The sequence below is a fragment of the Paramormyrops kingsleyae genome, chromosome 2 (genome assembly GCF_048594095.1).
Source record: "Paramormyrops kingsleyae isolate MSU_618 chromosome 2, PKINGS_0.4, whole genome shotgun sequence".
In the NCBI taxonomy this organism is placed as follows: domain Eukaryota; kingdom Metazoa; phylum Chordata; class Actinopteri; order Osteoglossiformes; family Mormyridae; genus Paramormyrops; species Paramormyrops kingsleyae.
Window position 1 is genome coordinate 20227113 of NC_132798.1, and position 61250 is coordinate 20288362.

A 61250-nucleotide genomic window follows, 5' to 3' on the forward strand; every position below is an offset into this window, starting at 1 on the left:
GCTGACCTTTCAAAAAACGTATCAACGACGTAGCGCCGACGTACTTGTGCTGACTGGGTTGTTGTGCTAAGTGTTTTTCCTTTATGCTACTAAAGTTTTTACAGTACTAGCATTAGTGCTACCGCTTAAAGTGAGCGCAAAGTCCTGCAACGTCAACACCGTAATTCTGGTGGATATTACAGACACGTGTGCATGAAATGTACGTGGCACCTATTGTCCTGGGGTGAGTTTCCCGAAGCGTTCTTAAGGCTACGTCGTTCTTAAGTTCTGTGTTAAAAGATAGAACTAATGAACGACGTAGCGTTAAGAAGGCTTCGGGAAACTCACCCCTGATTTTTAGTGTTGAAAATCTCGTCACTTGCCAGACAGAGTAGGCCTAATTGGAAACTCAAAATGGCTTGGGGGTAATAAGGAGTTATTTAGTGACACACTAGCAAAAGAAAACGATACATTGAAACTTTAAAACCATGCCTCCAGTATTTCAGTTACTGTTGTATGTGTGCTATATTTACAAGGAACACAAATAATATGGTAAACACAGGACTGACTGTATTCAGTGTAATCGAGTTTATTGGGCTTGTTTGGGGGCTTGATTTTTCCATCTTTCTTTGCGCAGTGGACTTATTTTGGGCTTGTTTTCATAAGTGAGGTTGCATATTTATCTCGTGAGACCACTGTTGCCAACTCCTCAGCAAGGAAAGTCGCTATTGGTTGTCCAAAAGTCGCTAGAAGTCGCTAAATGACGCCATCGCCTAATTTGCATAATGCGCATGTAATTATAATGGACGCTGTAGGAGAGAGGAATAATGTCGTGTGAGAGACAAGGTGGTTAAACACACCCTAAATACGTTTGGAACTACAAATGAACTTTCTTCTGTCGATTCTTGTTTTATATCCGGGCTTGGGACCGGCAGAAGTGACCCCAAAGAGACACTGGCGGAGTTACCTATTCTTGAAAACTGTCATTTAACTGTTTACTTGGCGGAGTTTTTGGCAATAAGCCAGGGCATTAATAATAATAAGTCTGGGATCAGCCAGTGGTGGCTTCGCGCATGCGCGAATCATTTGCAGTCTGGACTCTGGAAGAGTGAAGAGTGAACATGTCCTGCAATGACTGCAGCTGGGTGGGGCTGCTGCGTGAGGACTGTCCGCCTGTGAATGCTTTGGGACGGTAGGGGAGACCACGGTAGCACTCGCTGCTCTCCAAAAGTCTCCAATAACACTAGAAAAAGTCGCTAGATTTGTCGCTAGTTGCTTTTTTGAAAACTAGTCGCCAAAGAGGTCTAAAAACTCGCTAAATATAGCGACAAAGTCGCTAAGTTGGCAACACTGCGTGAGACTTGCCAACACTGCTATTCCAGTTTGTATTTGACTCTCCCTGCCGCCCCCTGGAGGATGGGCTCCCCCTTTGAGTCTGGTCCCTCCCAAGGTTTCTTCCTTCTAGGGAGTTTTTCCTTGCCACTGTCGCCTATGGCTAACTCACTGGGGGCTTTGGGTGGGGATACTGTAAAGCGCTTTGAGACGATGTAATGTTGTGATAATGCGCTATACAAAAATAAATTTGTTGTTGTTGTTGTTACAACATTCGCGGTCCCAAATTGCATGTTTGTATGTAAAAATGTAGCAAATACGTCCTCACGTTTATAAACGCTTGAGTCTTATAATCTTTATAATCATTAAAATAGCATAGGTTATTACATTTCTGCTACTCAGTATTTATAATAGTTAACAGCAATCTTAATTTCATACAATTAAGGTAACCCATGAAGCGTTTCTGACATGCTGTTTATCGTTGTACATGAAAAAACATCGGGCGTGTAGTGTACGTGATGTTTTCTATTTATTTGAATCTTGTACTTATTTTGAACTGCGACCTGCAGGTGTCCGATCCCTTGACAATGAATTTGCGCGTGTTCTTCATTCACGTAGAAACTGTACGTGGACTTCAGACTGTAAAAAGGGAAGTGCTCATGCGGAAGTTCTGGAACAGAAGTAGGAAGCGCTCCGGGACTATTCTTTTACGGATACCGAAAAGCAAAAACCACGGACTTTTCATGGGACAAGCAGATATACGTTTTGTAGTAATTCTTGAATCTCTTTTTACGGAGAAATGGTAAGGTGGTCCTGTCGCATGATCCTCACAGTCGTGATTTCAGCAGCTTTGCTTACCTTCTTCCTCAGTTTCTTTTTGAAAACGTTTTGGAATGCAAGCCCAATGACCAGCCTACAACCTACCTCCAAAGACCTTTACAAGCTAATCTCTCCATCTTCGTACAGATATGTACTCAACCAGCCAGACAAGTGCAGGGAGAGAAGTCCATTCCTAGTGCTGATGGTTCCCGTGGCTCCAGGTGACCGTGCTTCTAGAGACGTAATCAGAAAAACGTGGGGGCAGAAGGACCAAATAACCAACATTGAGATTTTACGGCTCTTCTTTGCGGGCCTTCCCACTGGAAAGGACAGTCATCATGTCCAAATGGACCTGGAAAGTGAAGCACTTCAGCATGCAGATATTGTCCAGTTGGACTTCCTGGACAGTTATCACAACCTGACCATTAAAACCTTGATGATGATGAACTGGTTAGCTTCTAACTGCCGGAGAGCCTCTTATGCCATGAAGGTTGATGCAGACACCTTCCTCAACGTGCACTGCCTGGTCGGAAAGCTCCTGATCCACAATCAAAGCCCAGTCAAGCAAAACTACATCACGGGGTCGGTGATTAACGATGGTCACCCACGGAGGGACAGAGGAAGCAGGTGGTACATATCTGAGGATGTATACCCTGCCACCTGGTTTCCTCCCTATGTCTCTGGGGCCGGTTATGTTTTTTCAGTCGACCTCGCCGAAAAGATTTTGTGGGCGTCTAAATTCGCACCACCAGTTCCACTTGAAGATGTATACGTGGGGTTATGTCTGCGGATCCTGGGCATCAAGCCAACGTACGCCTTTAGCTTCACCTCATTCCACAACCTGTTTGAAATCCGCTACATAGAGTATGAGAGGTGTGCTTATTTCAGACGTGTGCTGGTGATCGGATTCCACCCTGCGGAGCTCCTCCAAGTTTGGCCTGACTTCCAGAAAGCCAAGTTTACATGCTAAAGACTATACCCATGTGCTGTTTTAAAGGTGATAGGTATCTATTATATATTTTTTAAATGTATATTTTGCTTGTTGAATTTCTAACATGTAAAGTTTGACATTGACCTGAATTTCCAGCTAGATTATGCAGTATATGCTGTTTTAAAGTTTTCTATAACTGATTCAGATTTGGTCAAATATTAACATTCTTTATTGGCATATGATGCCTCACACCTCTGGGACCTGGGTTGAAGTCTCCGCCTGGGTTACATGTGTGTGGAATTTGCATGTTCTCCCGGTGTCGTCGTGGGGTTTCCTCCGAGCACTCCGGTTTCCCCCCACAGTCCAAAGACATGCTGAGGCTAATTGGAGTTGCTAAATTGCCCATAGGTGTGCATGTGTGAGTGTGCCCTGTGATGGGCTGGCCCCCCGTCCAGGGTTGTTCCCTGCCTCGTGCCCATTGCTTCCGGGATAGGCTCCGGACCCCCCGTGACCCAGTAGGACAAGCGGGTTGGAAAATGGATGGATGGATTGGCATATGAACAGTCAGGGTCTCTTGCTGTTAAGGGTCTTGCTCAGGGGGCCAGCTGTGAAATCCAGCAACCTTCTGGTCACATTTAACTAAAGCAGTCCTATTAGGATATTCGAGAAAGGCACTTCTGGGGTTTCTTTTTGTTTTGTTTTGTTTTGTTAACAGTGCCTGAAGGCATTGTGCTGCTGTTACCGCACTATGTTCTATTTAATAATAATAATAATAATAATAATATATTTTATTTGTATCGCACTTCACATTTAAAACAATCTCAAAGTGCCACAGAATAAAAACATTGTCATAAAAAGCAAAAATATATCTGGAAGATGGTAAAACTAACAAACTAACATAAAACTAAAAAACTAACATAAAATAATTGAATCAAGAAATAAACCTAGAAAATGATAAAAACTACAAACCTAACATAAAAACTTATATCATTTTCCCATTTCCCATTACTGCACATTTTTGTGGAATAAATTTGATGAAGGAAAAATGTGGGTACAGAAACTAAGGCATACGAGACTGAATTGGACCTGTGTATTGTTTTACAATGCAGTAACAAGCCACTTGCTATGGGTGTAAAAGCCTCCCTTCTCACACAACTATCCTCTGCCCTGTACTTAAGAAACAGAATGACTGGTTAATACACACTGTTTGTTTGTTCATTTGTACTTGCTTGTACACCATTGAGTCAAACATTCTGGTAGACATCCTCTGACGTCACGTGTTGTGTACTCCCTATTGATGTCTAGTGGAAACATAAACAATGCCTGTGGAAGACTGACGCGGGACCAAGGTCATCGTTGTGCATATCTGTGACTCCTACACTGTCCTGACACAAGATAGCGCATTTCTTTTAATTTTTACACACCGCCCGAGTGGGCACGGGGGCGAAATGGCCAGCACGGGGTTGTGTCTTACCATCTTATGTTTGTGAGAGAGCCACTTGTTTGTGTGAAGTAGATTGTGTATTGTTTGCGTTTAAAGTGAATCGCTATGGTATCTGGTAGTTGTAGTCTATCGTGCGATTAAGCTCACGTCCCGTCTGCGTAGAATCCATACATCCAACACCAAATCCCACAGTTCCTAGCGAACAATCCCGTTACGTGAGCGAGTGAAGCTTGCTTGATAAAATTCTGCGGGTGTTTTCAAGTGCAAAACCAAAACCCGAAAGGAACCGGCGACGAAAAAACTCAAGAACAACCACTTCCATATGAAATTAAGGGCGAAACGAAAGGGAAATGTACAGATATAACACCGAGGGGAATAGGGATTTCCCTTGGCAAACTTCTGATGCGAAACAGCAGGTCTTGCTCTGTTGTGGAGCAGGGAGGCTTCAGAAAAGACTGGAGCAGACAATCGTTATGCAGTGGGTAACTTATGTAGGGTGGTTTTGTTTTTGTTCTTTTATTAGTGATTTACACGCTTTATTAATTTAATTTAAACTAAGATTTGTGCTGCTGATTTGAAGAAATTGTAACCCTTTCACTGTCGCAGATAGACGACGCGTACAACAAAAATAATACTGAACTGATTTGGATCGCAAAAATTATATATTATTTAAATATTAGTCATACATACTATTTGTTAGTGTAAGTACATACTCCATCTTTAATAATAAAAATCTTGCCTTGGCTACGCCGTGCATCTTTGTCATGGTAACCTGCATCACTCGGGTTAGCTGTCTAGACTTTTCACTGCCCTTATTGTGCATTTTGAGTGATGGGTCCAAAGCATAGTGCTCCCAGTGCGTATAGTAGTGACTTAAATTTGTACATACAGGGACACAATTTAGATGGCTTGTATTTTATTGAAAAACCTTTGGATTTGATATGTAATTCTGCAATACAGTATTGTTTGTTTAGAAAATGGTAGCAAACAGACTTGGTGTTATCGCTCAGGCTAGCAGACTGTTATGGGTTGAGGTTAGGGTGACCATCAAATCCATGTCAGGGGGACACTGAACTACTTCGGGTTTTACAGACTTCTTTTAAACTGAAAGGCTGCCAGGCGGTGTAATTCTGGGTGCCAGACACGGTGCTTCCGGTGTTATGCCAAAAAAGGCATCCCTGCCGTAGAATGCATGCCTGTCTCTTAAATGACCGATTGGTCGCTGATCTGAAACGAGTTGAGCTACTTTGTCGAGTTAGGCTACCGTAGTGCTAATTGATAACCCTAACCCTTATCCCCCAAAAACCCGTAAAACCCTAACCCCCAAAAAACCCCTAAACCCTAACCCCCAAAACACCCCTAAAACCCTAACCCCCCAAAAAACCCCTAAACCCTAACTCCCAAAACACCCCTAAAACCCTAACCCCCCCAAAAACCCTAAAAGCTCAACTCGTCAGAACACCGGTATGCATTCTACGGCAGGGATGCCTTTTTCGGCATAACACCTGCATCTCTGAACCAGCCACCCTTCTGGGATTTTGCAGAGAATGGGGTGATGAACAAAAAACTCCAAAAACCTCCAGTGAATATCATTTCTGTGAGTCCGAACACCTGAATGAGAGTGATCGGAATGTTAAGACTAACAGGATGTCCAGAAGGCCCAAAATTACAGGGCAGGTCAGCTATGGGGTACGTGCTTCCTCGAATAGGATTCCCATTACCAGGCAAATAAAAAGCTGGAAAATTGATCGTTGTCTCCTTTGTTACGTCTTTCCGAAGTATTACTTATCGTCGCCAGATGGCGCTTTTATCTTAAAGTTAAAACCCGCGACCCACAAAAACTTTCGGGTCGGTCGCATTTTAAGCGAACATCCAGCGCTGAAGTATTTTAACATTCCCATCTGCCAATTTGATTTATGCAGCTTGTCCGTGGTATAGCGGATGACCACCTAATCCATGTCAGGGGGACACTGAGCTAGGACAGGGTTTGTAAGCTATCATTTCAATCAACAGGACCTGGATGTCACTTTAGCACTGAGTTCTTGCTGTGTGCTGATTGGTCAGTCTCCTATAATCATGCATGTGTCACTAATGTTAATGTGAAACAGCTGGATGAGTCTTTCAATCAAGGAAATAAACCAGTAAAAGCACAAGACGAACCGAACAATTTAGCTGAGCACGACAGCTTGTTAGTCTTAAAGTAGTTTGTACTTGTATAACCTGAAGTATCTGACAGTGTCCCTCCTGACATGGATTAGGTGGGGACCCTAAGCCGTGGTCTCTTATAACACTCACTTGTGGCTGAATTGAAAACATTAAATGTGTGGTCATTTCCAATAAACTTGATTAAAAATAAAGTTTGAATTCCAGTGGTCATTCCTGTAAGCTGGTTTTTCTGTAATTTCTCTGTAAAGCAGGGAAGGTGAATTATTACCAGTTTAGTTATTTATATAGAGCTAAAATGCAAAATGCTATCTCAGAAAATTCAACCAGCTATTTAAAAAAAATAAATAAAAATAGCTGCTTATATCAAATGGACCTCTGTATTTGCGGATTTGTGCCTCGTCGTGTATAAATGCGATTGTATAGCTTGTAATAGTAGCTTATAAAGCTGTTCGGACAGCCGGCCGAAGATACAATTCACCAACCTGTTTTCCGTATAGTTATTTTTCAGCCTTACGGAGCTTTTGCTTCAGTCGTCAATAGTAGATAGAAAGAAGAAAGTGGAGGAGAAACGGCGAGACGTGACGTATTTGGGTAAATGTGTTCATTGGGTTTGCATTTTTTCTTAAAGTTCACTGCTTTTGCATTTTGTCTTTAGTATTTAAACGGAATGATGTATTATACATTGGCCATAGTGTAGCCTAGCTATTTACTTTCCGCGCTGTTACCCAGGCTTATTTTTTACCGTGAATCTGAACTGGATTGGAGTGGCTGGGGGGAGGGAGAGAGAGACGGGGAAAGTGTGTGTGCGAGAGAGAGAGAGAGAGAGAGAGAGAGGAGGAGGGTGGGTGGGGGGGGCAGTGGCAGGGAGAGCCGGGCGCAGATATTGTGTTGCAAACGCTGTTGTAACGCTGGACTATTTCAATGCGATAGATTGCGTCTGAGCATAAGCAGAAGTCGCTGTCTGTCTGTGTAATTAAAATAATTGCTGCGGTAAGTGCTTTTTAATATATAAATATATATTTTGTGGGTAGTTTGGAAAACGTACTGGCTTGTTGTTTAATGGCAGAAGTAGTTTTTATTTTTCTTACATACATCTAATTGTGTGAATTGCTCTGAACCAGTACGGTTATAACTGGGAAACTTGACTGAAACTTTTATCCTCATGTTGTTTGTCTGATTTCTTTATATACATTAATCCAAATGTAGGCAGATTTAGGCCTAGACCCGGCTAATTTTCAGATTATTTATTTGCAATTTTGTAAAATGTACAGTTGGTCAGTGTATCAGATTGTGCTCTGCGCTTCCAGCTGATTGTACCGCGTCGCTTGTCAGCCTGACCCCGCACTCACTACTCTGAGATGACGGCACAAAAGTTGATTCCTCCCATTATGTTTTAAAACCGTTCCAAGCTCCAGGTGTAAGAATGACAGCTGCTGTACTGTGAGCAGCATGAGCGCTTTTCGATACGCATAAATGTTTAATCTGTGCTAATATATCGGACGGCTCCGACTTTGGATGGATAAGTGACCAGAGGGCACGATATAAAGCATCATTCCGCCCCCATTAAGATTTTAATCAGTGTTTGTTTGTTATCCCTGTACATTCGCTCACTGTTACACGTATGTGTGTGTCTGTGTCTCTGCGTGTCTGTATGTCTGAATGTGTGTGTCTCTGCACGTGTGTTCGTGTTTCTGGGTGTGTGTGTGTCTCTGCATGTGTGTCTGCGTGTCTGCATATGTGTCTCTGCACGTGTGTGCGTGTCTCTGCGTGCATGTGTGTGTGTCTTTGCACGTGTGTCTCTACGTGTGTCTGCGTGTGTGTGTCTCTACGTGTGTCTGCGTGTGTGTGTCTCTGCATGCATGTCTGTTTCTGTGTCTCTGCATGCATGTCTGTGTCTCCATGTGTGTTTCTGTGTCTCTGCATGCATGTGTTTGTCTGTGAGTGTGTGTCTCTGTGCGTGTGTGTGTGTGGTTCTCTCCCAGCTCCCGGAACCCTTAGCTCGCTGGCTGCCTTGCTTTGGCTCAAGCGCTTGGACGGATTGTGCGTTTCCACCTGCCTGCAGGATGTATATGAATAGCTTATTAAATCAATGGAGTAAGTAAAAGCCCTTCTCTTAGCCACCCCCCCATTTTGGCAGAATTGTTCCCCCGGTAACTGCTGAAACACCCCCCCCCCCCCCCCCCCCCGTGTGTCTCTTTTCCTGATAACTGCCTGGAACTACTGTACTACCCCCATCACTGGATGGTTGTAAAATGTTCCTGTCCTTATTGTTTATGTGCTTCATGTCCCAAAACTAAACGTAAGATGTTCTTTAGTGTGACTTAAATGATAAGTGTATATGATGTAAATATTCCTCTGAGTATCTCTGAACTGCAGGTTCTGCCGAATCTGGCAGTTGATGAAAGGTTTTCCTGACCGTCGTGGTCATGCCCTGACTGCTGCATCTGTCCTTCCTGCAGGCCGATTATTTCCAGATTCTGTTCTTGTTTATCTCAAAGTGCCATCAGGGTAAAGCCATTTGCAGCTGCAGCAGTGATTGAGGTGCCCAGATGTGCGTTTCTGGACCAGTGGTCAGTGCTTAATAGCTTCCTCTGCAGTTACATCTCCTACCTGCTGGTCCTGCTGCAGGGGACACCAAAACAGTGAATCAGTGAATACCTCACCCCGGACGGGACTCTGCCACTGACAGTTACTTTGAAAGTTTTCCACGACCACTGGCTTCGCTAAAATGAGGTTTGGGGGGGGGGTGGAACTGTGAACAATTAGGTGGCTCGGCCAAGTAATGTCCTGGTTGGTGACAGTGGGACAAATCCACAGTCTGTTGGCAGGAAGAGAGCTGGGGCTCATTTGGGCCATGTTTCATCGGCTCACTCGAGACAGGATTGTCATTTCCGCTTTTCAGAGGGCGAGTGTCTTCAGCATGAGCCGGCACCTTCGCTGAGATCCCGAAATGCGATGCCGTCTCCGTCGCGCTCTCTCTCTCGCTCTCTGTCTGTCTCTCTGCCTCTTTCATCCTCTTTTTTTTTTCCTGCTCACTCTTTCTTTCTCTCTTTCCCTCTCTCTGCTGTCTCTCCTCTCCCTATGGCTTCAGCAGATGAGCTCTCGCTTCAGGAAGGCTTGGACACCGGGCCCTCCAAACCACGCGGCGGCTCCAGGGTCATGCTCTACAGGTTGTTGTTATCCTGGTGTTCGTTTGCAGTGCAGTTCCCGTGGAAATCGGCACTTTTTTTGAGGATAGGATTGTTGTTGTGGTTCGTGCAGTGGAGTGTTCCTGTGCACCAGTGCGGAAGGTCTTAATGAATCTCCTGATTACATATGGATGGCATGACAGCACAGCCCCTCCTCAGAACAAAGACCTTCTGGTACCTTAGTTTTCACATATCACCAAGACCTGTCCATTGAACCGCTGGATCGAAAGCCCCCAATTTTTGCCAGAGTGGCTGATTTTCAGCCACCGGATCCTAGGCGATCCTGCTGACAGCTATATGAGAGGTCCTTTCCGTGCTGTGGGTCCTGCCGCTTCCTAAAGGCCCACCTAGTGTCCGCACCCAGACTGGGTCTTCCCTGCCAGCACTGGCATGTCAAATGATGGCTCAAGGCGGGTCCTTCCTCTTGCGCTCATCTTCCGAAGGAGCACTGTGTTCTGTTGACCCTGGAACGCCCCGTTTCCTCGTTCTGTTTTTTTTCTGCTGCGTATTACAGTGAACATGATCTGCTTGTTTATGTAAACTTCACCTCCCTTTTCGGCACCAAAGGCGCTCCGCCGTTCCCTGGCTTCCCATGAAGTGTTAGCCTTTAGCTTAACTGCCTGTCCTCAGTTTTTGCCACTTCCTCTAGTCAGGCGGCCGTCTTGGATTGTATCATGTCCCAGAGGGTGAGCTTTCTGGTCCAATGATGGCATGTCTGAGATTAACTGGTGCATCATTAATGATTGTTATATATCTTAAACCAGTGTTTCTCAATCCGGACCTTACTGGGAGCTGGGAGGGAGCAAAAACATGGACTATCTGGCAGAGAGCTAAAAAGAAGCAAAAACTTGGACTGACTCTGAGTACTCAAGGACTGGGTTAGGAAACACTGCGGCAACTTGCACTCACATCAAAAAAAAAAAAAAAAACATGCTTTATTGGCCATTTTCACAAGTACAGGTACATTGGAATGCTTCATTTCACCAAACATGGCTTGGAGGTCACTGCACAGGGTCAGCTGATGTGCAGTGCCACTGGAGCTGGGGACATGTGACTGTTCTGCAGAGGCTGGAGCTTGGCCCACTGAGCCCCTCACCGCCCCCTCATGGTGTCCCCTTGGGGCTGCTGTCACCTGTTTTACCCCTGGAAAACGGTCGCTAGGGGCGACATCAGTACCCTATGTCTCCTCTCTGTTGGGCTTCCACGTATGTCATTGTTATGTTGGCCAAAGGCATGTGAATGGGCGATTGCTCCTCATTGTTGGCTGCTGGAGGGATGCAGCTTAGTCGTCAGGGTGGGTTCTCTTTGTCAGGGTGGAGCTTACCAGCCAGCCCAGCTGTAACAGGGCTGAAATTGTGAACACAGCAGTGCTCATTCATTGCCACAGCGCTGCGAGCTGTCGAGAAGCTCTCTGACAGGAGGAGGAAGTTAAACTGAATGACAGCGTCATCCTTCTGCTAGTTTGTAGCTAACACTTGGTAATGCTTGGCCTTTTTAAAGTATGTGTAGTGTACAGTAAAGACTCATTTTAGTTTCATATCTATTTGAGCCAGCACTTCCTATCCCATAGTCTAATTTACCATGAAATATTTCTGTCCCTGTGCTTTTCCTCCTGTCTGCAGTACCTTCTGTTTTTGACGTGCAGTTCTGATGCAGTTTCAGGAAGCAGAGGTACTCACGCTGTGTGTGGTCTGCATGTCTGCATGCATTTCCTCCCAAACCCGGTGCTTCAGAGACCGGAGCTGAAGCCGCAGCCCCATCGCAGCCCCATCGCAGCCCCATCGCAGCGGGTGCACTACTCACCCTGTCGCTACCCACTGTAGGTGGCACTGTAGCCTCTGACCTCCAGGGTAGAGGGTACAATTCCTGCCTGGGCTTTTTGACTCTGCACTGGGTTCTCCTCCAGGCCAACCATGACTCTGCACTGGGTTCTCCTCCAGGCCAACCATGACTCTGCACTGGGTATGCAGTTTCGGAGGAGGGATGAACACTCATCATTGCCACATCATTTAATTTATGTTATTACACACAATACCTATTGCAGATATTTAGGGATGTCAGCATCCTGTAATGTTAGAAATATATTGGTTAACGTATCTGTATCAGCTGATGTTTGTTAAAAATAAAGACATCAAAATCAGTCCGATGTATCAATCATGGCTGATATTGCCGGCTGATATATAGACTTTAGTCAATATTCATAAACATAACTACTAAAATAATACTGATGACTGAACTGGATGATCAGTCATTTCTCGTAGTGAAGGACGAGGGACTCCATCGGCTCATTCGCCACTTAGATCCTCGCTACAGTATCCCAAGTCATCGCTGCTCTGTTGACTTCTCATTGCCAGCATTATATGATGTGGCCGCAATGCACCTTTGCAGGATCTAAATTTGTAATGTCACTAACATCAGTATCACCACAGACCTGTGGAGCTCAGGATAGCCGGTTATCAGTATTGGTTATATTAGACAGAACGATAATTGTTATCAGTACTGGCCAAAGTTTCCACATATATGCACCGCTCTGTAATGTACCCTTGCTGGTCTTCCAGCACCATTGTGAAGGCCCTGAGCAGGGTCTGGTCTTCAGCTGTACCAGCTGACTGGTGTATGCTCACTGGAGGCTGTGACCTCAGGTGACGAGGCAGCGGTGAAATCAGTGCAAATGGGACACAACCCGATAGGGTTACACCCCACGATGGGCACTTGGGAAGGTCTCAACTTACCAGATTAATTATTCAGAATGGGCCTTTTCGGGGGTGGGGGTTGCTGTTTGCAATGCATATGTTCCTGAGTCATGCAGAGATTTAGACCTAGACACGTCAAGATTGTGATTTTTCTCCATGCATTGGAGTTCATTCCCCAAAGCTTCTCACTTTGGCGCAACAGCGTTGGGATCCTTAGAAAGAAGAATCAGAACTGATCTGAATGCTTCCAGCATGTCCAAGTCGCAATATGCTGACTAAATAGTTTCAGGAAAGTGCAGGACTGTCACAGAAAAGAGTGGCCCTTCTTACACTTGGGGCGGCATGAGCCCCTCCCTCCCGGCGACGGGCATGCTGAGCTTGGCATCTGGCCCCTACCCTGGCCAGGGTGCTGCTTCAGTGCCTGTCGCCGTTTCGTTTCTTTGCCTGCTCTTCTGTGTTGCCGGTCTTCAGTCCGTCACCGTGTCCGGTCTGTCCTCTTTTCTGCCTGTCTGCTTCACTGCCTCCCTCCACAGGAGTTTAAAGAGTGAGGCGGCCTGTTGATGTATTGTCATGAAAATGGCTCTCGCTAAAGTGCCTCTTTGTTTGCGGTTCTCAAATGTGGCAGCGTAACCTCGAGCGCTCAGTGCCATCTACATAGTGAGTGCTGGATGAGGTGGTCTTGCGTACACTGGCTGTGGCACTTACAGACCACACACACACACACACACACACATATACAAACACTCTCAGACAAAGGCTGCAGTTGTCCTACTGTGCCCACTTAGAGAGTATGGGGAGTGTGTGAGTTTGTGTACGTGTGGGTGTGCAGATTGGAGGGGGAGGCACAGAGCAGGACAGCCTGAAGAGGGCGCTCTGTTGGAGCTGCCGTTGGACTTGGCGGTCAGTGAGGACAGAGAGTGAGTCCATGTTTAGCAGGAATATTCAGTAAGTGTATTAGAGAATCTGCAGTGTAGGCCCAGGGGTGTAAGGCGAAACTGACCTGAACGGGAAATCCAATCTGTTTATGATCCGAATCCCCAATGCAGCTCCAATCTAGGAGGATGAGTCGATATTCACATCGTGTCAGGATCACTGCATATTCCTTTAAAACAGATTAAGATTAACTTCAGTTACCGAGATTCTTAGATGGGTTTTGCAGTGCAAAATAAACAAGGTGACCTCCTTTAGAAATGGTATTTTGATTGTGTTTTTACCTCGAAGGTAAGGCACTTTCGTACATCTAAACTGATTTACATCATATCCAGTCAGAGCTGGATCCAGCCGCATTGTATTTGAATTGAATCATATTCTTTACTAACTAATTTCTCACTTGCAGTAAGTTTATTGTATACTTCCTGTGTGGCGCCACAGACTAGGTGCCTGGAGGTATTTCACCAGTTCGCATGTGGAGCAAACTGGTCGCCCTGGTCGAGGATGGGGGGCAGTTTCCACCCATCCTGTATATGATGGGATTGTCTTATATTTAACAACCCTATACCTTGGAGTGAGAGCCGTGCCCAGTGAGAGGGCCTCTGTGGCCCATCCTATACCTTAGTGTGATATCCGCTCCTGGTGAGAGGGGCCCCGCTACCCACCCTATACCTTAGTGTGAGAACCGCTCCCGGTGAGAGGGGCCCCGCTACCCACCCTATACCTTAGTCTGAGATCCGCTCCCGGTGAGAGGGGCCCCGCTACCCACCCTATACCTTAGTCTGAGAACCGCTCCCGGTGAGAGGGGTCCCGCTACCCACCCTATACCTTAGTGTGAGAACCGCTCCCGGTGAGAGGGGCCCCGCTACCCACCCTATACCTTAGTTTGAGATCCGCTCCCGGTGAGAGGGGCCCCGCTACCCACCCTATACCTTAGTGTGAGATCCGCTCCCGGTGAGAGGGGCCCCGCTACCCACCCTATACCTTAGTGTGACACAAGTCCATCATCCCAGTGCTGAGAAATATCCCCCCAAGGAAGAAGTCTCACTGCGATGTTAAACTGGGGGTGAGGGTCACTGTGCAGCCAGCCTAGAGATGCAGTGACGCAGGGATGCCAGCTCTGGCGCGGGTCACATGACCCAATGGCAAACAGCCTTTATAGGTCAAATGCGTCAGTGACACTTTCTGCGGATGTATCTTTTTTTTCACAAGTCACAGACTTTTTTTTTTCTGAAGATGGCATGTTGTGTCGAAACACCTGCCAGCTTATGACTTTATTTTGGACTTCGGGTCTAAACTAGAAGTTTAGGAGTGTATTTTAATTTTGCTAATAAGGTTACTTAATCATACTGAAAAAAATAAGCAAAAATTACTTTAAAATCAAGTGGTGCTGTTACTTAACCAGTGCATCACAACCCAAAAGCCCGTCGCAGGACCAGTTTCATTGGTTCTCAGAATGTGTGGTTAAAAATAATTATTTAGATTTTTTTTCTAATGTCGTACGTCTTTTTTGTTTTCACAGTACTTTTAGGTATTGGCCTATTGTTACTGCACTGTATTCCAGTTACTATGATGTGCGACTGTGCGATTCTTTAATTTTTTTTGTGAAATAAATTTGGTTTAAAATTTTTATGACGTCCGTAAGTCGTAACTTAATATGGTTGCTGAGGCTACAGCAGCTGTCATTGGCTGGCTTGTATGACGTGAGAATGATCAGGTTTTTTACCGCAGATCAAACGTCTTGCTTACCTGCTACTTATCTGCATGTAGGATAGATGTTTACAGTGTGACCACTTCCTGTTAAGTTATCACGGGGGGGGGGGGGAGCGATGAAGCAGGGCGATTAAGGGGAGAAACGGCAGCAAACAGAGGTGTCAGTAGCGGGGGGCTTTCCTGCTGGGGTTACAGCTGCTGGGGCGCAGAGCTTTGGGCTTCTGACATCCAACAGCAATGCAGTGCCAGGCAGCGTCACCACGGTGGCCTGGGACAGTCACTGTAGTTGGGGCAGAGTTGGTATGTGTGGGGATGTTTGTTACTTGACCCGCCACCCCCATCTAACTGAATGTGTAGCACAGCTGATACCCCCCCCCCAGTAAAGCAGGGCCAGTTCAGTTGCTTCGGCTTGTCAGATTCCTCACTCCTTTACTGCTGGCTGCGGTGTGGCATCCGGGGGGGTGTAGTCTGATGTAACCCCCCCAGGACTCAATTGCGCACTCATTCACTGTAAGGGAAGCTCTTTCAGCTCCGCTCATCAGCCCTGGCTGCTCTGGCTTGTTTTTCTTAGTATCAAAGCTAGGGGGTGTCATGCTTAAGGGAGTGAACTCTTTTCTGTTTTACTGGTGCGGGACAGTGGAAAAATGGGTGCCCACCCCCCACACAGGGAGGTGTCATACAGTAGAGTTTCTCAAACCCCAGATGGTCCACATTTTTCTCCCAACCCACCTGCCGGTGGACTGTCTGGCAGGGAGCTGGGAGGGAGCAAAATCATGGACTGTCTGGGGGTCCCCAAGGACTGGGTTCAGAAATACTGTCGTAGAATATCTGTGCTGTGAGGTTGTGTATGTTCGCGCTGTTATTGTATATTTACTGTTACTCTCTGAGAAATATCCTCATCTGATTTTATTTTGAAAAAATACATTATTTACCCAGTAGCATTTGCGTAGAAGTGAAAGAAAAAAATGTAACAACAGGAGAAGCGACGTGAGATACTCACACTGCCTGTTTACTTAATCACTCATTAAACAGTGAGAAACAGATGAAATCTTCCCGATGACTGATGGCACAGTTCCTCCTTCCACTGGTCACTCAATCTTATCGAAAAAAGCACTGACTGACCAGTTAAGCGACTTTAAAAAAGAGAATCTGATTGGATGAGTAGCCAGTCACTGAGTGTAAGTTCCCAGCCTATAGGGGGTGTTTATGGACAGGGTAGGTGGAGCAATCTTACAGAATGTTTCAAAACGCTGGCAGTAAAGGGTGACCTGGAGAAACTTTCAACAGACCGATGTCATGATTCATGACTCTGGTCTATTGGATAGGATGGAACGGGGGTCATTAGGATAGAATGAGGGTCTTTAGGATGGAATGGGAGTCTTTAGGGTGTATCAGGGGTCTTTTAGGGGCTGAGCCCTTGTGTGTCTTTCTGGAGAATCAGATTTATTGATGCTTATTGATTTGCATTTGCTTGAACTGTAGGAGCTTCTCCCATCTTTACCAACAAAAGAGCCCATTTTACATTCAAATACAGTCAATCTCGACTTTCAGTTTTTTGCTAAAAAGGGCTTTTAAACAAACCATGTTCGCCCGTGAGTGTGTGTTTATTATCTTTTTTTAAACCTGCTACTTCCCAAGCTTAATATTGCGGATAGGAAGCACTCTCCGTTTCCCCTCCGGCTTCATTGGGGCCCATTTCACAAACTCCATCAGGGTATCTGAGGCCTGGGTGACCTGCTGTTTGTTTTAGCCCTTGCTTGAGAAAATATGGCTCTTGTCACTATACCAGAGCCCGGATCAGACGGTCCCGTCCGTCAGAGGTACAGCGGTTTCACAGAATATTTATTTGCAGAGGTGGCAATTTCAGGTCCACAAAGTAAAAATCCAGACCATGATTTACTTTCAACCAACCAGTTGAGCATAAAGAGTCACAGTCACAGAGTACTCAACTGCTTGGTTGAAACAAAATCTTGGTCTGGATTTTAACTTTCTGGACCTGAAATTGCCACCTCTGTTTATTTGTCTGATAGTAAGATGACTTTTCCAGAAATTCATTCTGAATTGTTGTTAACAGAGTGAAATTCTAGGTTTACACAGATACTTTTCACCCATGCAACGCTTCCACAAAGTCCAGTTCAGATTCATGTTTTTTTATATGTTATTGTTAAAAAGTAGCATATTTTAGTAGCGCAACTTGCTCATGCTGTCTGGGGCTAATCGGAGTTCAGAAACACGACAGAGCCCAACGGAGACGGGAAGCAGTTGTACTTCTGTTAAGCAATTAGGCTGCACTGGTCCTCATGATAGACGCCAACAGAAATACCCACGATTCATCTCATTTTAATCTGATCATATTTATCGTTTAGCATTTTCAGGCAGAAGTTCTCTCTGTATGGTCTTCAGGAAGGCAGGCTTTATCTATATGGAGTTTTTGGAGCACGCATTTGAGAAAGTGTATGAAAACTGGGCAACTGTATGCTGCGTGCAGTTTAATAATATAATATAATGCGTGCAGCGTGGAGTTGGGTAGGGCACTGTCGGGTCTGGAGGTCTTCCCATGAGACCCTGCTTCCCCTGGCTGACCCCCCTTTGCCCCCTAGCTAGGATCCCCAGGATGTATGAGGTGGATGTGGCCTCGGAGCCCGGCAGCCCCACGCTCTACGGCGAATCCTCCGACACCTACTGTCCCGTGGAACGTTGGCAGAGACTTCGCACCGCCGTCCGCAAGCTCGAGTTCTGGGAGAACTTCAGCACAGAGCTCATCGGGGGAGGCTTCTTCTCCAAGGTCTACAAGGTATGGCGGTGGTGGGGGGGGGGCTTACAATCTGCCCCTTTCTGCCTACGAGGAACATCAGTCAAAAAATGGCGCGGTGGTTAAGGAGCCGCTTCTGATGTGCTGAGTGGGCAATTGCGGAGCAGTTACTCTGTGTGTGTGTGTGTGGGGGGGGGGGGGGGGGAATGAAGCAGAAGATATTTCTGGATGAGTCCCCCAGGGAATGTGTCTCACTTCTCCTCCAGATGCCGTCTTACACTCCCTTCCCCATAAAGTTTGGAGAATAATTGACACTAGAAAGGCCAAGAAGATTCCCTTTAGTGACATGCTGCTTTTGGGCAGCAGACAAAAATCATACATCTATCATACATCTCCTGGAAATGGGCACCTTTCATCTTCCCACCCTAGACAAATGCTCACCGTTTGCATGAAGTTCCCCCTGAAATCACCTGATAGAGATGTAAAAATGATAGGATCCCAGACAGACGTCTTACGGTCCTAAAAATAAAGGATGGTAGAGGAGAGGAGACAAAAACTCCTGTAATTATATGACAAAAAAAATCTCTCAAGGTGCTCCAGGCCCTCTGGGTGCTGCCAACCGGATAGCACTCAAAAATACGTGTGTGGATGTTGTTAGAAAGTTTGATGTAGCTCGTGGCATCAGATCACCCGAACCCCATTGCTGCCCATCACACTCAACCCCTCCCATGTCGTGTCACTAAAAAGCATTAGGAAAATGTCTCTGTGTCACCTGTCCAGGGTATGAAATAGGCTGACCAGCTTCTCTCTGCTAATGGCTCCATTATAAGGGCCCCGGGTGACAGTCCAGGCGGACGCCTCTGTCATAAGGGCCCCAGGTGACAGTCCAGGCGGACGCCTCTGTCATAAGGGCCCTGGGTGACAGTTCAGGGTGACAGCTCCCCCCGGGTTCATTCTGGTGTTTCTGCATCCTCATATCGCCACGGGAGCTTACTTCTCCATGGCATGGCATCATCGCCCATGTGATGTGTGTGATGGACGGCCCCAGAAGCCACACGGCTTTGCGACAGAACACCAAACAGCACTCAGCAGTGCACCAAACAGCACTCAGCGGGACTGAATGATCCATGAGAATCAGCTGCAAAGCTAACAGTGTGAGTCTGGCCAAGACACAGCTGTCATTAAGGAGTCCCAAGCAGTGACTGTATAAAGTTACCAACAGCCAGATTACTGATGGCGCTCAGGGCTGGACGCAGAGACACTGTGAAATGTGCATCTCCTGTCAGTGTAAGAGGAGACGGAGCATGCAGGGGAAGGCTATGTGCTTTAGGCATGTTTACAGAGCAGGGAAGTTCAGGTTCAGAAAATGATTATGAGTATAAAGAGTCACAAACACAGAGGACTCAGCTGGTCACTTGAACAATATCTTGGTCTGAATTTGTATTTTCTGAACCTGAACTCTCCACCTCTACAAGTTTATATATAAAAATCCACAAGGATCTTTAAGAAAACAGCAGGCAGTGTGGCCATGTGCCTTCAGTTGCAGACAAGAGGTTTCAGGATAGAGTCCAATCAAATTAGGTGAATTTCACAGCTGAACTCTTACAGAACCAGGGCTGGGTATGGCTTCTGTATAACGATTAATTATGATCTGCTGACGGACTTTGTAAAATAATCAAGATAAGAGAAGCTGAAATTAAGCTTCTACCATGACTGCACCCATTGGCTGCTGACACACTGGCAGTGGGATCGGTGTGTCATGACACTGGTTTTCTGGACACAGTGTCCCTCCCCTTCTGGGAAAGATGTCTTCAGCATGGCACAGACACTGAGTCCCCACGTCGACCGGGAAAGGCAAAACCCTCACCGTGCCTCATGACCTGGGTAAAACTTACACCTCCATACACCAAGATATCCACTGAAATGCATAGCAGACCCCCCACATCCAGACTGTCCTGGCAGCTTCAAACACTGTCTAGTCTGCAGCTACTCATTCTCCATCCTCCAAAGGGTTCACTGGATGGATGCTGGTTAGATATCTATTAAGAGAGTCTGTGAGGTTTTGTGACCGATGGTTTAGTTTAATGAGATGCATTCTGTATTCACACTACTTTTGTATAGTGTTTATTATTTAATTATTATTGTAAAGTGCTTATTATTATTATTATTATTATTGCTAATATTGCTATTGTTGTTGTTATTCACAGGAAGAAGAATATGTAGTACTGTTGGGTCTTTATCAGATATGTTAAAGAATTCTTATGGGTTGAATGATTAAAATACTGATATTGCGATTTTGCTCATAGGTAATCCATGGCACCACCAAAAAGGTGATGGTGGTGAAAATCTACAAGAATGACGTGGACCAGGACAGCATTGTACGGGAGATCAGCCTGCTTCAGAAGCTCTCCCATCCAAACATTGTGAGGTGAGGTGTCATTTGATGGTGTGGCATACCTGTCAAGTTTGGGATTTGAAAATAAGGGAAATTTTCCGGCACCCACCGCGAGCCATCCCACCCCCCCAACCAAGCTCCAGTATCCCTTACATTTTAAGACAGGTGTACAAGAAATCTAAAATAACCATTTGTCATTTACATTTTATTTTCATTACACATTTTCTTTTAATTTCTCATGTTCACTCATGTGGCTCTCTGGCATTCACTAATGACTTATTATACAGATTTGTTGCAGACTTTGTATCCATGTTGAAGTCGTCACAGAAGGTGAAAGTGACGTTGTTTTTGGCACACAGCATTGCCATTTTAACCTCCGCATTTATGACCTGGTTAATGTTGTAAATGACCTGCAGACTACTGCAGGTGGCAGTTCTTGCGAGGCTACTGACAGTTCAGTTTGGAGAGGCAGAGGAATTTTTTTTTTAATGATATTATAATATGGAAGATTTACGGGAAAATACTAATACGGGAGGACGGCGGGAAAGAGGGGTAAAATACGGTAGTTTCCCGGCCAAAACGGGAGACTTGACAGCTATATGGTGTGGTTTGTCAGGCATGAACACTGTTACAAAGAATTATCCCACCTCAACACCGGTCAGTGTTATTTTGCTCATACTCATATAACTGAAAGTTTTCACAGAGAATCATCTCATACTAACATTGGTCAGTGTTATTTTGTAAAATGATTGCCAGGCCTTCAGATTAAATACACGTTCATGACACCTAAATGGTGTCATAAAAAATGACTGGACTTGGGAGACTGTTTAGTGCTATCAGTATGTGAATTCGGTGTAAAAGGTTAAATCAGCTTAGGTTAAGTTTGTCGAGGTACTGTTACGTTTGCACTTTAGAGTTAATTAGGCAAGGTCATGAAAAAAGCCCTTATCACACAGTGAACAGCATATGCTGCTTACTGCTAAAGAGTTATTCATAGAAATGTGTCTGGCACTAGACCCTACGCCACACATGACAAAGCCATTTCTACAGTCTTTCCATGGTTATTCCATAGTGATTTATGGTGAATGGGTGAAATGAATGTTCATAAAAAATATTAGACTACTGTCATCCAGATCATATGCTCAGAAGCAGCATTGGATCACACAGGTACTTGTGCTGGCTATTTATTACCAGTATTAGCAAGACAATAGAGTGAAGATGTGGAACTTTGTTCTGGTAGGAAGCAAATTCATCTGTATTGGTTTGGAATTGATTAAATACATTGAGTGTTTAAAAAGCTGTCTGAGTATTGCAACTCCATGGGCTTTTGTCTGCTAGAAAAATTTATTTTCGAAGATCAAACAAAAGCAGTATGATGGGACAATCAAGCGAAAGCGAAAGAATTCAAAGTTCACATTAAAGCGTGTGATTCAAAGATGAAGTGAAGCGCTGCTTCACAGATCTCCTAAGGGTGGCATTATTCTGCCATTTATGAGAACACAAAAGTACCACAATTTAAAGACTGCACAAAAATGGCTTTTTTTTAATCACCTGAATGTGCAATAATTCAGAGGTCACACAAAGCAGTGGTACCCTGGGAGCTTCTGGAAAACCAACCCTAGAGGAAGGGTTGGGACATCATCTTTTCAGGTGGGCCACCTTCTTAGGCAGCAATATTTGCTATGGTGAACAGATCCTTGGGACACCAGGGATTTAGAGGATGGAGTGGGTGGATTTAGACGGCATTGTATTACAGCTGTGTGACGTCAACACACAGGACATCAGAACAGACCTGGGGACCTTGAATCTCCTACCTACCCTTCTTTGTCATTAATAATTAATAGCTGATAGCAGGTGAATGGACAGGCGTGTACTCTGACAATGCCCTCCTCCGTCACACTCTTAATGAATCAGTTTCTGTTTAACGTCTTCCATTATTCCATCATTGTTGGCTTTTAGGTATCTTGGAATCTGTGTTAAAGAAGATAAGCTCTACCCGATTCTGGAGGTGAGTTGTTTTTCTTTTTAAACAGTCCCAGATTAGATTAGTGAAGTGTGTGAGACCATGAAGCCATAAGGCTGATTTTGATGGTTTCTCACAGTTGTTCGGAGCCAATTGGATCAGCAGAATGTGTTGAGGAGAATTCCATTGGTTGGGGAATCTGAGAAAGCACTCTGTCCTCCAGTATGTGAGCGGGGGATGTCTGGAGGAGCTCCTGGCCAGGAAGGACGTGTCCCTGATCTGGAGGGAAAAGGTGGACTTGGCCTGTGACATCACTAGGGGAATGGTCTACCTGCATTACAAGAACATCTACCACCGGGACCTTAACTCTAAGGTAGGGCCAATGACAGTGTGCTCACTAACACTCTGGAAACCATCAAGCTGTCAGGCCATCAAGAGTCGTGAGAGAGCCCAGCCTCTGGCTCTTTGGTATTTTGTTACTGCGGATGAAATATGAGACCATACAATTATGTTTGTCTGTCAGTGGCAAGAAAACACATCTCTGACTTGACATTTTCGGCTAATTTCAGGAATAATAATGGCACTTTGTTGACCCCCGTGGGGAAATTCTCCTGTCGCCTACCCCATCTTGCTCTCCATCACACACGTGTAGGTGAGAGCGAGCTTGGCAGTGAAGGGCAGCCATCTGCAGCAGGGCCCAGGGAGCTGGGGGTTAAGGGCCTCGCTCAAGGGCCCACAGATGGAATTATTCTGCTGAGGCTGGGCTTAAACTGGCAACCTTCTGATCACAGGCACAGAGGCTTAGCCTGCCACACCCCACAACTCCCCCTAAGACTCTATATGATGGGATAAGTGTTGAAATTGATCTCCCAGCCAAAAACAGAGCGTACAGTCAATGGGGCTTTGACTCCGTGATTTGCTTCCTGAAAGAACATTCATGAAGTTAATATTACTGTGTTACTTATTCTATATTTGTGCCCCTCATTTTTTTTCTTTTAAAATTAATGGCTGAAACGTATACACAACACAGAGGACTGTGTTATCCAAAGACATATAGTATAAAGCCCCAGAGTGCCGGCATAAGGAATCGGACAAAGTCTTTTGGAAATGAGACAAGCAAACGAGACAGTGCTTGTGCATGTGCAGTGCAGTGCAGTGTGCAGTGCAGCGCTGCGGCAGCTCCCATGGCGACGGGAGCCTCCCTGGTTACCAGGGTAGGCAGAAGCTCTCGCCGAGCCTCCCGATGCCAGAGCCGATGGGGGTACTAGGAAAAGGTCAGCCTTTTGTCATGCTGATGGGAGCGGCGCTGAATGGGGGGGGGGGTCAGCTCTGGGCCGCCCCAGTGCCCCCCCCCCCCTCCACGCCGAGCTGCTGATCGCCCCGCTTCCCACACATTGCCTCTTCATAGCCCACACAGAGCTTATGACCGCATTTACGTTGTGGCCGGGCTGGTGTGCTGTCACTGCGTCCTGCAGGCTAGCCGGGCTGGTGTGCTGTCACTGCGTCCTGCAGGCTAGCCGGGCTGGTGTGCTGTCACTGCGTCCTGCAGGCTAGCCGGGCTGGTGTGCTGTCACTGCGTCCTGCAGGCTAGCCGGGCTGGTGTGCTGTCACTGCGTCCTGCAGGCTAGCCGGGCTGGTGTGCTGTCACTGCGTCCTGCAGGCTAGCCGGGCTGGTGTGCTGTCACTGCGTCCTGCAGGCTAGCCGGGCTGGTGTGTTGTCACTGCGTCCTGCAGGTTAGCCATCCCGCAGAGGTCCAGGCAGCCATCGTGCCCTCATCCCCGTGCTGAACGTGGGGAGCTTCCCTGTTGCTTTTCTCTGGCACAAGTTCGTCTCAGACCCAGCTTTAGAGCTCCTGATGGGGAGCCCGGAGAGGTGGAGAGCTTCATAACCTTACGGAATTTGTTTTTGTTCTGTGCGGCCGCTCAACCTACAAAGTCAGCTCCGTCTGGTGGCACCGCGGTACCCAGGCAGCAAACATTCCAGGCTGTGCAAGAGCGGCTGTGGGGGTGGAAGAGGCTGAGTGCACGGCTGTACGGCAGCGTGACCCGGGGCGGGCGGAGGCGGGATACAGTCAGCGGGCCACGTGACTCAGAGTTTCACTACATAAAATGGGATTCATTTTCATTAATTTTCCATTATCTGTTCTTAAACGTCACCCATTACATGGAAAAGATTCAAAATTATTTTGACATTAATGACACAATTCATACAAACAAATGTATGACGGTGCAATATTATAGTAAAAGCTACAATACTTTGTGAGTTTGTGCAACAGCATCATCATATTATCTGTTATTAACTGCTTTATAGATTTGCTTGATCGCTCTGGCACATTTCATGAAACATACTTAACATTCTCAAGACCATAAGAGCATTTCTCTAAATAGTTAATGCATATAGCACAACACTATGGATTAAAGCCTGTAACATACCCAAAACAATTAATTCATGTCTCAAAAGCAAATAATTCCATCAATGAATTAGTCAGCACCACCAAAATGAAAAGTACAATCAGCATTGCTTTAACCATGAGAGCCAAAGTGCTTAGATATATTGTGTCCATGTTAATATGCTCCTGAGCTTCACAGTTCAGAATGATAGTCGGTTCCCACTTTCTCATTGTTACTGGCTGATCATTCTATAGCAAACTGATATTCACTTATTGATGTCAGACACCCGTTTCAACACTGCAAGGCTCCACATTACAGTATGTAAAGTTCACTGGCAACAGAAAGCACTGGCATGCACATGTAACTTCTTCAGATCTCAAGACACAGTAGAATAGCAAACCAAAACGTCACACAGCACAGTATAGCACAAAAACAGCAAAATGGCAATACAAGAACAACAAAATGGCAACAAAATCAGGTACTGTGGGAACCAAAAACACAACAGTGCTGTATCACTTAAGTTTATGGAATATAATTTTAAATATTTTGAAAGCTTGGTTAACTTTTGTTGTGGTGGCATGACATCACACACATACACACGCACACACACACACACACACCAGTGGCGACTGCTGTAAGACTTCCTCTAGTATGTCATAAAATAAATGCTCATATATACACTGTCGTATTTATATTGGTTTTAATAAAAGTGCGCTAGACCGCGTTCAGCTTCATGACGAGCTCGTTCAGAATCAGCTATTTATTGTAGATTGTTCGACGCGACTTTCTTCTCATGCATTTCCGTGCAGCATAGTGCATTAAAACCTCCTGAAACACAGCTTCACTGGACCTCTATGGCCCGCACAGAAGAACTTTTTTCACTCCTATTATATATTATATTATTATATATACTGTATACAGTGTATATTTGCGGACATGTACCAGAATACTGAGAAATTTTTGTGAAACCATGACAAATAATATTTTGCTGTGCAGAAGTGACACTGTGGTGTGGGGATTACACTTGTTTTGCAAATGTCCATTTGAGAAATGCTCCAAGGCAATCTAGAAAAAATGTTGCTCTTTGTACCTGGTTAGGTTATACTGCTCTCTGCTGGGCAATTGGTGTAATCACGGGACTGGCTGGAAGTGTCAGATACGGAACGTGATTAAAATGCGACGCCAACGAGGCGAGGCATCTGTGCTCGAGTTTCTAGCCGCATATCGAAAGGCTAATTATCAAATATGTTAGCGTTCGCAAGGTGAAGGCGTGCCAGAGTCAGCCCCTTGCACGGCTGGCTGCAGTTATCGGTCTCAGGCAGGGTTGATGTGTGACACAGACATGTAGGAGGAGATGCTGAAAATCCGAGCGGCTCTGGCACGCAGCACACGTGACCGTCTCCTCTGTGTCTGGCCCACAGAACTGCCTGATCAGGCTCACGGCACGGGGCAGGGAGGCTGTGGTGACAGACTTCGGACTGGCCAGGGAGGTGGTGGAGCTCCCTGCTACGGACATCGAGAGAAAATTGTCCCTGGTGGGCTCCGCCTTCTGGATGGCGCCTGAGATGCTGAGAGGGGAACCGTATGACCGTAAGGTAGCGTGTGACTGAGACCTCACTAAGACCGCCGCTAACCACGCCGTCTAAAGCGTTCCGTGCTGAACCAACTCAGCAATGACACCCTTTCTAAATGTGATCTGCCTCCATGGGAGCTGGCCGGTTAGCACTAATTGCTCTGTAAATTATCCAACTTTATTTTTTGAACCCACAAAAAAGTGTAAAAAGTAGACCCCATAAATGTGTGTTTCTTTGCGAACAAGCGCATTTACATGCATCCGCTTACTTGGCCATTGCAAAGAGCTACACATTAGTTTTCACTGGTCTCATGAATAATGCAAATGTTAGCTAATTAAAATTCCTGTTGTAGGTGGTGATATTCTGGGAGCGAAGACACAGTGTCAAGAAATTTGTACTTAATATGCACGGGTATTCTGCAAGTTTATTTGTAAATGATTACGTGTGCAATTTAAGTAATTAGACTTCATAATACTAATACAAGAAGAGCAGTAACAGAACAGAAGAGCAGGCATGTTTGTTCTGATCATTGTTGTACAATCACTCCACCACCAGGTGGAAGTAGAAAGCAGAGGTGTGACTTTTTGGAGGCAATAAAATCCCACTGCTGAGCAAAAGCACCTTCAGCTTAATTTGATCCCCACTCATGTTGCCCTCAGGTGGACGTCTTCTCCTTCGGAATTGTACTGTGTGAAATTCTGGGCAGAATTCCAGCAGATCCGGAAATTCTTCCCAGGACGCAGGTAGAACTTTACCTTCCACAATGAACCATGAAAAAAGGCTCACTGGCCCAGTTCGGTGCTGGTGCCAGAACACGAGTCCTGACACTACTGGCTGTTGGATGTGGTCCTGCAGTCCGGCTTCTTGCATGTTCTGCTGCTGATCTAAGTGTGTGGTGATGTTCAGATGACTATGGCAGTGTGACTCAGAGGTTGTTGTGAACATATTTCAATCTGTGAATATTGTATTATTCATTTAATCCGCAGTTATACAGATCGATGTGTCCTGCTAACTGACGTAAATATCTCTCACAGACCACCTTCATGTACTTAATGTAAACGAAAGCATTAATGGACATCCAGATAAAAAAATAAAATGTTTAGGAAATTAAATTCTTTCCAAACACATTGCCAGTAGCTTTTCTCCTGTCACACCCCCAGTACATTTACAGAGCTCTTTGGTATTTAAATCCATATAGAAAAGGTTTCCAGTAATTTCTTAAGGTACTCTTGTAGATATAATCTCTTGATAATGCACTTGTAACTATAAGAGAGAAAAATATTGCAACCCAGGAAAAAGAGCATTTTATTTACCCTATGATGCGGAAACTAGAAGTTGCTAAGCGAGGTGTCCTGCGACTCTGTAAATACATCAGGCTGCTCCAACTGGCAGCTAGCGTAGTATCAAAGCGTTTGCAAAAGTAAATTCATGCATTTTATTATAATCATGTTGAAGCAAGGTTAAAATATAACATTGCTGGTACATTCACACATTTGACACATTCTTAATTGTAAATGTTTTATTTGAATAACACACAATAGCAATTAACAAATGCATTTAGGTAGGATTAACCGCGTAGCCTAACGTGTGAGTGGTTAGCCTTAGCGCCATGCTAAGGGTAAAGCCATTGTGTGCCTTTGGTGCTGAGACCCCTGCTGGTTGCTGGCAGGATTACGGGCTGGATGTGAACGCTTTCCGGGACATGGTGGTCGGCTGCCCACAACGCGTGCTGGAGCTGGCAGCCAGCTGCTGTCTGGTGAGTGACCGCTGTCTGCCCTGGGGAGCAATGCTGACTATTACGCCCCACCTCTGACGCTCAACCTGAAAACATGATAATCCCATAGGGGGCTGCTGTTGTACCATTAAGAGGGTGACCTGCGCAACAACAACAATAATAATAATCATATTATTATTAATAATAATACGAATAATAATGTTGGTAGTATTATAACAACAATACTGTTCCCCTGCTATGCATAGAAATTTATGGATAAATGGATAGATAATACATTTATGAATTGATGACATGATGATGATAATAATCAATAATAATTATTATTATTATTATTATACCGTTGCTGCCATTTTCTCACAGGAGCAGTTTAAATAACAAAGTAACATTGTTTTTACTTAAATGTATCAACTTTCCTTTGGATTAAAAGGCAGATATAGATACAAATACTACTACTACTACTACTACTACTAATAATGATAATAATAATATCATCAGTGATGATGGTGGTAACAATGACTCCACCCCCATGGGACAGATGGAGGCGTTCCGAAGGCCGTCCTTCACAGAGCTCCTGGACCAGCTGGAAGAGCTGGCAGAAACCCTGGAGCCCCCCACTTCAGAGCTGACGACGGGCTGAGGGGTGGGTGTGGCTTCAGAGAGCCCCGCCCCCTCCCACCACACGGAGGGACTCTGCAGCTGCCCCGTGGGCTGGGCTGCAGCACATTGCACACACAGGCTGAGGCGTGGCACATGTGGACCTCCGTCAGGAAGAGGGCGCTGTGCTGGCTGAGCTGCCACACGCGGGAGCATGTGTGTGTGCATGCTGGACTGGACCAAAGGGAATCACAGGGCATCATACTGTAATACTAATCAAGGGATTCTTGTAAACTGTGGACAAAGAAGAACAAATTTTCTGCACCTTAAGGGAGAATTAAGTGAATTAGACAAGGAATGTCTGACAGCAGCCCCCCCCCGAAAGGCAGTTTCCCCCCCCTCCAGGCCTGCTGTTCTTGCTCATTAATGTCAGTGGTGCTCATGGCTGTTATCCATTACTGTAGGCTCTACTAATTATAGGTCAGAAGGGCCAGCGACCGTTTTCTTCTCTATATTTTTTGTTTTTTAGAGCATAGTTCTACTCATAGGTAATAGAGTGTAATTATGTGATAAAAAAGAGATTAAGGTGGTATTTATGAATTTCTTATTTGGATTAGATTTTGGTACATTTTATTTTCTATTCTTGCTGAATCCCTTGGAATCGCATCTCATAATCAATTTGCAACATGGAAATTGTCATGCTCGCCAGTTCTGACTTATAACTGAATGATTTTTACCGTCATTAATAAAACTACAGAATATTTGAAATATCAGTTTATCAGTAGCCGTCGTTTCAATGTTCTCCAAGTGCCAGAAAATGCTACATATTTGACTTATGAAAAACGATTACCAGCCGAACTCAGATCAGTAGTCCTTTAAATGTCAGTGGACCTTGTGTTTCTACAGCATACTCGAATGCGGTTTGTGTTTAGTGCTGCCATCTTCTGGCAAAGGAGCGGCACACAAACAGACTGATGCCGATCCTCTGACGGCCTATGCCGATTCTCTGAAGAACGCCTATAATTGCATATTTCGCATTTTTGTTGGGTTTCATTGTTCAAAATACGAGTTCTTAACGGGCTGTTTGTGAACGTTGTGGCGAATTAACGATCTTTCTCAGGATAAATATAACGTGGTCGAAAGAAGTCACATAGTTTCACAATTGAGTTATTTTTTCACGTGAGTATGTATTTGTGAATAAATTGCTTGTGTTAAAAACATCGTTTCCATTATTTAAAATTAAAGTAACTTTTAATGGATTTTTCTGAAGATGTCAGTGTGACTGTCAAATAAAGAGTAGGTACACGTTAGGATCCGTCCCATCAAGGTGTGGTATTTATTCCCAAGATTAGGAACCACGGCAGAGCGTTATGCCTGCGGGGGCGGTCTCGTGTCTCCAGCTGTGTGATTTCGCGGGGTACTTATCGCTCTTCGGTTTCCTTAAGCATCTGAAACACGGATTATCTGAGATTTCTGATACGACTCCAAGCTCTCCGTAATCCCGCAGGGGAATCGCTGTTATTACAAACCGTTCGGTTGTAGGCCTGTATGAGCAGTTTGTGTTAATTTAATCAGGTAAAGCTTTTCCTTCAATATTACAGCTTGTCAGTGTAATCGAATGTCTTGTGTTTATTATTTAATTTCTTACTTTATACTGCTGTTAGACATGAATATTATATGACACAGATACAATAAAATACCACTGATATCTAGGAGAACTGGTTGACTGGTATGTATATTTCAGATGAAAAGTTTTCATAATGCCAGTGTCATTTGCTTGGAGGGTTTTAGTTCCAGGCAGTGTGTGTTTACTCGTTCTCATTCTGTGTATTAGGCGAGCAGGATTTGTAAATAGCCTGCATGCACAAAGGCATTAGATTTATGATTAAAGTGTGCTTATTTTGCAAATAAATTATTTTTCAAACACTCAGTGGTTTGTAATACAGTTTTTGTTTTATGACGCATTTGCATGCATTGCACGTCTCTGTCAATAATGTGCAAAAAATGCGGTCAGGATTGGAGCAGGTGTCTGAAGGAGCTGTTTATTTAGGTCCCACAAACATGCATGCCATCGTATACGCACCATGGTAACTTCATTGCTCCATCTCCCAGTAATCCACCAGTTACACTGCATGGCCAGAAGTTACTGGACAGCCCCAGTAACTGGATGAATTGCCTATTTAAGCCACACCATTTTCCCAACAAGTTCCTTCCCCACATTTCTGTCTTGTTAGATCTGCCCTGGCAAACCGTAAGTAAAGTGACTGTGAAGATCAAAACATCTGGGAGCAAGTTCAGCTGCAAAGTGGCAACCACTCAAGTTCACAGAAAGGGACCTGATGACCCAACCTCAATACCCCACCTGAATGGCTGCAAACCCCACCAGCAATGTGTGCCGACGTCTAATGTGTAGCCTTAGCAGAAGAGTAGACGCTTCATATTAAAATATCTTTAAATCTCGACTGAAGCCCTATTACTTCAGTTTAGCTTATTACCCGCAACCTAACACACCATAACTCTGGCTGTTGGTACTCCTGTGCATGCCATTTTTATCTATTAGGCTTGTCCATTAAAGTGTCTGTGCATGTTCTGACCATCCGTGCTCTCTGCCTTCCCACATGTCTGGGTGGTGCCCAGGGTGGGCACCATCTGAGCTGGAGTCCTGGTTCAGTCCCATGGAGGGGTGACATCACAAATGGGACTTATGAACTGTATCATTGTGGGTGCAGGCGTGCAGCCTTCAGTGCCACCCAGCACAGCCCAACGTGGAGACCTTGGCCACCCCTCAGAGGCCAACATGATGGACTTTGTCTTCATTCTTAATCCCAGCATATACCTCCCTTTTAGCAGGTATGTCCACTCTTTTCTGTTCTCAGTAATGTTAGTGCCCAGGGGGGGGTGGGTAGCCAGGTGACATTGGACCCCCAGAGGGTTTTTTTCTCCTTACTTGGGAGTTTTTGGTTCCTCTTCTCCGTTGTCATCTGGCTTTCTTTATTTACTTTCTTTCCTTCTTTTTTCCCGTTCTGTATTACTTTCTAATGATGTTTAACGTATCATCATGTATCCGGTACATATCCATGTAAAGCACCTTGGGGCGACTGTTGTGAAAGGCGCTATATAAAAATTAACTGAATTGAATATTAATTAATACCCTTGCTATCAGAGTGAGATTCTGGATGAGCTGATGTCCATATATTTTTGCCCATACAGTGAATTTCAACAACAATCCATGCTACTGATAATATAAGCAGCCATCAAATTATTTTACACAGAGCACAGCATCACCTTTAACTCTATGGAGGTAAACATTTATAGTAAACAGCATTTTTCAGTACATCTGGACGGGTGTGTTACTTCCTCTCTATCTTCTTGGCTCCTCTTCTTTTTCCGGTAAGTTGCTTCAAACGGACGGCTTCTTCTGTCCTTAATACAGCCTTTTCCTTGTATCTGACTAAAACCAGTGACATTTGCCAGTAAGGATGGAAATGCATTAAAACCTCCTGACAGGCTGTGTTTGTGCTGCTTGGATCAACCGGAATCGCAGGAAAGCCCGGTAAGTAGGTGGCGATTATGGCCTCAGGGGGCGGCACTGTGCACGCAGACAGCCCACTGCAGAGAAAGGGTCCTCTTCGCTTTCAAAATATTCCTTGTAGCATTTAAAATAATGACAATTTAAAGTGCAAGAACTGTGCTTTCTCTTTTGCTGGCTAAAGTATTTATCATATAATAATTAATAAGCAGAACCACGATTGTTTAAAAATATATGAATTAATACAATTGTACATGGATATATTCAAACATCCTCAAAAATGAGGCAGAGAATAGCCACTGCAAATGAGATCAGAGAGGAAACTGACCACACAAGATACTAAATTTAGTTTCTCGGTTGTCTAATTCTCCGACCTTACATTTTCACTGGCTGCCTGCTCTCAGGGAAGGTAAGGTTGGGTATTTTTACAGTGAGAGTTTTAAAAAGCACTAAAGTCCGTTTAACTGGGGCATTTCATGAGAGGGGGTTTTTGCAATGGAGATGCGGGTATTCTACAACAGTCTGGATTGGAACCAGCAACCTTCCAATCGCAGGCACGGAGGTCGCACACAACCCTAAAAGCAGCCATTCAGTGGGCGAGGTTTGCCGTGACCCGGATTCGAACCGGGGTTGTTGCGGCCACAACGCAAAGTACTAACCACTATACGATCACGGCGAGCCACTCAACACCACGTGAGAAAAATATTCCCCATAATATCAAAGTTGAGGCAATTGTGTTTCATTTAGGCTACCCATTTATTATAAGCTGTGGGTCTTTATTCAGTTTATTTGACAAACAGTCCCCTCTCATGAATTTAAAATGTCTCCAATATTACCCCGTTGGACGCCTTGTGACGCGGTTTACGTGCGATTGACGTATCACATTCAGCACCTACAATATCAATATGAATATAAATCGCTTATCTTTCATCCGCCGGTTACCTGGCAGCCTGGCCGTCGTTGGGAGTCCTTATCCGTGGGCTCGGCTTCATTATTCCGTGTCCATGGTGAGGGCTTTAAAGCTTCAGCGTTATTGAATATTATTTGCGCCTAGGAAGTAAAGCAGCTTTAACGCATGATTGATTGTGCTTTTTAAAAAAAGACTTACGATGTTTGGCACCTTTTTATTATTTACACAGAAATATTCATTAGTATTTGGTTTGGTGGCTGGCTGTATTCGGGCTTCATGCATTCCCACTTGTGAAAGCTTTCAGGAAGCTTGGTTCGGTGCGGCTGCAGACCCTCACGTACATTATGCTGTTATGTCAGAGGCGATAAAATACGGAGACGGAGGGCCACGGACACTTTGCTGGGGCGCCTCACCTGAAAGCCCAAACATCAAAAGACCGCATTAGAAGCACCTAATCTGTTTTTATGGGTTGTTGCTCTTCTCTGCCCTTCATCCGCTCTCAAAGTAATTTTCCTATTTAGATGAGCTTATGGTAATACGTATCCATGTCTTGATAATTCTCTGCATAGTCACGCACTCGGCACTGCTTACTCTCTGTCGAGTCTCGTGAGATGCGGCCCTTAAGATGAGAAGCTTTAATGGACTGGCCGTGATTATTTATTTCATGGCAAAGTAAATGTGGGCATTTTGTCGGCAACAAACGCAGACACATACAGGAGGGACAGCATTATTATTATTATAATTATAATTATAATAATAATAATAATTATTATTATTATTATTATTAAGCCTCCGGGATAGGACCCCTCGCGACCCTGGAGAGGATAAGCGGTTCCAAAAAATGGATGGGTATGTGTTTGTAAAATTAGAATTTGAAAACTTTTGTAACGACCTGTGGTTTAATGTTTAGTGTTGTAAGTTTTGTTGTCATAGTAGAATTGTTTTGATCCGAATCGGGATTCCAGCAGGGGCACTAAAATATGTTCCTTCAGTTCTAAACATGGAACGAATAAAAATGTTTCTTTATGCGCTGTTTTTTTTTCTTTCGATTAATGTAATGGGAAATTGTTAATAAAAACTCCCAAACAAATTCTGCATTGTTAAGAAATTGGGTGCATGTGATTTGTTTTCCACAAGATGGCGATGTTCTATAAAAATGTTGGATGCGCTGGCGTCAAGAAAATCTGAAATTGATATATCAGAATCAGACTCATTGGCTAAGTATGTTAACTAGCACAAGGAATTTGGTTTGAGCCGCTAGTGTCTCTCAATATAGACTGACAATATACAGACAATGAATATGTAATTTACAGACAATACACAATATACAAGTCATATAGAGATTAAATGCAAGACAGATGATATACATAAAGTGTCAACAGCCATAATGATGACTACATATGGGAATGAGACTGTATAACGCCATATTTGTGGGTGTGAGGCTGGGTGTAAAGACAGGAGTAGCTGTGGCCCAGTAGATGATATTCGCCACCTGCTTAAGGTGATGGCATGAGGAAAGAAGCTGCTCCTGTGTCGAGGTGTTTGGCAAATCTTAAAATTGGGACATCATCTTGCTCATTTGACTTCCTCTGCCAATGCTTGGAGGATGGGCTCCCCCTTTGGGTCTGGTTAGGGTTACGACTTCCTCTGCTGCCCCCTGGTGGACGGGCTCCCCCTTTGGGTCTGGTTAGGGTTAGGGTTTCCTCTGCTGCCCCCTGGAGGATGGGCTCCCCCTTTGGGTCTGGTTAGGGTTAGGGCTTCCTCTGCTGTCCCCTGGAGGACAGGCTCCCCCTTTGAGTCTGTTTAGGGTTACGACTTCCTCTGCTGCCCCCTGGTGGACGGGCTCCCCCTTTGAGTCTGTTTAGGGTTAGGGCTTCCTCTGCTGCCCCCTGGAGGACGGGCTCCCCCTTTGGGTCTGGTTAGGGTTAGCTATTCTTCCTTCTAGGAGTCTTTCCTTGCCACTGTCGTTTCTGGCTTGATAAACTGTGTTTCCTCAGTTGCTGCAGACAGTACATCTTCTGAAGATGGAGGTGATGTTGGTCTCTGTCTTCAGGTCTTGGGGAATGATAGTTTCCAGAAGCCAGAAAGCCACCATGGTTTTTGAGGAGTTTTCCTTGCTGGTTGGTGTTTGTTTTGTCTGTATTTTGTTGTGGGAGAATAAAGTTTTAGAAGTTATTGTTTTTACTGAAGGAATAAACTAGCAAAAATTATGCACGAATGGCAAAAACTGGGGATTTCACAAATCTACTGTATTTGTAATTAATTTCAATTTCAACTCAACTGTTTGATTGCATTATGGTGATAATTCACCAGAAATTCAACCATCCTTTTGTTATTTTTTGAATAATATCTATGATCCAATAATAATAATATTAATAATATCTGTACTCGGTGTGTGTGGCCCTTTAAATAAGTGGCAGGCACTGAATATTGATCGAGTCTCACTGCCTGGACTCGGTAGGTGAGTCTGGAGATCATGTCTTCACTGATTGGGCCACTTCTATGCTGATCACACTGCGCTTTTTCAGCGTGTCTCCATGTGAGAAGGTGGCAGGTATAGGAACCACAAGGTTTCCGTGTCTGAATAGGATGCAAACGTAAACGCAGAAACCGGTTTGCCCTATAATTGAGAAAAGGAGACAAATCACAATTGAACATTAATAACGCAAAAGCAATGAAAGTAGCTTCATGGATGCAGAAAAGCCTCAGTGACTAAAGCACTTGTAATTCAGTGCGGTCGGGATGGTTAATGTTCACATCAGTCTGCTGTGATTAGTGGAGTCCCTCTACAAGACCGTTATCTCCATATCGGCCAGGCGGCTCACGGTTCAGTGCAGTCTTAATGCTGTGTGTCAGGTCTGAGTTATACCCTGACTTCCTTTGGGATTGTGCCTTAGCGATGGTGAGGAGTGGGGCTGTTTCCGGCTGCAGAGGAAGGGAGGCGACGTCAAAGTGAAACCTGTGCAGCTCGTGCACTAACCTAGGAAGGGGCCTCGTTGGATTGAGGACCTAAGAAAAGATAAATGCGTGGTGAGAATGAGAGAGAGTGAATGTGAAAAGCAGAGGATATGGCATCTGGGTGTGATCTCACCATTAGAGATTCATTGTACATATACAATGACAATAAAGATATTCTATTCTATTCTATTCTCTGCTCCATTCACACCTCTGGCATAACTGGAGAGGAAGGCTCTGGCTAAGCACATAACAATCCGAATCCATTTAGGGCCCACAGTAGGTGCCAGCTGCTGGGGGGAACAGCCGGATTGTCAAGTAAGAGAGAAGCTCAGGTCTAACAAACCAGTTAATCAGTTTGTAAGACCTACTATGGACTGGACATGAAGGAAACCAGGCAAACTGATGGTGGGAGGGCAGAAAGGGCAATGGTGTGGAGACAGGGCTTGGACAAAAACAAATGGCAACTGTTCCAGAGGAAAAACAAATGAGAACGCAGAACCCAGTAAGCATAAGAAGGCTAAAACAGGACAAGAAGATAAGCTTTATTGATCCTGAGAGAAATTCTTGCATACAGCTGTATGGTCAGTAAAGTGCAGACAAACAAACACAAATAATGCAGATCAGACAAAGTGCAACAACAGTACGTATACTCTAGAGAATAACATGTAATGCAAACAAGTTTTAAAAAGTACACAGTGCACAAACATCCTAAAAAGTATATACAGTAAATAAATAGACATAAAAATTAATTAATGGCGGTGGTGGACTGGCAACCTGCCCAGGGTGTACCCCACCTCTCGCCTGAAGATGCTGGGATTGGCTCCAGCTTCCCCACGACCCAGATGGATTAAGCGGTATAGATAATGGATGGAAATAATTGATGGAAGGTATAAGTCTTTGTCCAATAAGAAAACATAGATAAAACACAAAAACTATTTGTTTGTAATGAACAAAGAAAAATAATCTGCTGTCAGAATGCTTTAACCCTTAACATTAAGATGGACTTCATTGATCCCAGGGGTATTGTCACATCGCAATGGGAGAAGGACGACCCAAATACAGGCTGCAAGCTGAGGTGACCCAAGGAATCGGATGAGAGGATGGGCACTTGGGGCCAGGAGATATGGCAGAACTAGGGATGCTTGACAGGGACGGACAGGGAGACAAAACAGAACCAGAAACAGGACTGGGCACACTACACCAAAGAGATGACGACAGACATCACAGGGGGCACCTAACAGGTGACATCACAGGATAAGACAGGATGTTACTTAAACCAGGGGACAGATAGAAACCGGGCAAGGGACTGCAACAAACGAAAACAAAAGGACAGGGACAGGACTAACATGGAAGGACCACCAGGACAGGGACAGGACTGACATGGAAGGACCACCAGGACAGGGACAGGACTGACATGGAAGGACCACCAGGACAGGGACAGGACTGACATGGCAGGACCACCAGGACAGGGACAGAGACACCAGTGCAGATCACAGGCAGAATGAACTAGAGCAAGGAAACAGGGCAGGAGAAAACCAAGACCAGGTGGGAGAGAATGGAAAAGCTTGAGGTAGGAGAAGTAGTGAGGTTAGACTGGGCGGCCTGCGTGATCCCAGCGTCGGCCGCCCGAGTGGTTAACAAGAGGGCCGGAACAAGAGGTAAGGCTAACAAGCTTAAGGCATGGCTGATTATAAAACACAGGGAGCAGTAGCACTGTAACATGAAAGTTGTTTTGTGAGTTCAGCTCTTGTACATCTGAATAATGAAGCAGATTTTTCCATTGCAGTACTGTAGCTTAGACGAAAAAAAAATTATTCCCATCAGTTGAAATCATAGCACACTAAACAGAGGCGTGAGCTTCTGGGCTGAAACTGGGTGTTCCTTGGTGGTGTTCTGGATCTGCTGGGGGAAAATTGGGTCATGTCCGAAGGACTAGCAGGACGAAACCCAAGACAGACTGGTGCTCAAGGTGACCCAACAATGGGATGCTTGAAATGAAGACGTTTTTTTTTTCAAAGCAGTAAAAATATTAAGTGATTTGGAAATTTGTGCATATGTTAAGAGGGATAGAATCCTGTAAAAGCAGCCTGATTTCTTCCTGGTATCCTTTATTGAGGCTGTAGCCCAAATCTGGGAATGACGGAGCATCACAGTCTTCTGTCAGCAGTTGAACTTGAAGAGTCCCACAGCCATCCAGGTTTACAGATAATTGCAGTTTCTTGGCAGACAGCTTTCGAAGCTTTTAAGTTAATGAGACGGGCTCCACATGTCTTTGAGAGCGACTCGAAAAGACCCCTCCTTAAGGGGGGGGGGGGGGGGGTTGTTGTTAGTGGAAGGGTTTGGTGTTCCTTCATCTTGCTCTTGATGTTAAAATAGGGCAGCATGTTGTTTTTTGCGATCAAATCGGAGCACTGAGGTACAGGAAAACCGTTGTTCTGTCAATACCAAGCGCTGGGCGATAGATCAAGGTTGTTGGACCCCCGGGTGAACAGACTTTTTATTTTTGACGCAGTGGATTCTGTGCTGGTGTGAACATTGAGGTCTCTGGCAAAGGATCTTGGCATACCTGAAACATCAACGCTGAAGCAGAGGATCAGGGAGAAGAGGGTACAGGGAGCGAGAGAGGTGTAAAGCAGAGGAAAAAACTCAAGCAATTATCTATATCTCCATTTACCATGATTCATGTGTTTGACCGTGAGCTTAGCTGCTTAATGGAAGAGTCCTCAAATGCAAGTGCATATGGGTAATGTGCATGATTAGATGTGTACAGAAACCAATGTGCACGACATGTCCTTGACCTGTGAATAGATCAGACACGTTCAGTGCACTTTCAGGCTCACTGGCTCACACGGACCCATCCCTGTCAGAATTATACTGATAATGCACACCCAGTCCCTTAAGAGATGTCTCTGTGCTCCCACAAAGCCCCTTTAGATCTCAGTACAGTCTCAGTATATCTCCTACACACATAAAAATACCGCCCTTCAGTCTCACTCTCTCTGCCTGTCACTCTCATACACACACACACACACACACACACACACACAATTCTCTCTGAGATTTGTAAGTAGAGAGAGTTATGGTGATCACCACGTCAGCTTTCATCAATAACCGACCATGGAGGACAGGAAGCAGATTCATGCTGAAATGTGGTTTTGGGGTCAAGGAGAGGATGAGGGCAGATGGAGGCGAGACGGAGGGAGCCGGTCATTCTCAGTAACACCTCCCAAAGCACTAAAAACGAGCATATGGATGGAAAGGTGTGGCCACAGCTGTAAATGGAAAATGTGGCAGAGAGAACAGTGAACCGAGTATAAAATAATCAGGAATTCATATCCAGAACTAAATTAACCTGACTTCCACATGAAAGGAAATGAAACCTAAAAAATCATAATTGCATGGTGCATTAAATGTGCGCATCCCGTCTCCAAATTAAACGCTGAAATGCGTATTCATTCATGATTACGATGATTATGATACCTGCATATAAAAAACATTTAAAATGGGCAACACGCACAGCACAGTGCAGATATATCCATCCACCCCAGGCAACGTGGAAGCTGGAGCCTGTCCCAGACTACAGATATATATAGTGCAATATTATCATTTAAAATAGATTTTGCGTTAGACCTATCTCTATTATTTTCTGTTTGCATGTTAAGAAATACTGCCACCATATGGTTACTCGCACAACTGTATTAATGAAGTATCATCAGACGTGGAAAGGTGGGCTACTTAACAAATAAAATAATTATATCCTGAAGATTGCTGAAATGTCTGCTTATTTACACCATGGATACAAGGATGGGAGCTTTAGAAAGCAGATGAAGAAGAGGGGTCATATAAAAGCCAGAAGACTTTGAGGAAAAGGAATGGAGGTGTCGGGAGAAAGTTCTGCTTGTGGGGGGTTTAGGACAGGGCTACGAGAGGGGACAGGAAGTGGGACGATGACGCTGAGGTGAAGAGCAATGCTGGTGTGATTAATGTGAGGTTTTAAGGCTGGGGGCAGAGAAGTAGGACAGTCTTTGATGCCGTGGAGAGAGCGGAAGCAGATGCGACACAGGTGGGATCTGGAAGCTTAGGCAGGGGTGTGCATATCTGGATCTCTGTAGGAGGCGTATTTTCAGGAAAGGTCTCAGACTCATTGTTCGTGGACGGCAAACAGAATTGTGGGATTCGGGGACGGGGCATGGAACGGATTTATTAAGGAGGGAGGGTGTCCCTTTTCGGGCGGACGGGGGTGGGCAGTAACAGGGGCAGCAAGACACAGAGGCAGACTCTAAATGAAAAGGATCTGTTTCAGTGAGGACACAGACATCAGTTAATGAGACACCTTAACAAGTCTGGGCCCAGTAAGATTTACCTTGTGATGGGAAGAACAGATCGACCTAAACCGGTAGACAGTAAGATAAGATGTTATTGATCCCAGGGGGAAGTTTGTGCATACAGAAGCAAGGTATGTACAGCAGAGGTACATCTGTATAATGCAAAACAAAGAAGTACAAAGCTAGCACATATAGTGCAAACAAAATATAAAATACACAACACACAAATAGAATATCATGAAAAAGGCTAATAAGTAAATAAACAACAGCAATTATAATGATATTAGCAGATTTGAACAAGCACGATACTCTTCTGCTCTCTGCGGAAGTAGTTCTGCTGCAGCCTCCCGCAGGAAGGCTGCACGCACCATGGAGGGGACGGGGAAAAGCCATCAGGAGCCCCATCCCTGGATGAGTCGAAACCATCGAATTGCTAACAGGGTCAGGCCTGTTGGGGATCAGGGCTGATGTGGTGCTGAGGCATCGCCTGCTGTATGGCAGCACTAGGGTCCCAGTGTGAGGTGACCCATCCGGGTAGGCGTGCAGAAAGTCTTGTCTCTCTGGAAAGATGACCATCTTCCTCTGCTCTTTGGGGAGCTTTGTAAACTCTGCGTTTCAGTGGCAGCACTCTTTGAGGTACGCAGACCGTGGAGTGGCCAGATCTCTGTAGGTGGGTACACCTATTTTTGGTCTGGTCAGTCTGATGGCTGCCATATTCACGGAGTAGCTGTTGCTGTATCGGATTGGATACTTCCGATGGTGTCTGATGTCACTCCTTTCAACGAGCGTATTATGAGACTCAGGCTAATGCTCTCTTTGGGTGTTTTGTCTGTTGTCTAAGTGTATGCTCCGACCAACTTCGCTCGGTGGTTGAATGGTGCCCACGAGGTGACACTCCTCTAGTCATGGGTGACTTGCGATCACTGGCATTGACAGGGCTGGCTATGAGGATTGTATTGGGCCCTATGGGTCTGGAGATTGGACTGGAAGTGGCTCCATGTTCCTTGACTTTGCAAAAGGTCAGGGGCTGCAGGTCGCTGGATCCTGGTTCCAATGCCTTGAGCCACATCGTTGAACTTGGTACTTCAATACTGGTGGTGCGGTGAAGGAGATTGATCACATCCTCATGGGCAGAAGCTTGAGGCTCCTGCAGAACTCCAGGGTCTACAGAAGTGCCTAGTTTGTGATTTCTGACCATAGACTTGTTGTTGCTACTCTGAAGATTCAGCTTAGATTGAGTAGTACCACCTACTAGGAGTATTCAATTTTTTTTTCAATTCAGTTTTATTTATATAGCACATTATCACAACATTACAATGTCTCAATGCGCTTTACATTTCTGCCTCGTAAGGACCCCCCAGTGAGTAAGCCAAAGGCAACGGTGGCAAGGAAAAACTCCCTAAGAGGAAGAAACCTTGGGAGGAACCAGACCCAAAGGGGGAGCCCATCCTCCAGGGGCCGGCAGATGAGTCAAACAAAACAAGACGATATGACTAAGCTAATACAGGGGTTGAAATTGAGTATGAGGCTGGACTGAGGCGAACTCCAATTTCAGGTTGTATCTGATAAGTTTGCACACAGTTTGTGTGAGGAACTTGCAGACTTGGGTGCAACTGCTGACTCTTATGTGATGTGGGAGACCTTCTGTGATAAGACCCTGAAGGCTGCCAAGGGTTCATAGACTTCAGCTCAGCATTCAACACAGTCATTCCTCAGCACTTGATTGGAAAGCTGATCCTGCTGGGCCTGAACATCTCCCTCTGCAACTGGATCCTGGACTTTTTGACTGAGAGACCTCAGTCAGTCCGGATCGGAAACCGCATGTCAAACATCACCACACTCAGCACTGGAGCCCCCCAGGGCTGTGTGCTCAGCCCACTGGTGTTCACTCTGCTGACGCACTACTGTGTAGCAATGCATAGCTTGAACCACATCACCAAGTTTGCCGATGACACTCCTGTGGTGGGTCTCATCAGCAAGAATGTTGAGTCAGCATACAGAGATGAGGTGCAACAGCTAACGGACTGGTGTAAAGTCAACAATCTGTCTCTGAATGTGGACAAAACAAAAGAGATGATTGTCGACTTCAGGAGAGCACGGAGCAATCACTGTCCAATGAATATCAATGGATCCTCTGTGGAGGTCGTCAAGAGCACCAAATTCCTTGGTGTTCACCTGGCGGAAAACCTCTCCTGGTCTTTCAACACCAGCTCCATAACCAGGAAACCCACGAAAGCTGAGGAAAGCCCATCTCCCACTCCCACTCTAAGGGACTATCGAGATCATTCTGAACAGCTGCATCACTGTTTGGTATGGAAACTGCACCGTATCAGATCGCAAGACCCTACAGTGGATAGTGCGAACAGCTGAGAAGATCATTGGAGCCTCTCTTTATGTAGTCCTGTGTTGATGTAGTGTTATATGTAGCACCACTGTATTACTGTATATGGTTGAAATGACAATAAAAAGCCACTTGACTTGACTTGAGGTGACACACCATCTGTGGTCTAGTGACCCATGTCCTGCTTACAGAGGAATCAAAGCATTATGCACATCTGAATCTGTTCCTTGGAGACTTGTAGTCAGGGTGGGTGATGAAACAGTCCTTACGGATGACACTGCAGTTGTGACCCACTGGGCCGACTACTTTGAGCAGCTGTTTAAAGCTGATCCTCCAGCTAGGATGTTGGACATCTCAGGGTCCATGGTTCTTGTAGCTGATCCTCCGATCAGCTGTGAACCGCCCAGTCTCACTGAGATTGCACGGGTGGTGAATCAGCTGGGGGTAGGGAAGGCTGCAGGGATCTGTGGTATCCGGGGTGAACATCTCCAGGCTGGTGGTAACGCTGTCCTCCTGGCATTGCAGGCAATCTTTGCTTCCATTTGGGAGTCAGGCGTCATCCCAACTGACTGGAAAACAGGAGGACTTGTAGTCCTTATCTGGAAAGGAAAGAGTGATCACCTGAACACTGCTTTCAGTGCCAGGTCCTTAGCAGGATCCATGATCACTTGCTTGCCTGTCAGCGACTGGAGCAGTCTGGTTTTACACCTCAGAAGTCTACCATCGACCTTATCCTTGCACTGAGGGTTCTCATCGAGTGCAAGCACAAATATTGGCAGAGGTTCCTTGCAGCCTTTGTCGATTTTCATGAAGCGTTCAACTCACTTGATCGAGTTTTGGGCATCTCCCCAAAGTTGCTGGATGTCATGGCTGGCCTGTACACTGGTATTGTGAGTGCTGTGCAGAGTGGAGAGCGAACCTCTGCGTTCTTCAATGGAGGCTCTGGTCGGGGCTCTCGAGAGAGGAGTCTGAGTGTCTGAGATTGCGGGTGTCCTGGATAAAGACCAAGATCATCACGGGTGTAACCAAAGGATATGCTACACCGCCCAGATTGGGGAGACCAGGTCCTTGCCGAGGAGCGGGAGCTCATATGCAAGTACCTGGTGGCCAGGCCTCCACCCATGGAGCACTCCCTGCTTAGACTGCTGCCCCCATGACCTGGCCCTAGGTAAGGTGGAAAATGCATGGGTGGATGGAACCCACATGAAAACCAAGAACGTGACATGAGCAATAATATAATATAATGCAGCATGAGTGGATCTGGGCTTGAAAGGCGGCCCGTCTGTGGTGATGTCACTATAATGAGGCAGAGCCACTAATACGGCTGCTGTTCCCTGTCAGGCAGGAGGCAGCAATGGCTGGATGAGGGAGATGGCAGGATAAGGCAGACGGCAGGATGGAGGAGACAGTCATATGATGGAGACAACAGGATGAGGGAGATGATAGGATGAGGGAGACGGTGACATGATGCAGAAGGCAGGATGAGGGAGACGATGACGTGATGGAGATGACAGGATGAGGGAGATGACAGGATGAGGGAGATGACAGGATGAGGGAGACAGTCATGTGATGGAGACAACAGGATGAGGGAGATGATAGGATGAGGGAGACGGTGACATGATGCAGAAGGCAGGATGAGGGAGACGATGACGTGATGGAGATGACAGGATGAGGGAGATGACAGGATGAGGGAGATGACAGGATGAGGGAGACAGTAACATGATGGAAACAGGGGGATGAGGGTGATGGTGACGTGATGGATGAGGAAGCCGGCAGGAAGCCGGTGTGAGGGAGACGGTAACATGAGAGAGACAGCAGTGAGAAGGAGACGAGGAAGAAATTGCCCTGCTCCGTCTGGCCCCCCACCCCGCATAATAATGGAGGGGAGGAGAGGCTGAAGGATCCGATGGATCGGTATGAAGTTCATGGGCCACTAATTTAAAAAGCTTTTTCAAATTTACTTGTCACATGCACAGTTATACTCATTATGATGTTTAGTAAAACGCTTGATTGCCTTACTCCAGGAGTGAAACAGGGGACATTAAAGGATAATCATAAATAACCATAACCTGCGTGCAATGTAGCTACTGGAATCAACGCACATCTGCGCAGTTGTCCTGCTGGCCTGTCATCAGCGTGACAGCATGTTACGCTCACTGGTCTGCCCTGCTTGGGATTTGACTTTGTCAGCAGGCAGCTGTTATCCAGGGGCCAGGTCATCCCAGGGGGCCCAGCATGGGCCAGGAATGAAGAGTAGGGGAGCGACAAGGAGCAAGGGGGAGCACTCAGCAGCCTGGAACAATCTGCAGCCTTCCTCTCATGAAAGTTCCAATAAGATGTCCTTACTGAACCATCTTCACTTAGGTTATTCAGGTTATTCAGGGAGGGCGAGAAACATTGATGATATTTCATGGGGGCTGACTGAAGAGTAAATGAGAAGCTTTTTTTTTTTTGTACTGTTGCACAATTTTTGTATATAGCTTTTTTTTACAGCCATATATGTAAAATGTAAAGTGAAAGATGTATAGGAACCAAAAGGAGATTGGCTCCTGTCTGCATTGTGTACACTGACTTGGAAAAAGGAGATTTTCATCATTTTTGTACATGTAGTTTCATCAGATCTTTTTTGGGAATTGCTGTAACGTGTTTGTGTCTAGATGAAGTGAGACAGAAAACATCACATCAGCACTGGTGTCTCTTTCATTTGCCCTGAGTTGGGTAGACCTGCTTGCTCGCTTCAGCTCGCTTCATGGAAAAAGTTACTGATGTAATTGGAGTCAGGTGTTTGGACAACCAGTCCTGATTCGTGTAAACCCTGGTGAGTATGTGTGTGACTGACTCACCTGTGTAAAAAGGTCGTCATTTCACTGTCCCTTTCATAATGGCAAAACTCATAATGTGATTTTCTCAGCAGAGAACTGCAGTTTGGTTGGGAGAGTCATGTTTCAGGCTCCATATCGCAGTTATTCCTGAGCCGTCAGCATTTTTCACCTACAAAAACAAAAAAAAAAATACAGATGGAGAGAATAGCTACAACCTACTGGGAAAGTTTGAATGTTTATTATTTACTAAATTCCTTTTAATATATGACTAAACAGGCTGTGCATCAATCATCCACTTATCCAGTATGATGTTGTGGGAATGATGACAGGTAAGATTTATTTAAAAGTAAAGAAGAGCCCTAACCTGAGTCCCAGCTGGACATCTCCTTAGGTTACCACCATGGTGACTCAGGGCTGCCATTCAGCTGGGAATATAGCTTTTCAATTTGACACTTCTTGAATTCACTTTCTCACACATGGAACAGGGGTGCGGTGGGATGAGAGATGAGAGGGATGGACAGAGGTGACAGCTCCAGGAAGAGGGTGTCCTCCAGCCAACCATCCCACCCTTCGTGTGCGGAATGCCCCCCCTAATACCCCCTAAGGACACTGCCCCTCCTCCCCATGCTGACCAGGTGCATATCGTCATCAGGACACAAATACTCACCTCTCGGACCTCAGTGAAGGACCAGGGAGGTTCTAACAAGGCTCGCAGCTTCTACAGAGTGAGCGCATGCACAGTGCCATGAAAAGCCCAGGCTCACGTGGAATTCTCCGCGTTCTATGGGATTCTGACCAGGGTGAAGATGTGCTGGCTTCACTACAGGGGCAATGTGCTGCTCTGTGTTTGTTATATAACTCCTGCTGTTCAGTGACTGCAAAATAAGACACAAACAGAATTCATAGCACATCATGTGCTGCCTTCCGTGTGCCTGATTGGCTGATTGGCTGGAGAGGTGTTGGTTGATTGGCTGGAGTGCCTGGTGCCCTGATTACAGCAGACAGGACAACCTGGCGGGTAGGGGGGGGGGGGGGGGGGGGGGGGGGCGTACAAACAACCAGAGAGCTGGCACAATTGGGGGTGGGTCCCTGGCCTGAAGTTGCGCCCTCCTTAGGAGAGAGTGTGCTCGGTACGACCTCTCCGTCACTCCTCCCATCTCCAGACCCCCCCCCCCCCAGCCTTCAGCAGAGGGCTATTAGCATGCGCATATCGTGCATAATTAGGGGAGCGCATGGCGAAGGAGGGCGGGGGGACAGGCAGGAATGCCGGCCCCGCACCCAGCGCCTAAATACCATCCTGCCAAAGGCTTTTGCCGACTTGGCATCTATTGTGAATGTGGCTTTATTAATAACTCACAGCTTATTCTGTAGACAGCAAAGGCACAGTGATGCCTGGCAGCACTGCTCTGAACCAGCTTCAGGGTGCTGGTCGGTCAGTCTGTCTGTCTGTCTGTATATCTATCTATCTGTGTCTGTCTGCTATCTATCTATCTATCTATCTATCTATCTGTCTGTCTGTCAGGCCACCTTACTGCATGTGGTTTTTCCTGTGATTGGAGAGAGCGTGTGGCGCGGCCACGTTTGTGTGCGCTGTGCATAAAGAGAAATCCCGCAGGTGACCTGCCGGCGAGGTTGGGACAAGCGTGCCCTGAACTCAGGAACGGGAAATATCCTGACAGAGGTGCCGGCATGGGACTGGCTCGTAAGAAGGCTGCGGAGTAGGACCGCAATAAAATGACGCATCTATAAATGTACTGTACAGAGAGCGGCTCTGAAATGTAGGTGCTGAATGAATCAATTATTTTAATGTATAATCATGACTATAGAAAGTCACCCCCTCCCCTCTCAAAACTGGGCATACAGGCCAAAAATATGCAACAAATAAAATTATATTTATCATCGTTATTTACAAATATTTGCAGTATGCATGGAGGTGTTCCATGAAGCAGGATTTAACTGAAGCATTCACGAGCAGCCGGATAACTGGTTAAATTTAAGGTAGTCTGGGCCAAATGGACTTTTTATTCGTTCACTCACATTTAGCCCAGACTACCTTAAATTTGACAAGTTATCCAGTTAAGCAAGAAATCCTGCTTCATGGAACACGTGAAAACAAAGGAGCATAACATTTGTGAAAGAACATAAAGAAATAACAATAAGTGGTTTATGACAATAGCCCTTAGGTGAACTCTTAGTGAAAGCACCATTCTCCTGAATTACAGCCCGAGCCTGTTTGCATGCGTCTCCATGAACTTTGCCCATTCAGAGGGAGGGATAATTGCCCTTTTTTCTGTACAGAATCATTTGAGCTCAGTCAAACTGTTTGATGAGGGTTGATGGACTGCCCTCTACAAGCCCAGTCAATCTGAGCAAGGTCAAGGCTCCGACTAGGCCGCTCCAGGACGGTCCCCTACTGTCATCCAGCCACTACACAGCCGCTTTGGGTCATTGTCATATTGAAAGCAGAACCATCTTTGCATCTTTAACTACCTGAGCGCAGCAGGTCATCTTGAAGGCCCCCTGGGTGTTTTGCACCATCTTGTCTTCTATCCTGCAGTCCCTGCAGAGGAGGGACCCCCAAAAGGAGACAGTGCCCCCCCCCACAGAACCAGAGCCCTCTGCTTTTCTGGGAAACAGTGCATCCCTAAATTAGGTCACTGCTGACATCATATTTGCAGAAGCCTCCTTTAATGGGACCTGAGGTAGGCGCTGATCAGGACACTCTTTTAGGCACAAAAGAGCTCAGGAAGTTTAGGTGGGGGGGGGGGGGGGGGCAGGGGCGGGGCTTGAGAGGCCGTCCCGGCAGCTGTGATGCTGATGGATGGTGTAGCAGCCATCCTTCTGCTTCAGCACAGTCTCCCTAACCTCGCCGCTCTCCACACTCCCAGGCAGCAGGAGTGGCAGGCAGCTGAGCCATTTGGGTTTGTTCCTGTCCCAAAGCATTCTGGGACATTTGGGATGGGGGATGGGCAGCAAACAATGGTAATGAATGCCTATGATAACTGGGAAGAGAGAAACAGCCAATTCAGGAAGGATCCACTGTGGTGCAGGTATCTCACTCCTGAAATGTTCACAGTTTGTCTTGGTGAATGGAGCACAAGGCCCCATTTTAAAGCCATGTACACTAACGTTTGGTTCATGCAGTGCCCCTGTTGAAATACTATTATTGTTGTTATCCATCTTCTAACTGCTTATTCTGGTCAGGGTTGCTGGAGGGCCTGGAGGCTGGGGGAAGCGGGAATCCAGTCCATCAAAGGGCACGAGGCGGGGGACGCCCTGGACGGGATGCCAGTCCATCACAGGGCACGAGGCAGGGGACGCCCTGGACGGGATGCCAGTCCATCACAGGGCACGAGGCAGGGGACGCCCTGGACGGGATGCCAGTCCATCACAGGGCACGAGGCAGGGGACGCCCTGGACGGGATGCCAGTCCATCACAGGGCACGAGGCAGGGGACGCCCTGGACGGGATGCCAGTCCATCACAGGGCACGAGGCAGGGGACGCCCTGGACGGGATGCCAGTCCATCACAGGGCACGAGGCACCTGCTGTTTTGGGTCCCTCATGGTCCTGTTTGTTTCCAGACTTCAGAGTTTATTTAGTTCAATAAACCCCTTTTGTTTCGCCACAACACCTACCCCTGAGTCTTTCGTCCCTCAACTCGTCACACTCAGAATCAATAAACAGCCTCACCATTAATAAATTGCTACAGACTCATAGCACATATTGAATTGTATTGCATCAATCATGTTTGTAGACTACTGAAGATGATAGATAGATAGATAGATAGATAGATAGATAGATAGATAGATAGATAGATAGATAGATAGATAGATAGATAGATAGATAGATAGATAGATTGATTGATTGATTGATTGATTGATTTGGGATCTGTAAGCAAGGAGTTTTGTCCTCAAAACATATGAAGCCAAATAATCAAAGTGGGTGAATGAAACCACCTGCTAACTTAATAAATAATTCCAGCATTTCCCATGAGTGCGTATCCAGCAACGAGAGCCAGTAACCCTGCAGCTGATCCCAGTCCATGCATCGGAAGGCAGTTACACAGTAAAAACAACTTAAAGAAACAAGCCCAAATTTTCCTTGGATTGTGGGAGCAAAGCGGAGTCACAGAGGTGAGGGCAGGAATCAGAGCCCAAGAGGCAAACAGCCACTGCCCCCCTCCCCCCCAGTGATGACTGTGACAAAGAGCCACCATTTCCTGCCCCCCCCCCCCCCCATAATGCTAATAAATCTTATCGATTTTCTGCTGAAGCTTCTGGGTAATGGATGCACTTCATAGGGTCCTCCTTGGGAAACACGGAAGAATTAATCCTCTGGAGAGAAGCAGCTTCTTGCCACCATTTCCTGCAGGTTCTTGCTCTCAGGTGGGTGGGATTGGGGATGATCGATCTGTGCCTGTCTCAAAGGCCAGCAGCCAAGGAGGACGAACACCAATTCCCCAACATGGAGCACAAGTCAACCTTCACCTCATGCACGTTCTGGCTGTAGAAGGACGCAGCGGGACAGCAGGGGCTGCCGGTTCATATCCCCATCCTGTACATGAGGGGAGACCCAGGCCTGTAGCCTAAGAATTTTTGCGACTCGCCACCTGGGCTGCTGCAGTGAAATGTCGTCCCACATGCAGTTTTTTCACTAGCCGTCGGTATTCAGTGCTTTGTACTCGCCTTCCTTATACATCACGCAGAGAGGAGCTCAATAATATCTTCCTATAATCCCCTTCCTCTATGATTTCCCCTTGCCCCCCGCATAGCTAGGAATAAATGCAGAAGGGGAGTGATTAGTGATTATATGCCAGTAAATAATAAGATCCATTATTCCTGGGCAGTAAATCCTCACTGATTAATCATTCAAATTTTAATTTAGCAATATATGATTTTATTGGTCAGATGCGTCCTAAAGCTCTGCAAAGTCCCACTGCAATGGATGCAGCTAATGTAAAAAGGCAGGTTCAAATTTATATGTGCAAACACAATGCAAATAAAAAAGCCAAGCCAGAGCGCTGCACGGGTATTGGCAGATGAGTGAGACGCTATTAAAAAGCCGCCTCTATGCAGACAGCGACAGCGGGAGTGCTGAGCTGAGATCGCAGACGTGCCGCGTTACTGTAAATTAAAGTCCATTGTTATTTATTTGGCAGACGTTCTCATTCACAGGGTTATTTAGGGGTGAAGGGAAAATAGGCAGGAATGATACAGCCTGGTCAGGCTGCAGTGAAGAATTAAATTACTGAACCAAGCAAGTATGACAGCTGGAAGCAGGTGGAGAGTTAGCTGCATCTCTACAGGGGAGAATGACTGCTTGGGTAAGATGTCTGTGAAAAAGGGGGAAAATTAAGAAAAAGAGGCTGGTTTGGTGGGGAGGGAAAAAACACGAAAACACAAACAACTTGTGGCTGAATGTGTTACTGCTCTGAGTGACAGCAGGACAATCCAATAAACAGAGAGGCTGAGGCTGCATGGGACAGGTGGAACAAATCAATACAAACAATAACAGTCAGGTGACTGTGACCGGCCAGCCTCCCAAATGATTTATAGGTAGACTGGCACCCAACGGGTGACATTACTATTATTATTATTCATGTGATCATTATTATGAACTCAGTTCCTCCTGGTGCAGCGTGGTGCTGTGCACCAATACACCCAGCAGTAATTTAGCTCCCAGCTAGAGACCATCATGCTTTGCTTTTTTTGATTCATATGCAGGCAAGATTTATACTAATTAATTTTACAGCCTCTGTTCATCCTCCTTCTGTTGTTGGCTGCAATAAATTAACTATGATTATAACTTAAAAGGCTGATACTAATTTGTTATGCTAATAGATCTGAAACCTCAGGTTTCTGCATACCTCCATGGTTTAAAGCCCAAGCCCTCTGACTGTGTAAAATTGTAGACCAGCAAGCCCCTTCCAGCAGGGGGCGCTAATGCTAACACCCCGGCTAAGCCTCGCGGCCAACTGGAGGGACTTTCTGTCTTGTCACCAAGAGGAATGACAGGATTCCCCATCCTCCTCATATTGTTGTGACAGAACTCACCAGAACACGACACTGTACAGTACTCCACCGTGCTGGTTAGGACGCTGTCATCGTCTATCACCTGCTGGTATCAGAGGTTCAGTAAGCCAGTTTGTCAGAAACAGATGTGGTTTGCAGTGCAGACCTCTGCAGCATTTCTAAAGGAATGCGATTAAAAAGATTAGCTGTCCTCCCACCCATCCTCTAATCTCCTATCCTGTTCGGGGTCACAGCAGAGCTCCAGCAGGTTAAAAATTGCAATAATCATTTTTTTTATCGTTATTGTTACAAGTAGTGGTCATATGATTATGAATCACTGCAATATTCACATCAGAGCCCGACAAGGCCATCCCCTTGCTCTACGGGATAACTGGTTATGGACAATGGATGGATGAGGATGTATTATTGATTATTGTAGTGCTTATTAAAGCTGTAAGGAAGCAGTAACATGGGTGTTTTTGATCTAATGCTTCCTGAAGGACAATGAGAGTAAATCTGCCGAAAGCTGATTGGCCCCCAGAGTGTCCCCACCCCTGTCACTCACTTAAAAAAAAACGCAGAATTGCCCCCATCACACATGCTTATGTATAAAGCTCTGTAATGTGAGTTTGCTTTATGCACCATATGCATGAGTGTATGTATTTGCTCTGCACATATTGTGCTTAAATTTGCACAGGCCGCCATTTTACCATTTTATCAGACACCTGGCATTAACTCCCCTCCACTGTCTATCTCCTGTTTTATTCTCGGCTTGTAATTGTTGTCTATTGTCACGTCTCTAGAAGCAGCAAGTAGTGCCAACAAAAATTTCCACCAGCCTTGGTCGTGTGGCAATAAAGAGTTTGATTCTTTTTCTGGCTGCTTCTAGCCTGATAAGAATCTAATAAGTGCCTTCCAGTAATTTTTGTAACCCTGGGGGTGGGGGTGGGGGTGGCAGGAAGTGCTGTCAGAGCAGCAAATGGCAGGAGGCCTGGTGTGGAAAACAGTACTGCAGAGTGCCAGTTTGGGGGATGTTAACACACACACAGACAAACAGTGACACACTGACACACACAAACACACACACAATCACACAGACACACAATCAAACAGACACAGACACACACAGACATGCACACAGTTTTACTGTTCAAACTGCCCAGAGACTCCAGTCAGGAGCTGAGAAACATTCCCCGGCACTTTGTCTGAAGGGCTCTAACTTAATCTTTTACACTCGCACACCCACCCTTGGTGACTTGAATGAGCGGCCTGGTGGCCTCATCCTTGCAGGGTTGGGGGTTCGAGTCCCGTCCTCTTTATGTGCGTTTCCACTTCCCTCCAGGGCGAAAATCACACATTTTCCCAATCGAAAATCACACTATTAGGCGAACTGGTGTCTCTGGATCGTGCAAAGTGTGAGTTTGTCTGTGATGGCCTGGCGTCCCGTCCAGGGCATGCTGTGCTTCCTGGGACGGCCTCCAGCTTCTTACACTGAGTTTGCGCTTATGGAGGATGGAGAGACAACCAGAGTGAGGGCAGGTACAGGGCCGAGAAGCCCAGAGGGCCGAATCCTTGGTGCAGCACCAGGAGACTTTCTTCCAGGGAGATACTATCCTCACGATGTAACTGCATGTCGTTTTAAGAAGAATTCCATGTGTAATAAGGAATGGGAATGTATTTCCTGCTGCTCCTTCTGCGGGGCCAGTTTGTCAGGTGCATTTTTTTTTATTTACACCTTTTAACAAGACATGGGTGTTGGGGAGTTGTGGGAGGGGGGTTCTTAATACATTGAATAAATGGCATAGTGATTAAAGAGGGGAGGGTCTTTCACACTGACGTAAGCAGCACCAGTCAATGAGATGATGTTAGGCCAGAATCCCTCAACTCGGGTGGTCTGTGGCTGGGTGGGGGGCCCGATGTGATGTAGTGTGTGCACAACCTGTGCACCCCCCTCCAACAGATCTTCACCCATGTGATCCCTAACCTCCACCCACTTTTTCACTAATCACAAGCAACGTCAGTCAGCGTCCTAACGAGTGGCCCACTGACGGACTCCTTAATTGCGCTCTCGCTGTGCCCAGCATGAAATTAGATACACAGCCAGCCTGACCGTGTGTCAGATGATCCCATTCCGCGGCCTGTCTGGGCTCTGAATCCGGCATAAGACTGCTCTAGTTTTGTGCGTCAAGGAGCCCCCCCGCCCTCGCCTTTCCGGGGGGTGGGGGGGGGGGGTTGGTCGCTGCTCCTGCCTTTTGAGTCTGGTGTTTGAAGAGCTAGAGCGAGGAGAGTGGTGGGACTTGCACACACTGGCCTGGCTTGTGTGAATTATTTTTAATGTCCGTGACGCCTTTCTCAGATATCCTGAGGGGGATGGGGGGGGGCGGGGCGGGGGGGTACTGTTTGCTTCAGGGAGATTGTGGGAGTGGGTAACCGAAGATGAATCTGGAGGGCAAACTCACATCCAGACAAGGAGAGATAAACTTCCCAAATTAAAAGCAAACACGGTTTGCTATTCATCACCCCTAGGTAGACGAAAGCCGCATCTCTGAAGCAGGCCTGCAGCGTTTATAGCGCTATTCATATGAAAATGATGCGACAATCCCACAGTTGTTACTGGGTAAAAAAAACACATGAGAAGTTGCATAAACAAGAGCACATGTCTGGGTTTTGTTTACATTGACTGGGGAGCTGCAACCTCTTATTTTTTGATGTGAACGATTTTTCACTGAGGAAATGCAATAAAAATCAATTCATGGTTAACTGCAAATTCAGGTAAGCAGTAACTTTATAAATTACAAATGTCACTTGTTTTCTAATCTTGATCGCTACTGTCAAAATGTGTCTTTAAATACAATACAGGCCAGAAGCTTTTTCAAACTTTTATTACAAGAAAATATTAGAAGTAATGTTACAATTTACTGTCGATTTTAAGTGTGAGTTAATGAATTCGAGTGGCTAAGTATGAGGTTCATCAAAATAACCACCTCTGGCTTTTATCAGCAGCACAGATTCACAGCATCCTTTCCAAGAATTTTTGGAAATAACTTGTGTCCAATCCCTCCCAGCACCTTCTCAAGCATGCAAACAGTTCTGCCTCATTTGCTAGACGCTCATTTTAAGCTTCTTAGTCCCACTCGTCCCATGGGTGGACTTTCGTCCTGCTCAGAAGTCCTGCTCCCAGTCCTGAATACTCCAGTGTTTGTGTTATTTAGCCTGTAGTAGTGTCTTTTTCTTGGTAACACCTCAAAGTAAAGGTTTTCTGGCAGCAACTCGGCCATGCAGTCCAGCTCCTCGCAGTCTTTGCCTGACTGTATGCCGGAAGAGATGCCAGTTTCCCTCTGTTCACATCAATCGCAGCCCTCAGCCCTCTGCAGTTATCTTCCGATTTCTTTTGCATGTCATAACTAAGTGTTGATCTTCAGCCTTTGATGTCACTTTCCTTGCCCCACATCATTTCTGGTCACTGTTGCTTCCTGTCAGCCTTTCCCTCTGTAAACAGTAGGTCACTCCATGCTTCCTGTCAGCCTTTTCCTCTGTAAACAGTAGGTCACTCCATGCTTCCTGTCAGCCTTTCCCTCTGTAAACAGTACGTCACTCCATGCTTCCTGTCAGCCTTTTCCTCTGTAAACAGTAGGTCACTCCATGCTTCCTGTCAGCCTTTCCCCTTTGTAAACAGTACGTCACTCCATGCTTCCAGTCAGCCTTTCCCTCTGTAAACAGTAGGTCACTCCATGCTTCCTGTCAGCCTTTTCCTCTGTAAACAGTAGGTCACTCCATGCTTCCTGTCAGCCTTTTCCTCTGTAAACAGTAGGTCACTCCATGCTTCCTGTCAGCCTTTCCCTCTGTAAACAGTACGTCACTCCATGCTTCCTGTCAGCCTTTCCCTCTGTAAACAGTAGGTCACTCCATGCTTCCTGTCAGCCTTTTCCTCTGTAAACAGTACGTCACTCCATGCTTCCTGTCAGCCTTTCCCTCTGTAAACAGTACGTCACTCCATGCTTCCTGTCAGCCTTTCCCTCTGTAAACAGTACGTCACTCCATGCTTAGAAACATTTCACTTTCTGGCTATTTGGTGATTTCACTCAAAATTTTGATTTGAGGCCTCTGTTAGCTGTGCCTTTCTAGCCATTAAAAACATAAAAATGACAAATATTTATCAAAAATTCTGATTTATCAATTGTGATACAGACGAGGATCCAATAGAAATTGAAATGAGGAGCAGACAGTGCATTAATTAAACCTCTGACAAACTGATCCGGGGCAAGGCAGACAAGTGGCTGTCATTTAGTTTATTATGACACAATCAAGAGAGACCAAGAGCAAATCAAATTCTAACGTTAGTAAATAGAATTCCAACATAAAGTGAATGTCAATGCACTAAAGACAGACCTGATATGTCTTCTTCAAAACCAATAGATTCAGCCTTTCTGGTGTTTCTACAAGCTATAAAATACTGAAAACCAGTCAGTTACATTTGATTTAAGTATTTCTAATATTTTCTTGTAATAAAAGTATGACAAAGCAGTGTATTATCATTATTATTTTTAATCTGAGGGTGGGCCCAAACTTTTGGCCTGTAGTGTACATGCAAACTGTTGGTAACTAGTTTTTTTTCTTCTTTTTTTTAGCATTTTTTACTATCCGCATGAGATTTTTAGCAAGTACAAGACTACAAAGCAATCGTCTTATTTAACTTATGTTTCTCAAAATATATGTTGTACAATGGCTTAATATAGTGCGGAATGTATTGCTGAACATGAGATATTTTACGTAAAATATTAACTTTTGCACTAATAACACTTGTATAATTCACATAAATGATGCAACTTAAAAATGGAAGATGCAAAATTGTGAAGCAAAACCACAAAATAAAAGCAGAGGAGGGATACATTTCCCAAAAGAATGGTTGCCCATTACATTAGCGACTTACACATTTGGAACCATGCAACTGAACGTTATTGCTTAAATAGCCCCCAACCTGTCATGCCAGCCGTAGGTTACATTCCCTTTTGAATGGTGCATGGCCCATGACATACAGTAAGCTAGCATTACTATCACATACTTTTGGTGAGTCTGACCATTTGGATGTTCGACTCTGATCCTCGCCAATCCCCTGCCCCCCCCCCCCCCCCCCATCCTCCTTACCTCTGCAGGGCCACAGATCAGCTGTCGCATTTTCATTGTCACGGAATGCACATACACACACGCTGGTATGCACTCACATTGTGATTAATGCTTTCGTCATCACTGTGAGTTTTTTGTATTGAAGAAAACACACATAGGAAAGCGCTATCACACAGCAGAATGGAATTCATGATTAATGTTCTAATTCTGTGGCTTATTTGGAGTCCTTTTGGGCACGATGACACAAAGAATTATCATTTATGCAATGCAAGGTTTTTTATTTATTTGTGCTGCAAGTATAAGATTTCTCTTGCATCCAGGTGTTCCTGGATACTTGCATCAGCAAAAATTTCCAGCAAACACTGCACCTCTGCCATAGACTGAAATGATCCCTTGCCGCCATGTTTGTTACATTCTTGTCACAACCCGAACTGAGCGTAATTTTTTTTCACAACACAGTTTTGTCATGTCCGGGCCAGGTGTGGAAGTCATGTGATTTTTGGCCCCACAGTGAAGATCATGTGACTTCTGCTAGATATCAACTGATATGATATTCACTGGAGTGCTAAAGGAGGAACTGAGGGCGCAGTTCAGCATGAAATGGTTAACAGGGGGCCACAGGGAGAGCAGGTATCTCATTTTACATTTCATGGTTGCAGTGATATAATGGGAAAGCTTGCCATTGTCTCATATTTGTCAGCAAATACATCTTGCACATATTGTTTATTCATCCTTGTAGCTGTTATGTTTTATAGACATGTCTTGATAAAAACTACAAATAAATCAAGAAGGCTGTATGAGAAGTGGAGCCATTGTCATTGTCAGCTCAATGTAGTAATAGTTGTCTTTGTAATTTCCAAGTTCCAAATCAGAAATTTCAACTGGAACACCCCCGTCAGGATTCCAGCTCAGAAAGTCAGAGGATCCTCTGAAGTCCCCACCTTAGAATTAAAGATGGCTGCGCCATTTATAAAGAGAAGTGAAAGCTGTAGTTTTATGCAGTTTATTAGCACTTACGTCTAATTTGCTCATTAAATCGGTCGTCCACACAGTGTCCAACCGATATCTGTGGACATCGCTTCAGTGTTTTTATGCGCAAAATACCACGTAATGTGTGGTTATCAACTGTTATTGCTAAGAATGGTTGACAGTTAATTGGGCTAGAACTGGGGCCTGTTTCCGAAAGCGGGGTTTCTTACTTAGCCGGACAACTTGTCGGATTTAAGAAAAATGGTGTCATCCTTTGGGTAAGACTTAAAACTAAGGGCCTGACTCAGTGAGGTTCTAAAACACGGGTGTCAGACTCCAGTTCTGGAGGGCCAGAGCCCTGCACATTTTTGGGTTTCCCCTCGTTTAACATGATTCGACTTCTTATGCTAATTACCACATAGATGTCGAGCTGAATCATTTTTATGGTGGAACAGGGAAAGAACTAAGCTACACAGGGCTGCGGCCCTCCAGGACTGCAGTTTGACACCCCTGGTCTAAAAGATCCCTGACCATCTTTTGAAAGATTAGGGGCTGTATGCTAATCTACTGGCTAAAATTGCCCACTGTGGCCCTATCAAATCTATCCTCATAATCATCCTCTGTATCTAACTGGTGAATTCTCTCCTGCCCCTTCACCACTTGTCTGGTGAGCATACTGGTGCAGAACGGCTGCCGTCACATCATCCAGGTGAGTGCTACTGTCACCCCATGCATTCCTGCCCCCTCGTACTGCCCCCTGCTACTAATTTGTCTTCCCTCTCATTTCAGCCCTTGTGTGACTTACCCCAGCTGCCTCCCGTCTGCTCCCTTGTCAGTGGTGTATAATGTGCCTCCCAGTCCTGTGCTCCCCAGTCCAGTCATTGATGTTGCTACCTGCTTGTCTCCTGTGCCGTCTCATCTTGCCCACTCCTTGCCTCCCCATTTTGACCCCTCGTGGCCCTTTTGAGTTTGCCCCATTTGTGTTCTGATTTATCCCAATAAAGCCCCTGTTGACTGTCCCCACGCTTGCCGTCACCTCTGTCCATGGCTCGATGTGACAGCTATACAGTGCTAGTGGTTGAAGAGGCTCCCCATTGCTTCTGCTTATGGACTGTGATTCTGATAGAGCCCGAAAGGCAAAAGCGCTCCCCGTCACGCTTAATAATGGGAAGTGCGGAGGCAAACCAGTGCGAAATCGCTGCCAGGCGCTCCTTTTAAATGGATCTCGCCTCTCTCATATACACCTCATTGGCAAAGGAGCGACATTAAACTTTGACGGGAATCGTTTTTTTTAAAGTGAAATAAATTGAAACAGCCGGGGGTCAGGAAGGAGCTACTGCCGATCGCCGTCCCAGAGCTGCTGGACGTGCCGCACGGGAATATTCGGGCTCCGTCTGCTGACACGGGGCGCTCTGTCGGGGGTTTATACCCGGCAGGGTATGGGTTTGTACTGCCTGAGGAAAGCTGTCATACTTCAGTAGATCCTGCGTAGTATCAACACACGTCATGGGCATTAATAAAATTTACATCTTTAGATTCAGAGCAAAATGTCAGCCTGTGTTGGTGATACACGGAGTAACGGTGAATCATGCTATTTCACCATAATCCACCCGGCTGATTAAACCTTAGAGGCCTGTGTACACACAAAGACAACAGACACAAGTTCATTTAAAACTAAGTACATTTTACTGAAAAAAACTATTTTAAAAACAGTTTACACTGCTCAGTATTGTACCAATATTGTAATTCTTAACATACAGTACTGAAGATTCTATAAGTACAGAAAACATTGCTTCCAAATTTAACCCCCTCTATTCAAATGCTACGTACTAATCAGGTTTACTACCCATATTAATCGTCGCCAGGAAATATATAATATTTAATATCAATGTTACTATTAGTTATATTCATTTTATTTTAACTATAATAATTGTCATCAGAAATAAAACACTGCTCAACCTACTGAATGATCTAATGACCTCAGATAGCATGAAGGTTTCGATTTTCCACTACCCAAGGTGACCTAAGTTATGGAAATTCTCACTAAACGTGTGGTACCTCGGTACATCCTGACGTAGCAGATCGACCCCTTCATGATTCAGAGGGACTCCTCATACTGGGAGCCTTAATCATAAACTGGAAGTCTGGTGTGACCACCTAAGACTACAACAAAGCTTTGTGTAAATACTCCTTGGAAACTCAGCTTTTAGCTGCAGAGTATAAAGATAAAAGTTGTGTCATCCAGAGCGAGGTTTGGACTAAGGAAACATCCAAATTTTTATTTGCTTGTTTTTGGTCCATCGGCTACTGTGCGTCCAGGTAACCGTTGGAGGAAGACTTCATTCTGGGGGAGAGCGTCTCCTGGGCCAGCCTCCGTCTCCTGAGCGCTGTGACCGTGCTCAGACCCCTTTCCCAAAGGAGTCCCTGCTCTCTGGTCCCATTCTTCGCTGGATCCATGATTTCTAGTCTCTGCCAGTGTCTCCTCGACTGGCCTTTTGCTGCTAACTGGGTGGGCCAGTTTCCACTATCAAAGAATCCAGAACAAACCAATAAACCAGCGCGTTAAAGTGCGCCCAGGCTCCGGTTATGCTGGGTCATCCCCCGTAAGTCTCCGTCTATAAGACTCCTCCACACCAGCCGTGTCTCTAGGTCTCTCACGTATCAGCCTGTCATGTTTGTCTGTTTTTTAAGTTTTACTCCAAAGCAAACATTTTAGCAAAAGTCCTCAGTTTATGTTTTCCAATTATTCGCCTGGCCAAAAGAAAAACACTTGAAGAAGTCTGAGTCAAAGTGAGTAAAAATGACCTGGAAGGAGAGGATCTTCTGGACAATAAAAAGCATGAACGTTGACTCGTATCGGCGTAGATGGCTGTGTGGCCAAAGCAGGCCCTAAAACCTCCAAGCGGCGTGTTCCAGCTCCTCATCCCGCCGCTCGTCCACAATCCCGAGTCAAAGTCACTAGTGTTAAAAAATCCTGATGTGGTACCAGGCACCGAATCAAGAAACGCAAAGAAGGCAGAGTGTGCTCTTAACAGTACAGCTAACATCCGCACGGGTATTGCTACCAAGAGAGTTCAAAAAGCATCAGGAAATACTGTGTGGCCCCGTCACCAAGGCCTGGAGTGCAGATACTGAGATAGAGAGCGTGATTCATGGCTTTGCCGTTTGCCTCCATCCCATCTGCCCTACCTCACCCTCACAGGCACGCACGCCGGGGCACCCGGTCCCATACTGGTACGTCCAGCCCGTTAAATCATTCACTCGTGGCTGGTCGGGATCCAGTGGGGACAGCAGGACTGGACGGCATACCGGCCAAAAAAAGCAGCAAAGGTCCTGAGGCCGTAGAGACAGCAGCTCCAGTGACAGTGTGGCTCAGCTTGATATGGGGAGATGGGGGGGAGATGGGGGGGGGGGGGCTGGGATGCACTTCCAAATCTCTGCCTGCTTCCCCAAAATACGACTATGGGTGAGATCTGTAAAAAGATGCATTAGAGCCCCAGAGCTCACTGCTGTTGACAGAAGATGAAAGCGTGTTTGACGTGCCCTCAGCCCCCGGCAGCCTGGACACGGTACCCCCCCCACCAGCGCCTTCACGAAGCCCCCCATCTGTCCAGCTGGCTCACGGCTTGCAGCCACAGACGGACACCCTAAACTGCATTT

At 45.7% G+C, this 61250-nt stretch overlaps 1 protein-coding gene and 1 non-coding gene across 10 annotated transcripts; one reads left to right on the top strand and one right to left on the bottom strand.

Moving 5' to 3' along the window:
* The first annotated feature begins 789 nt into the window (after positions 1-789).
* On the top strand, positions 790-30525 carry LOC111858754 (dual specificity testis-specific protein kinase 1-like). Of its 9 annotated transcripts, XM_023840785.2 has the most exons (10): positions 7559-7661; positions 8654-8765; positions 17796-17989; positions 20254-20375; positions 22302-22350; positions 22529-22678; positions 26118-26291; positions 26930-27013; positions 27940-28026; positions 28541-30525. In XM_023840785.2, the coding sequence occupies exons 2-10, from the start codon at positions 8735-8737 to the stop codon at positions 28640-28642; spliced, it is 993 nt and encodes a 330-aa protein (XP_023696553.1). In that variant the 5' UTR covers positions 7559-7661; positions 8654-8734; the 3' UTR covers positions 28643-30525. The 9 variants fall into 9 exon arrangements, with proteins under 9 accessions (XP_023696556.1, XP_023696555.2, XP_023696554.2 ...); XM_023840788.2 differs by lacking the exons at positions 7559-7661; positions 8654-8765 and adding an exon at positions 790-1171; XM_023840792.2 differs by lacking the exons at positions 7559-7661; positions 8654-8765 and adding an exon at positions 7114-7262.
* A 2207-nt stretch (positions 30526-32732) lies between these two features.
* trnah-gug (transfer RNA histidin (anticodon GUG)) lies at positions 32733-32804 on the bottom strand. The gene has a single exon. It is a non-coding gene; the product is annotated as a tRNA-His (tRNA).
* Between the last annotated feature and the right edge of the window lie 28446 nt (positions 32805-61250).

What these genes read in the sequence shown, in the direction of transcription:
- LOC111858754 (XM_023840785.2), top strand. Translation starts at nt 8,735, where the DNA reads ATGTATATGAATAGCTTATTAAATCAATGGA. An exon ending in AGCTCTACCCGATTCTGGAG is followed by an intron (nt 22,351 to 22,528) that starts GTGAGTTGTTTT and finishes TCTGTCCTCCAG; the next exon opens with TATGTGAGCGGGGGATGTCT. An exon ending in AAATTCTTCCCAGGACGCAG is followed by an intron (nt 27,014 to 27,939) that starts GTAGAACTTTAC and finishes GGTTGCTGGCAG; the next exon opens with GATTACGGGCTGGATGTGAA.